General features: G+C 38.8%; 2 protein-coding genes across 6 annotated transcripts; both read right to left on the minus strand.

Annotated features, from left to right (window-relative positions):
• Positions 1-2968: 2968 nt before the first annotated feature.
• On the minus strand, positions 2969-21068 carry GTF2A2 (general transcription factor IIA subunit 2). Of its 4 annotated transcripts, none has more exons than XM_008016402.3 (6): positions 20933-21068; positions 20340-20561; positions 15704-15824; positions 14311-14415; positions 5906-6032; positions 2969-3253 (listed from the first exon to the last, which is right to left on the minus strand). In XM_008016402.3, exons 3-6 carry the CDS (start codon positions 15773-15775, stop codon positions 3228-3230), a joined length of 330 nt encoding a protein of 109 aa, XP_008014593.1. In that variant the 5' UTR covers positions 15776-15824; positions 20340-20561; positions 20933-21068; the 3' UTR covers positions 2969-3227. The 4 variants fall into 4 exon arrangements, with proteins under 4 accessions (XP_008014593.1, XP_008014594.1, XP_008014592.1 ...); XM_008016403.2 differs by lacking the exon at positions 20933-21068 and adding an exon at positions 20652-20908; XM_008016401.3 differs by lacking the exon at positions 20340-20561 and having other exon boundaries at positions 20652-21068.
• Positions 21069-26168: 5100 nt separating this feature from the next.
• BNIP2 (BCL2 interacting protein 2) lies at positions 26169-50097 on the minus strand. Of its 2 annotated transcripts, XM_038010038.2 has the most exons (11): positions 49893-50097; positions 44283-44389; positions 42110-42177; positions 41466-41642; positions 39779-39955; positions 35347-35449; positions 33910-34041; positions 31987-32073; positions 31564-31662; positions 30781-30816; positions 26169-27436 (listed from the first exon to the last, which is right to left on the minus strand). In XM_038010038.2, exons 2-11 carry the CDS (start codon positions 44330-44332, stop codon positions 27385-27387), a joined length of 981 nt encoding a protein of 326 aa, XP_037865966.2. In that variant the 5' UTR covers positions 44333-44389; positions 49893-50097; the 3' UTR covers positions 26169-27384. The 2 variants fall into 2 exon arrangements, with proteins under 2 accessions (XP_037865966.2, XP_008014589.2); XM_008016398.3 differs by lacking the exon at positions 30781-30816.
• Between the last annotated feature and the right edge of the window lie 21992 nt (positions 50098-72089).

The following is a 72089-nucleotide window of genomic DNA, read 5'->3' on the forward strand; positions in this document are numbered from 1 at the left end:
CTACACTATCAGAAAAAGCTCAGCTTTCTTTTCACTCATAATCTTGAAATAAGTGAATTAATGGATTTCTTCCTCTTCCACATTAATAGACAACTAAGATTCTTTTTTTAAGTTTTGCGGTACATGTGCAGGATGTACAGGTTTGTTACATAGGTAAACGTATGCTATGGTGGTTTGCCGTACCTATCAACCCACCACCTAGGAATTCAGCCCAGCATGCATTAGCTATTTTTCCTAATATGCGCCCTCCTGCTATGCCACCCCCTGACATGTCCCAGTGTGTGTTGTTCCCCTCCCTGTATTCATCGTTCAGCTCCCACAAGTGAGAGAACATGTGGTGTTTGGTTTTCTTTGCGTTAGTTTGCTGAGGATCATGGCTTCCAGGTCCATCCATGTCCCTTCAAAGGACATAATCTTGTTCCTTTTTATGGTTGCATGGTATTCCATGGTGTGTATATACCACATTTTCTTTATCCATTTTCTATAATTGATGGGCATTTGGGTTGATTCCATGTCTTTGCTATTGTGAATAGTGCTGCAGTGATGAACATACGTGCATGTATGTGTACTAAAATGACTTATATTCCTTTGGGTATATACCCAGTAATGGGACTGCTGGGTCAAATGGTATTTCTGGTTCTAGATCTTTGAGGAATCAACAGGCAACTAAGATTCTATCTCTGAAACCTGTGGCCAGCTGGGACAAACTGATACATGCACTTGCTGTGACCCTTTTAATTCCAGTGGTTTGAGTAACACTATGGTAAGACTGGAAGACACACCACAGTGCACGTGTCAGTCATGTGATGTGTACGCGATAATTAGAAGTGACAGGAGGAAATGCCAGGCTTTGACTTCTGCTCCTCTGCCCAGGCAAAAGTGGAGTGTATTTATGTATGATGCCTATGCTAAATATGAAAACTGGTTTCAATGGATGAAATGTAAAAATCCTAGGTGTATTCCATACCGGTTACCTAAATGAGTACTGTAACATTATAACTGACTCAACTTCGGTCAGCCTGAAACAAATACCTGTCCCATCACAGAGATGGTCTCCCACTAAATAATGCTGAGCAAAGCTCTAGATACAGAGCACTTCATAGTACAGAGCTATGTTTAAAGTCTGGGCTGGGCACGGTGGCTTATGCCTGTAATCCCAGCACTTTGGGAGGCTGAGGCAGGTGGATTACCTGAGCTCAGTTCTAGACCAGCCTGGGCAACACGGTGAAACCCCGTTTCTACTAAAATAGTCAGGCATGGTGGCATGTGCCTGTAATCCCAGCTACTCAAGAGGCTGAGACAGGAGAATCTCTTGAACCTAGGAGGTGGAGGTTGCAGTGAGCCAACATCGTGCCACTGCACTCCAGCCCAGGTGACAGAATGAAGACTCCATCTCAAAAAAAAAAAAAAAAGGGGGGAGGGGGAGTCTGGATTGAACTCCACATTCTACTCTAATAGCAGTTTTCTAGTCTGTGTGCCTGGCATATTTGGGTTTAGTAAGCATTTGTGAGAATACTATTCAAAGGTTAGCTGTAATACAAAATAAACATATCTGAATGATTATCCTGCCCTCCTCTGGGAGAAACATGTATTACTGTCTGTTCTCAAAAAGGTTTATATTCTGTCCTTTATTTAGTTTTTTCATGAATTTTTGAGACAGAGTCTCACTGTCACCCAGGCTGAAGGGCAGTGGCATGATCTTGGCTCACTGCAACATTAGTCTCCCTGGCTCAAGTGTTGATGCTCCCACCTCAGCTTCCCAAGTAGCTGGAACCACAGGCATGCACCATCATGCCTGGCTTTTTTTTCTTGTAATTTTTCGTAGAGAGGGATCTCATCATATTGGTCAGGCTGGTCTTGAACTGCTGAGCTCAAGCAATCCACCTGCCTCGGCTCCCCAATGTGCTGGGATTACAGGCGTGAGCCACCGTGCCCAGCCTTTTCACGTATTTAAATCACTCGTTTGTAAGAGGTCAGAAAGGAAGAAATATGGATTACACTCAAGATACAACTGGGTTTAAGTTTTGGAGGATGGGTAGGATTTTGATGCTGACAGGAAAGGCATGAAAATTGGAGGAAATAGCAGAACCAAACATTAAAAAATCATAGGTCTCGTTGGTTTCTTTCTCAAGCTTAACTGGAGCAGACTATGTAATGGGTAGTAGTGGAGGTCTGGAAGGGAACCTGGAAATACATGCATAGAATGAGTTGGAGGATGAAACAATTTTATTTTCGTTGTAAAGACAGTCTGTGTTGATCAGGCTGGTCTCATCCTCCAGCCTTGGCCGCCCAAAGTACTGGGATTACTTACAGGTGTAAGCCACCAGTACCTAGCCAAAAAGTTTTAACATGAGAGTCAAGGCCTACAGTGGCATGCTGACGTAACAACTGCAGGAGCATCCAGGTAACAGCAAAAATCTTTTACTCCAATTGGGTCAATCCAGTCAACCACGTAAGAAACTCCTCACCTAGGGTCAATATGCTACTTCTGTATTTCTGCAAGCACAATCCACTGACATAAAGTCTAATGTATCATGTACATGATAAAATGTATGAAATCTGGAGCAATATGGTGAGTTGAAATAATTTACCCGTCATGTGGTGGTGGGACTATTTTGTTGTTTTTTTTCCCCCTTCCTCATGTTACCTGGTCTAAGAAGGAAAGTTTTTTGGTTTTGTTTTTGCTATGATAGTCCAACTTTTCCTAATCAAGTTGTACTTGGGTTTTTTATACCAATGATTAACTTTGGTTTCGTATTTTAAAAAGCAAGGGATTTTCTTAATAAAATTCCATCCAGAATTTGGTTTGCCCCTGCTGATGCTTTCATCAGGTAAAGTTGCAACTGACAAAACTAACATGGCTTTATTAAGCATTCTGAAAGAGCATCATCTTCCTTGCAAAGGAAATGAGAAAACGCATTATCTAATATCTTCATATTGCTACCTTAATAGTTTCACCAGTTACTACTCAGAGTTTTAAAATGAGTTTATTAAAGAAGGTTCTTAGGAAGGCAACAACTTTTGTCATTAAAAAAAAGTCTTTTTTTTCATGCTGTATAATAAAGGTGATGTAAGAGGCTACAGAGTTATAAGTTTCTACTGGAATTCTCTGATAGCACAGTGTAGTCATTTCTGCAATTCTAGAATAAATAAAAAGTCTCTTCTATGCTTCTCTTCAAAAGCAATGAGTAACAGAAGATGGCATAAAAAAGCCATATTTTTTCTATTCATTCTGTAGTATTGGAGCCAGTATCTAGGAAACAAAAGAGAAAGTAAATTCAAGGAGCAATTTAATTTTAAAATTAACTATTTTAAGACTATCAAAAATGTAGAACACAGGACTAATAGTGGTGGTGGCTTGAGGGGTGGGGAAGAACAGAGGGCAGGGTTAAAGAGGGAAGCTGACAATGGAAATATCTTGAGAACTTCTTTTAAGCAGATATAAAGTTGCTTAGCTCCTCATAGTCATACTAGAGTAAAACCAAGTTGAACTACATTTGGTTCATGTAATTGTTATATAACACTTTTTTTTCCCCCAGGTCTTTTACACAGAGTCACACTGCGTTGCCCAGGCTGGAGTGCAGTGGTGTGATCTCAGCTCACTGCAGTCTCCACCTCTCAGGTTCATGCAATTGTCCTGCCTCAGCCTCCCGAGCAGCTGGGATTACAGGCGGACACCACCATGCCTGGCTAATTTTTGTATTTTTAGTAGAGATGGAGTTTCACCATGTTGGCCAGGCTGGTCTCGAACTCCTGGCCTCAAGTGATCTGCCCGACTTGGCCTCCCAAAGTGCTGGGATTACAGGCGTGAGCCACCGCGCCTGGCCTACTGTCCCAAACCTCTAACACTGCATTCTTTTCTGCAGATATAAAGTAAATGGAATACAATTTAAGCTTTCTTTGAGTCAACAATCTTCTCACTGAAGATCAGTTACTACACTGTGAAGCGGGAGAAAATCCTTAAAAACTACTGCAATAAACAAGGCCGATCTGCTACTCCTCATCCACTGAAGTCTGGAAAACAATCTTGTACAGTAAAGAGCAACACACACTAAGGACTACCAGACAGGAGCTCCTATCAGTAAAACACATACCTTTACATGGATTCTTTTGATATTATACATCAATATTTATTTTGTTCAGAGGCTTTATTTACTGACTTTTTCGTTCTCCGGTATGGTTCAAATGACTGAAACTGACACTACTAATAATCTACATCGGTTCTGTCCAATACAGTAACCACTGGCTAGCCATATGTGGCTAATTTCAAATATAGAAATGTTATGATTCAGGAAACAGCACCACCTTCACAGGACTTTTAAAAAGACCCAAATATAACACTGTTCCTTGCTGTAATGACAAAGATGTATCTGATGACTATAATAAAAAGTTACTATGCCCAAAGTTCTTAGAATGATTATTCCTAGGTAACCTTCTGAACACAAGTCACGAACAGTAACGCTGCTAGGTTCAGAGACTTTGTGATATCTGGAAGAGACTATTTCTTTAATTAAAGGGCTGAAGGTGTAATTTTTATGTAGCCACTAAAAATCAGGCTTAAGTGCAGGGGCTCAGGTGTGTAATCCCAGCACTTTGGGAGGCTGAGGTGGGAAGGTCGCCTGAGCCCAGGAGTTTGAGACCAGCCTGGGCAATACAGCGAGACTCTGTCTTGAAAAAAAATGGCTTAAGGGTAGTAAACTCAGTGAAAAATATATTTACAAATGTCTACATATACATACATTTTTGCAAAAAAACAGGCTATATAATATTCAATAGGGTAGTTATAACACCATCAGGTAGTGTTGTAGAGAATTTCTTCTATGTGCTTTTTTGTATTCTCTACATTTCTTCAGTGATTAGCCATTTCTTTGGAAGTGCAAAATACATAAAACAAATCCAACTCAAACAGGGAAATGGAGGGTATTACTTTCTACATTTCTTTTGCTTTTCAAAACTCCCTCTCAAAGAGCAGCAGTCTTTTCTATTCACTTTCTAGACTAGCTGCTCTTAAACACAAATGGTTCAGATTATAAAGTATATTTAAAATATACTTAGCAAAAAGGAAATAACTAATCATGAAACAGAAATTATAGAGGTTTAAACAAAAATGGTTCAGATTATAAAGTATATTTAAAATATACTTAGCAAAAAGGAAATAACTAATCATGAAACAGAAATTAGAGGTTTAAACAAAAATGGTTCAGATTATAAAGTATATTTAAAATATACTTAGCAAAAAGGAAATAACTAATCATGAAACAGAAATTAGAGGTTTAAACAAAAATGGTTCAGATTATAAAGTATATTTAAAATATACTTAGCAAAAAGGAAATAACTAATCATGAAACAGAAATTAGAGGTGTATAGCTTTTGAAACATTTAAGGACCTGAAGAAGTTCCTAGGTCTGGTGTGAAAAGTTCACTTGCACATGTCATATTTAACAGATTAGATGAATATTTACCATCATGACTCCAAAGTTCTTACGGTTAATTAAAATCCTGTTTAAAATAACTCTTTAAATCTACGGGTATCCAGCAACATAGAAACCATAGGATTGTCAAAATTCTTAAAGGTGTCTGAAAAGCCTGATAAACACTTAAAATTTTTAACGGAAATAGGGAAGAAATACTTATTAATTTGCTTATTTTTTTTTCCCCACACAAATCCAATCTGTGTAAGTAGTCTGTGTGTCATTTGAAATGTATCCACCTGAAGTCAGTAAGAGCACTGTTTGAGATACATAATCCAGAATTTAGCTGAGATAGAAGCCTGGGCTGTATCTGGGAGTTGATCACTGGGCCATTTTCCCCCTTAGGCTTTCCATATGGATGCAGATCTTCTAAAGGCTTATAAAAACAAGGTTTCAAGTAGCTTTGCTTTCACAGAAATAAGGCAAGCACTTACTTTTACCATCACAGGCTACAATTTTCACTTTATCCACTTTAATAAGTTCTGTCACCTCTCTGAATTCAACATCATTCAATACAAAAGTCCACACATTATCGCAGAATCTGTACGTATTTAGAGAGCCCTTTAAAACAAAACATTTAGAAATACCATGAAACGTTTTTTCCCCTCACATTTTTCTCCAAAGCAATTTAAGAGATCTTGGCTACCAAGAACATAATTGTTAATAAGTTTAATGCTTAAGATTTTCCTTAACTTTAATCCCAGCTACTTAAAACAAACAAACAAACAAAAAGCCAGACAAATTTGCTAAGGGAAGAGTTCAAAAATATTTTAGTTGGCACTCTTATTTTCAGTCTCCATTGCAAATTACTTACCTGAAATATAAAGAAAAAATAAAAACTTGCGTTTGGATTTCTACTGCCCTCATGTGGCTAAATTATGAAAGTTCATTCAAATTATTATGGAAATATTTGTTAAAAGTTACATATTATGTATGTTAATTCTCCAAATGTACAAAAGCAGGGACTTCCTAGAAACACTAAATTATAATCCTGTGACTTGCCTCAGATGCATTACTGTATTACTCACTACGTCTACAACATTGTCCTGAGAAACTTATAATTTATTCACACGTATTAAAAAAAAATTTTTGAGACGGAATCTCGCTCTGTTGCCATGCTGGAGTACAGTGGCACGATCTCGGCTTACTGCAACCTCCGCCGCCCGGGTTCAAGAGATTCTCCTGCTTCAGCCTCCTGAGTAGCTGGCACTACAGGCACCCGAAACCACACCTAGCTAATTTTTGTATTTTTAGTAGAGACGGGTTTTCACCATGTTGGCCAGGATGGTCTCAAACTCTGACCTCAGGTGATACACCCACCTCAGCCTCCCAAAGTGCTGGGATTACAGGCGTGAGCCACCACATCTGGCCTATGTAATTTTTTTTTTTTTTTTTTTTTGAAACCGAGTCTTACTCTGTTGCCCAGGTTGCAGTGCAGTGGTGCGATCTTGGACCGCTGCAACCTCCACCTCCCGAGTTCAAGCTATTCTCCTGCCTCAGCCTCCTGAGTAGCTGGGATTGCAGATGCAGGCCACCATGCCTAGCTAACTTTTGTATTTTTAGTAGAGACAGGGTTTCACCACGCTGGCCAGGCTGGTCTCAAACTCCTGATCTCAGATGATCTGCCCGCCTTGGCCTCCCAAAGTGCCGAGATTATAGGCGTGAGTCACTGCACCAGCCTATTTTAATATTTTTTAAAAATAGAGACAGGGTCTTGCTATGTTGGCCAGGCTAGTCAAACTTCTGGCCTCAAGCAATCCTCCCATCTTGGCCTCCCAAAGTGCTGGGAATTACAGGTGTGAGCCACCATGCCCAGAACACATTCTTCTAATTATGTTTTATGTTTTGTTTTTGTTTTTTTAAAATAGGAATATATACTTGAGCATCAAAAGGAAATTTTTACTTTTTTTTTTTTTGGAGATGGAGTTTCATTCTGTGGCCCAGGCTGGAGTGCAGGGGTGCAATCTCAGCTCACTGCAACCTCTGCTTCCTGGGTTCAAGTGATTCTCCTGTCTCAGCCTCCAGAGTAGCTGGGACTACAGGTGTAGGCCACCACGCCTGGCTACTTCTTGTATTTTTAGTAGAGATGGGGCTTCACCATGTTGTCCAGGCTAATCTCAAACTCTTGACCTTAGGTAATCTGCCCACCTTGGCCTCCCAAAGTGTTGGAATTACAGGCGTGAGCCACAATGCCCAGCCTATTTTTATTTTTTGGGATGGAGTCTCACTCTGTTGCCCAGGTTGGAGGGCAGTGGCGTGATTCTGGCTCACTGCAACCTCTGTCTCCCGGGTTCAAGCGATTCTCCTGCCTCAGCCTCCCAAGTAGCTGGGATTACAGGCATCTGCCACCACGTCAGACTAATTTTTGTATTTTTAGTAGAGACAGGGTTTTGCCATGTTGGCCAGGCTGGTCTTAAACTTCTGATCTCAGGTGATCTGCCCACCTCGGCCTCCCAAAGTGCTGGGATTAAATGTGTGAGCCACCACGCCCGGCTGGAAATTTTTAAAAAGAATGTGATGAAAGTCGTGCATGGACACTAGCAGAATACAATTAAAACCTGAGATATACACATGCACACATAGAGTCACACAGGAAATTTAGTATGCAACACTTAAAATGCCTAAAATCTTCAACTCAGAAACAAACCACCAAGCACAAAAATGCTCCCTGCAATATTACTATAATAGCAAAAATTGGATTCAATCTAAATAGTCTATCAAGTGAGAATGATTAAGGAAACTGATGGCTATGAATGAATGAATGTAATAAATGAATAATTACTGTGTGCTAGACTATGCTGGCCTCTGAGGATACAATGGTAAGCACAGGTCCCTGCCACTGGTGAGCTGAGTTTAGCAGGGAGATCATTAAAACAAGTAAATACATAGTGTAACAGTGCTATGAAAGAGTGAGTGAGTGGGTACTGTGAGTAGAGCAAAGGCACTCAAGGGTATGGAGGACACAAGGCAGACAGCTGCTCTCAAAAAGTGAAGTTTAAGTTGAGTACTAAAGAATAAGAGTCAATGGAGAAGAGGGATAATGGAAAGGAAGACAAACACTTGGAATGGGGTGGTCAATTCCAGAAAACAGAACACATCAGGAGGTCCTAAGATAAAGGAGAACCTTGGAAAACCTTTGCCCCATCCTAATGGTACTTGGAGGTCAGTGAAAGATTTTAAGCAGAAGAGTCTGATCAGATTTGCAGTTTTGGTAATGACATAAAGAATGGATTAGACAGGAATATGACTAAAGGAAGTAAGACCAGCTATGAAGCTGATGTCTGTTAGCTGCGTGAATCAGAGAGGTGAAAGTGGCTTTACTACAGTAATAATAAAGGGATCAATAGAAATGGAGAGACTTTAAAAAGTAGGACTGGTAGGAATGGACAACTATAAATATGGTGGGGTTGGGGAACAGAGAAATCCATGGTAACTCCCAAGTCTCTGGCTTGAATGTCAATGCATTCACAGAAAAAGCTGGTTTGGGAGTAAAGTTAAATTTGGAACTTGTTGAATTTCAGGTATATCTAAGTCATGATGTCCAATAAGTAGTTGGAGTATAGCAGAAAGCATGAGAACATGATATTCACTTTAACCAAAGCCAGAGGGTTGGATGAGACCAAGGATAGTGGGGGCACTCTATAACCCTAAGAAATACCAACAATTAAATGATAAGCAGAGACAGAACTACAAAGGAGTCTGAGAGTAAAAGGTCAGGGAATAGGAGAAAAGCTCACACAGTATGGTTTCAAGTGAAATAGGGGTTTTTAAAAAAGAATAATCAATAGCACTACAAATGATGCATTAGATTTAGCAAAAATAACTTGGGAACAGCAATTTCAGTGGAGTGATAAATACATGGAAAATCACCCATGATTAAGGGAAAAAGACACAAAATTGTAAACCTATAAAATATATCTGAAAATTAAATCTGCTCGTTTGCTACAGTCTGAGCCTCTGGAAAGCTAAACAGCTAGATGCCAAACTCAATGTTCATTTCCAGCATCCTGAATGTGTGTGTAATCCACGATCTTAAGAGTGTGTATATTACTGGCCAGGTGTGGTGGCTCACACCTGTAATCCCAGCACTTTGGGAGGCTGAGGTAGGAGAGTCACTGAGGTGAGGAGTTCAAGACCAGCCTGGTCAACATGGTGAAACCCCTACATAAATGTAAAAATAAGGCAGGTATGATGGTGGGTGCCTGTAATCCCAGCTACTTGGGAGGTTGAGGTTGGAGAATCACTTGAACCTGGGAGACAGGTGGTGAGATCTCACAGTGAGGTGAGATCACGCCATTGCACTCCACCTTGAGTGACAGAGTAAGACTCCATCTTAAAAAAGAAAAAATAAGTGTGTACATTACTTTCTTTTTTTGAGACCGAGTCTTGCTGTGTTGCCCAGGCTGGAGTGCAGTGGTGCGATCTCGGCTTACTGCAACCTCCACCGCCTGGGTTCAAGTGATTCTCCTGCCTTGGCCTCCGAATAGCTGGGACTACAGGCACGCACCACCACCACACCCAGCTAATTTTTGTATTTTTAGTAGACACGGGGTTTCACCATGTTGGTCAGGCTGGTCTTGAACTCCTGACCTCAGGTGGTCTGCCTGCCTTGGCCTTCCAAAGAGCTGGGATTACAGGCATGAACCACTGTGCCTTGCCTTACTTTCTCTTTTACAAAATGTGTAGTCTTTTATCCCTCGCCACCCTCCTACCCTTTCCCCAAAGTTCGTTTGCAAAGTCATATCATTCTTATGCCTTTGTGTCCTCATAGCTTAGCTTGCAGTAAATTACTTTCATTTGATAATATTATGTAAATAATTTAAAGTAAGTCATTGGGATTTACGAGCCAGTATGTGAGTATTCACTTTCAAATATAAATAAAGCATTTTAGATGTAGACTGGAGTGAAAAATCTTACATATCATATGCTGAAATTCCATTAGTTGGAGTATAAGTTTATATACTTCATTTATTTTACTGCAAAAATAAAAATGCTACAAATCTTGACTGAAAGATATTAAAGAAAAGTTATTAAATGCCTTCCAATTGTAGATGAAAATTAAGTTGACAATATCAAAGAGCACATTAGCTAGGTAACTTTTGAGCCAACAAATGTTTTTAAAAAGTTAAATGTAAGAGATTAATCCTTTTAGAATAATTTGAACTAGAATCTCTAATATGAAATAAGCTTTAAATCTTTTTAGAATAATTTGAACTAGAATCTACCACGAAATAAGCTTTTCTGTATACAATTTTAAGTTATTTAAATATCTTGCTTTTTTACTCTCTTCATTTGAAAGTCAGAATCCATTTAGTATCTCTAGTATAAAAACTACGTTTATATATGTATATAGTATATATATACATATAGTCTATAATTATATAATTACAAACATTATATTATACATGTCTTTCAGTTTATATGTGCATATATTATATAATTATAAATATTATATAATTTATATGTGTTTATACATATATACATACATATAGTTTTTTTTTTTTTTTTTGAGGCAGGGTCTAGCTGTGTCACCCAGGCTGAAAGGAAATGGCATGATCATGGCTCACTGCAGCCACAACCTCCTGGGCTCAAGCCACCCTATCACCTCAGCCTCCCGAGTAGCTAGGACTATGGGCACACACCATCACACCCGGCTACTTTATTTATTTATTTGTTTGTTCGTAGGGACAGGGTTTCACTGTATTTCGCACACTGGTCTTGAACTGCCGTCAAGTGATCCTCCCGCCTTGGCCTCCCAACCCGCTGGGATTACAGGCTTGAGCTGCCTGATAACTATAATTTTCAAAGTGAAATTTTGAATTCTTTAAATTCAAAAAGTTCCTTCTATAAGTAGATATTTGGCTTTGGTCAAATATTACTTTTAACACTTAATCATTTGGCCAAATTATATCTTCAATGCACTTTTAATAAATACATTTTTGGTTTTACATGTATCCACAACTGGGCAACAAGTTTTTGGGTTTTTTTTTTTTTTTTTTTTTGAGATGCAGTCTCATTCTGTCGCCCAGTCTAGAGTGCAGTGGTGTGATATTGGCTAACTGCAACCTCCGCCTCCTGGATTCAAGCGATTCTCCTGCCTCAGCCTTCCAAGTAGCTGGGACTACACGCGTGCACCACCACGTCCAGCTCATTTTAGTAGACAGGAGGCTTCACTGTGTTGGCCAGGCTGCTCTCAAATTCCTGACCTCAAGTGATCTGCTCGCCTCAGCCTCCCAAAGTGCTGGGGTTACAGGGCATGAGCCACCGTGCCCAGCCTAAAAGAACATCTTAAAAGTTATATAATAAATGTTTGTTATAGAAACATCAAAAAACAGTGAAAAGCAAACCTTCAGTTTTGTTAGAAGGGCTATTTTTCTTGATCACTAAATCTTATTTTTTGGGGGTATGGCATTCAATCTTTCAATGCTTGTTTAATTACTGTCAACATTATAAAGTTTAAATCTTTTAAACTTTAAATTTTAAACTTTTAAATTTTAAACACTATAAAAATCTTTTAATGCTTGTTTAATTACTGTCAACACTATAAAGTTTAAGTAACCATTACTTTTATCTATGGGAATATGTTCTCCCAAAAACATACAATGGCTCCTTAAAAGCCTACTTATGGCTGTGTGGGGTGGCTCACACCTGTAATTCCAGCACTTTGAGAGGCCAAGGCGGGCGGATCATGAGGTCAGGAGTTCGAGACCAGCCTGGCCAACATGGTGAAACCCCATCTCTACTAAAAATACAAAAACTAGCTGGGCGTTGTGGCACGCGCCTATAATCCCAGCTATTCAGGTGGCTGAGGCAGAAGAATCACTTGAACCCAGGAGGCAGACGTTGCAGTGAGCCTAGATTGCACCACTGCATTCCAGCCTGGGTAACAGAACAAGACTTCGTCTCAAAAAAAAAAAGAAAACAAAATAAAAGCCTAGTTATACATACTACTTCAATCTGAATTTTCTCCCTAAAAATTAATTCAGTTCAAGCTCCATGGTACATATATTTAGATTTTTTAACTAATAAATTAAAACATATAAATGATTAAAACCTTAGCTCTCATACTTGAGATTTTCTCCTATAATACTCTACTAAATAATTTCACTTATATGGAACCCATAAAAGGATTTAAAACAAAAACAATTTAACATGCTATACAGAACTATTCTATTTTTGTAAAGGATGCTTCTTACTGCTAGGTCAGCAAATTATAAACGAAAAATATATACTTAAATTTGATCTAGCAAAATGGCTCTGAAAATTAGATACTTCTAACTATTATCTCTTTTGTCTTAGCCATATGCTACACTAAGCTAAACAGAATGTCATTTGCAAACATTCTGGACTTAAAATTGATCAAGTTGGCTATAACCCAGGAGTAGGGTGATAAAAGCCTGAGCTAGAATAGCAGCAGCAGGAAAATAAAACGAAAGAATGGAAAAGTTCTGATCAAGGCTGAGAGCAATTATATATATAGCTTTTGGAAAACAGACAAAACTTACAAAACACTGTGCAAGATAAATGTAAATGTCAAATTACTTTAACTGTAGCTAAAGAAATCCAAACTAGAAACCTACAATAATGCACCTAGAAGATGACTAGTTAGGCGTTGTGAACTACATTGCCTCTGATAAGTAGTCCACCAAATTTCTTACTAGAGCAAAATTTATGTATTAACATAGATCACCTGGGCAGACTTCTGCATATGGGTATATTAAAAAAACACAAACTAATTTTGGCAGAATCATTACTGTTAAAACTTCATGGATCCACTGGTCAAATTATATAGTCTTGAAGGCATATTTTACTCTACATAATTTTTTGGCACATGAAACTGATACATGAGACTTATTTAAGTCAAATGGGGTTTTGTCTATCTTGTTCATCTCTGAGTATCTAGAACATGCCTGGTATGTTATCTTTTCATCTCTGTGTATCTAGAGCATGCCTGGTATGTTATCTTTTCATCTCTGTGTATCTAGAGCATGCCTGGTATGTTAATAGACACTCAAACTGTTTATTGAATGTTTAAGTACCAAATAAAGTAGGCAGATGTTAATTAATGATCAAATTTTGGTTGTTAACCATATTTTAACCTTCTTTTGACCATATTTATATAGGTTATGCCTTATAATACAATATAAGCATAGTTAGATAAGTAATAACCAAACATCATCATATACTATATGAGTCCATCAATACCATAATGTGGTAAAATTCTTTCTGTTGCATCATGACTCTTTCAATGGGCCCTTAATCTGAAGTTATCAGGAAATAGAGATAATTTTATCCAGCTTTGGATTACTACTATTCAAAGTATAAGTGACTCAAGTGAGACCAAGCTACCAGAATGGACTGTTATCTATCACTAGAGATCAGGTTTTTTATCAGCCAAGTTACCTAAGAGTAGGAGGGAGGCAACATGAAGTTTCTAGAAATAACTCTACTTCCCTGGAATGGGGAAAGGCCAGAGTTTGAAAACCATAACAGAACCTTGGGGATTACTCTGCCACTTACCTTGAATCCTGCAGATAATATTTCAGGTGTTTGGAATCTCAGTAACTCTTCAGGGAACGTAGCCAAACATACAAAGGCTGATTTATGAAACAATGAAATAAAAATCTAAAAACATCTCTGTATCTCACATTAAGTGGACCAACTTAGTGTAATATATAGTTGATTGAAAAGTATAATTTAGTTATTATAAAACAAGTTCCAAAAACTGATTAAAGCCACCTCTTCCTATGATTAACAAATATGTAGGGGTCCTAAAAAAAAACCCCACTGTTTTACCAACCATTGGTATAGGCTTCTAGATTCAGGAAAATATCCTTACCCTGAAATTGACTCTGTTCCTGACCCTCTGAGCCAATGCTGAATTTATAGCCTTATCAAACTGAAGTAGAACTTGAAGGGCAAGTTGGGGGGTGATCTGTTGAGACTGAGAAAAGGTAAAGGTCATAAATCCGCTTAGGGAAGAACATTAAAGACAAAGTAAATAAAAATATACAAATTATCATCTAAAATTTAACTGAGGTTAACCAAAGCCTCTAAACTAGAATTCCTTTATCTCCTTTGCCATAACTGATGAAGCAGCAAAGCTTGAAGATATCTTTTGTACTATCTCGACACAAACAATCTTGAAAAGAAAACACGCAGTGATGTTACAAAGCCAGAACAAAACTTTGTCTTTTTTTTTTTCTTTTCCTTTTTTGTGAGACGGAGTTTTGCTCTTGATGCCCAGGCTAGAGTGCAGTGGCGTGATCTCGGCTCACCACAACCTCTGCCTCCCGGGTTCGAGCGATTCTCCTGCCTCAGCCTCCCAAGTAGCTGGGATTACAGGTGTGCGCCACCACACCTGGCTAATTTTGTATTTTTAGTAGAGACAGGGTTTCTCCACATTGGTCAGTCTGGTCTCTAACTCTCGACCTCAGGTAATCCACCTGACTTGGGCTCCCAAAGTGCTGGGATTACAGGCGTGAGCCACTGTGCCCAGTCGGAAATACTTAATATGTTTTTATTTGGGAGAATTATATAGAAGGGTTAATTTTCTCAAAATTGAAATATAAATTCAGACTTGTAAATCTCAGAAGACTTTATTAAACTGGATAAAATTACCTTAAAGCTAAAAAGAATTAAGACTTTCTTCCCTAAATTTGAGAAGGGGGAAACCAACAATCTCAATTTTTATGTAGAACAAAAATTTCTGAAGATTTAACTTTATTTATTTAGAGGCAGGGTCTTCTTCTGTCACCAAGGCTGGAGTGCAGTGGTACCATCATAGCACACTTAAGCCTCAAACTCTTGGGATCAAGAGTTTACTCAGCCTCCTGAGTAACTGGGACTATAGGCATGCGCAACCACACCAAACTAATTTTTTAAATTTTTGTGGAGATGGGTGGTGGCTATGTTGCCTAAGCTGCTCTCAAACTTCTGGCCTCAAGCGATCCTTCCACCTTGTCCTCCTAAAGCGCTGGGATTAGAGGTGTGAAACACTGCACATACCCAGATTTAGTTATATTTAATGATACCATTCAATCATATTTTGTGTCCTGTTGTGAGGACAGTGTAATAAACAAGAATTTGAGGTTATTTGATCAGTGTTACTGACTTGCTGGGTCAAACAGCCCAAGATATTTTACCTCATTTCTCTTTGCTTAAGTGATATGACAAGAATTACTGTAAACCCATCTAGATAAAAGTGTTTGATTTTTAATTCAGTCTCCCACCTGTATGAGCTCATCTAGGCTCTCCTGAAGACTGTTTCCCAAAGTGGTATTTCTGTATAACTGATATGCCATGGCTTAGGAGGAAGAATTTGCTTTTCTTATTCAAGCTTGCATTGATGTCCTAAAAATTTAATATAAAATTGTTAAAAAAGATCATACTGTAACATCATAAATTATGTATATAATATCATCTACTTCCAATATTCTAATATAGAACTAGGAGAATGCTTAGTGGTTGCAAATTACTATATAATCATTTTAGAATTACAAGAAATAGCTACAAATGATTTTCCAGTTTTTTTCCCTGTGATTTTGACATAGGCATTCATACTCCTTTATGCAGTATAGATGTTATATTTATTAAAATGTCTTTTCCATTTCCTTCAAATATCTGCCTTCTGACTTAGTCTAGAATTTTCCATGTACTATCCTTTCTACCTGCTGTCAAGTCACTGGTAAAATCTGCAGCTCATATTTGCATGTCTGCCCCTTTATTTTCCTGTTCTCTCTAAATTCAGTATTCACAGAGTGCCTACCAAGAGGATGGCACTGTGACAGGTTCCAGGGAGAAGAAGATGATTAAAGACATGCTCCCAAATCCTAAAAATTTATACGCTAAAGAATGTAACATACATACAAAAAGATTAAATTCAGTATAAGAACTGTGATAAAGATACAACGCATACCATAGAGGCTGCCTGTAGACTGAGCTGGCTCAGAAAAGCTTCCAGGTTCTTTAAACTAGACTTTAGCCAAGCAGAGGAGGGAAGTCATTCCAGAGGCTGACAGAATAAGTAAAGCCATGGAAGGATGAAATGTTTGTAGGGAAAAACATAAACTGTTCTACATTATCAGGGCATAAGTATGAACAGGGAGTGGCAGGAGATGAAGCTGAAAGAGACAGCATAGATGGAACTGTTTGGCAGGATAGGAGCAAAGAGTGGGGAGCCACTGAAGCATTTTAGTCAGGAAAGGTCAGACAGCTGGGCTTGAGTGCGAGATTTAGAAACAGAAGAGGGATGGGGGCTCGAAAACGGTGGCAGCAGTACAGAGTAAATAAACATTTACTGAGCTTCCACTACACGTCAGGTGTAAGATCTTGACCTCATGGCATTTTCAGTCTGGAGATGGACAGGGGAAAATACATTTGAGAAGCAATCATCAAATAAAACTCAGCAAAAATAATGGGCAGCCATCAGTCCTTACATTTCATACCTTGTTAGCATTGGATACTACAGATCATTTCTGCCTTCTTGAAACATATCTTTGGCTTTGAGACACTACTCTCAGTTCTCTCATGTCACTGGATACCACTGTATTTCTTATTTTCTTTTGCTGGTTCCTCCTCAGCTCTCTGACTTCTAACTGTTGAACTGCCCTAAGTTTTCTTGGGTCCTCTATTCTCCACATACTTTACTCCCTTAGTTACCTCATCCAGACTTATGGCTTTAAATACCATGTACTATCTGGGGATGACTCCCAAATTTGTATCTCCAGCCCTCAATTCTTCCTTTGTACCCATATATAAAACTGCCTGCTTGACATTGGATAAAAGTATCAAGTAGGTAGCTCAAATTCAATTTGTCAAAAACCATGTTCCTGATGCTACTCTTGCAAACATGCTGTCCTCAGTCTTACCTCAATAAACAGTAAATCTAGTCTTCCTGCAACAGCTCAAAAACCTTAGAGTCAAGAGTAACTTCTTTCTTTCTTACTTGGCATCCATCAGCCAACCTTTCAGCTCTTCCTTCTAACTATAGCCAGAATCTGACAGCGTCTACCATCTTCAATGCTATTACCCTAAGTCACCATCATCTGTCACCAAAGTTAATGTGATAACTCATGGTCTCCTTATTTCCATTCTTGCCTATACCAACCCTACCCTCATAGCAGCCACACTAAGACTTTAAAACATAAGGCAAATCACATCACTGGTCTATTCAAAACCACCAATGGTAGCATCCCATCTCACTGAAAACTAGAGTCCCTGGTTTGGAAGGCCTATGTGATTTAGGCCCCCCAATACCTACTTCCCTATCTTCACCCACACACCCTCCCACTCTGCTGTGGTCATAATGGTCCCCTGCTGTTCTTTGACATGAGAAGCATGATCCTGCTTGAAGGCCTTTGTGGTGGTGGTTCTTTCTCCTGACACTATTCTTCCCAGATACCTGCATAGTTCACTCCCTCATTTGATTCAGATCTCTGGGTCAAACATTACCTCATCAGAAAGGCCTTCTATAATCAACCTGTAAGAAATAATTACTTCCCTTCTTCCTCACACTGCTTTATTTTCATTCATACCCATAACTGAAGCTGACATATATACACTTATTCTGTCTCCATCTGCTAAAATAGATGACCCAGTGAAGACAGGGACTTTTGTTCAGTTACATATTTCAAAACTAGAACAACATATGTAGTATGCATTATTTGTTGAGTGAATTATTTGGTAATATGTCAGAGTGCTAATATATTAGAAATATCTGAGTACGACACAAAGTATTCCACTTTACTGAGGAAACTGAAGCAGTAACTTCCAGACTCACAGACACATCCAGCTACCTACCAATAGCTATACAGGTTGAGCATTCCTTATCTGAAATGCTGGGGACCTGAAGTGTTTTCGATTTTAGAATATCTGCATCGTATATACTTATGGGTTGAGTACCCCAAATTCAAGCTCTGAAATGCTCCAAAGAGCATTTCCTTTCAGTGTCATATCGGTGCTCAAAATTTTGGATTTTGGAGCATTTTGGATTTGGGAAGCCCAACCTGTACCCATATACTCTGCCTTCCTGTCACTATAGTTGAACTTTATACCTATATTTATCTAAATCCAATCCTTCTACCTTTGTATTAGGCATTGTCTTCTAGTTCACTCAAGGATATTGTTCTGACAATTCAGTTGTTACTTCTCTCCCTCACCATCAAATGTTCCCTCTCTGTGGATCATTTCCATTAGCAAACAAACAGGTGGCTACTTGTCCTCTATTCACCTTAAAAAGTAAAACAAAACAAAAAGCCCTGAACCCACATCCCCTGCCAGCTACACCCTATTTCTCAGTTCCCCTTTGCAGTAAAATCCCTTAGTTTTGTCTGTAGTCACTGTCTCCCAATTCCTTTTTTCCCATCTTCTCTTAAGCTCATTTTTGCCTCTAGCACTCTAAGGAAACAGGTTGGGGAAGGTCATCAATGGCACTGCTAAAGCTAATTCTCTAGCCTCCATCAGAATATTGGACACACCTGAGTACTCCCTCCTCTTTCGTAAAGGATCTTAGCTTGGTTTACGGGACACTGCCCTTTTTGGATTGTCCTAACTCACAAGTTCATCCTTCTTAATATTGTTTGCTGGTTGATCCCATTTTCCCTAAACTCTTAATATCACAGGACACAGTCCTTGATCCTCTGCTGCTTTCTGTCTACACCCATTCCTTACTGATAACATTTATTCTCATGGTTTAAATACCACCGTTGATCATCCCCAAATTCATACAGCATAGAACTTCTTACTCCTGGATCTAGCTGCCTACTCAACATCTCTACTTGTTACCTTTTGCATCGTGGCTTAAATAACTCCATACTTCTACGAGCTTGGACAAACCTTTGAAGTCATCCTCCACTTCCTCTATCTCACTCACCATATCTAATTCCTAGCAAATCCTGTAAGGCCTACCTTCAAAATGCAATCAGAATCCAGCCATTTCTCACCATCTCTATGGTTTATCACCCTGGCCTGGGCCACTCTCATCGTCATCTGGATTACTGCAAAAATCTCCTAAATGATTTCCCTGCTTCTACACGCACCCCTACACTCTAATCACAACTCACAGCTGCCAGGGTGATCTTCTAAAACTTCAGTTAGAACACACCTCTCCTCTATTCAAAATCTCCCATGGCTTCTATCAGCCTTTACGATGATCCGGCTACCCATGATCTCTGAGTTTATCTTCTTGTCCCTCCACCCCCAAAACTCTTGCTCATCCCTCTCCAGATACACAGGCTTCCTTGCTATTCCTCAAACATGACAGGCCTAAAAGCCTTTGTATTGGTTTTCCTATCTGCCTGAACGCTCTTCCTGGTATTTACTTAGCTAATTTTCTTAATTTCTTCAAGTCTTTGCTCAAATAACACCTACTAAATGAGGCTTAAACTAACCACCATCGTCTTTAAAATACCAGTTCCCACCTCCACTCTGGAACTTTCCCGTACTCCTTTATCTTCCTCTTTTTTTTTGATGGCACCATCACCTTCTAACACCATTATGTATTTATTTTACATTTATTTTCTGCATCCACTAATAAAATGTAAGCTCCATGAGGGCAAAGCTTTTTCTTTTGTTCATTTAAGTAAACTAGGCGTCTAGAACAGTACCTGGCACACAATGGGAGCCAAAAAACAGAAACAAAAAAATCTGTTCAATAAACGAAGGCAGATAGCAGTAAGTATAATGTGTGTGTGGGAGGGGAAAGGGGATTAAAAAGGGCAAGAAATCCCAACAGAGAGATAAAAACTTTGCAAAATAGGAATACAGAATCGAGCATCGTGTCCCATTTGACAAATTTAAGAGTTTATCTAGAAAACAGCTATGCGTTATTTAAACGTTTGTTAAAACTACTGATTTCAGTGTCCTTACATTCTTTAAAAATTCCTTGCGAAGTGTTCTAATCTTTTAGACGTGGTATCAGCCACAGAAATTTACTGTTCCCTTCTTGTTTTGCAGTTCAGAAAATTTTAAGTCTCCAAATTGGGAAGTAACTCGTCCTAGCATTTTTTGATTAAACCACCCAGTTTAAAATTCGTTCCTTTTGTCGGAGTTCGCACGAAGAAAGTTGGAAGGCAGACTTCAAACAACAAGCTATAAAGCACAGGAAGGAGACATTTAAAAAATGCTCTCCGAAATTCGGCAAAACCCACAGGGCGCTACTGGATGCTTTAAGACATTCACCTGGCTGAAAACACGGTGGTGGGCTGAGGACCTCTCCCAGGTGGGTTCTGTGGGCGCCCGGTGGACGACGAGCCTCCCGCGCGGGACGCGACCTTCCCCGCCGCCTCGCCGCCCTTCTCCGGTGCCGGCCGCGGGGCCTTGCCGGCAACGGTCGGTAACGGGCCGATCCCAGGAGCGAACGGCCCTCAGAGACTACCCGACCAACGCACCCAGACTCCGAAGGGGCGGCAGGAAGCGCGGCCCTGCTTCCCTCCCTAACCCTGCCCTCCCTAACCCACTACCTGTGGGTAAGGCGCTTCCCGCCGCGGAGCGGAAAGAAGCCGCCACGAGCCTGGCAGGAGGTTCCTACTTCCCCGACCACCTCTCCAGCCGCCGCAGAAACCGCAGAACTGGGCGGCCGACCCGGAAGTGCTAGCGGAACCTGGAAGTGACACCCGCCAGGGGGCCGGGAGCCCCGCCCAGCCCTGCTCTCGCCCGCCACTCAAGCCTTGTCAGGGAAGGGCGTGGAGATGGAAGGAGGGGCGTTGGGCTGGAGCTTCAAGCCTTAAAGTGGTGGACAGGCGCACTGCTCCAGTAATTCACCAGGTTTACTAAATCTTTCCTAAGGGACTTATAATTTTTAGAGACTAATCTTCTCCACTGTTAGATGCACAATTTAAGAAATGTAGGGCATTCATATTTCATGCCGGAAGTGTGTTCAGGGTAACACTGTTGAAGACCTCGCAGACGAATTGTGAAAAGATTATAGCAGGGGCCGGGCGCGGTGGCGCACGCCTGTAATCCCAGCACTTTGGAGGCTGAGGCGGGTGGATTACCCGGAGATCAGGAGATTTCGCGACCAGCCTAACATGGTGAAACCCCCCCCTCTACTAAATACAAAAAAATTATCCGGGCGTGGTGGCGCATGCCTGTAATCCGAGCTACTTGGGAGGCTGAGACAGGAGAATCGCTTGTACCTGGGAAGTGGAGGTTGCAATCAGCTGAGATCGCGCCACTGCACTCCAGCCTGGGAAACGAGAGCGAAACTCCGTCTCAAAAAAAAAAAAAAAAAAAAAAAAAAAAAATTATAGCAGGGCATCTTCTTTACCCCTCGAAACAGGGCTGCAATCCATTTAGTCAGGCAAAGCTTTTAGTCTGTGACTGGTTCATAAATAACTTAATTTGGGAGAAGTTATATTTAACATTTGCATCTAATATGCAAGAGAAATACTTCAATATGAATTTCGAGTTTGCAAAATCACAAATTACTTTAGGTACACTGGCTTAAATGCAGCAGTAATGTGTAGAGCAGTTTATCCTACAAAATAGCTGAATAGTGATTAGAGTACATGCAAAAAAAAAAACCCCAGAAAACATTTACCAAGTGTTATCAGCTGGAACCTCTCAGCAGGTCTATGAACTAAACAAGTTCTTATTTAAGCCATGTTTTCATTTTAAGCCACTCATGGTTTCATCCTTGGCTTCCCCATTAATTTTAAAAAATTCTCAACTATGAAACACAAAGTTTCACTATTGTTTTTATATTAAAATAAAACAGGCTGGGCCAGGCGCGGTGGCTCACGCCTGTAATTTCTGCACTTTTGGGGGGCCGAGGCGGACAGATCATGAGGTCAGGAGATGGAGACCATCCTGGCTAACACGGTGAAACCCGTCTCTACTAAAAAAAATACAGAAAGTTAGCCGGGCGTGGTCGCGGGCGCCTGTAGTCCTAGCTAAGCGGGAGGCTGAGGCAGGAGAATGGGGTGAACTTGGGAGGCGGAGCTTGCAGTGAGCCAAGACGGCGCCACTGCACTCCAGCCTGGGTGACAGAGCAAGACTCCGTCTCAAAAAAAAAAAAATAAATAAATAAATAAAGCAGGCTGAACTCTCTAATCCCCAAAGAATAGAAGCACTCAGACTACAGAAAGGGAACCAAGTGTAGAGGTCTGAAATTATTTAAGAGGTTTATAGGATAATTCAAAGCAAAAATTTAGTAGCATAATGAAAGAAAAATGTGATAAAAAGACAAAGACGAATCCAATTAATTTATTTAAATTCATTAATGTTGCAAAAAATATGATGTGCAACAAATCAAGACACAAGTTATATTCCTAACAGGTCAAAGAAAATATTACATCTCCTTAGAAAATCATGACCAACTATAGTATTTCTTACAGGGACCACATTAATATCTTGCACACACAGACATCAGAACTGAATTTCTCACAATGTAAAATGACAGTACTAGGCTGGGCAACATCATCCTAAGAGTAGGAAAACATCACAGTACATTAATTTTGTCTAAATGACAGCAACGAACTTGTGGTAACAAAAGTATTTTTGAAATAGATATCAAAGTGCGTTAAGGTCTTAACAAACTCTGAATTGTGTTCTGTGCGAATAGTGCTCCAAGGGCTGTGCAAGTCAGTGGCCCTGAACACCATCAATATTTACTAGTTAGGTTTACACAAATAAACAAGCAACTGTTACAGGGACATTAAACTTTACAAAGTCCACATACAAAAAGTGCTGTGTAGAAGCTGATGAATGTTATTTTCCAAGTTCCTCCTTCGCCAAACTGCATAAAAATTTCCAAGTTCCTCCTTAGCCAAACTGCGTACAAATTTCAGAATGCAAATGTTTTAACTTCTTGTAGGATGTCTTAGAATCATATTTTATTCTAAGACATCCTACAAGCCTAATATCATTAATTTGAAAGCACAAAATCATTTTCATTTGGTGCTTAAGTGCTTTATGTGAACTTTTCAAAGCATTTTACTTAGTTCTCAAAACATAAGTAGGTCTACTATAAATTGTTGCAACATACTGTTATATTTAAATTTTATTGTCACTCCTTACTGTTAAACATGCCATACTACTTTAATTTCAATTATCATTTAGAACTTCAAAGGAAAGTTACATAACTGGGTCTCACCACTGATCTGATTCTAAATTCATTCAGAATCTCAAGAAGGGCAGAGGGGGATGCTTGCCAGGTAATTCTTTTGTATTAGCTTAGAACATTGAGTAGATAATACCCCACTTCCGTCACCAGTTGGCCTTCCCATTCAAGTCTAAGTTCTTGACTCTTTCTCCCAGCAACTCAAACTACACACTTCCTATGACCTATGACAAGACAGACTCCTTAACAGCAAAATAGGCCTAACTTGTAAGTACACACATTAATACCTTTTACTCTATCCCGCTCAGATTTGTGGTCCATTTCTCAAATGTCCATACAGGATTAGAGAAAAAAACAGGCATGAAAACAAAATAGAATGGTGTAGCAATCTCTATTTTCAGCTTATCTCCTACTCCCGTTTGCTTGAGCAAGTTTAACACTTCTCTGCATATAACATGGGAAAAGGAAGGATGAACCTACTGTCACATCTCTACCAACCTCATCAGGAAACTGGCCTGTTCTATCTGGTATGTCCTAATGCTAATTTATCACTTAAAGAAATATAAAAAGCCACTTCTGTATAAAACACATTTCCAAATTCCCTGAGCATTCACATAAACGGCCAAATAGAAAAGTTATACAGTCTTTTTAAAAGGCCTCTTTCAAAAAGCAGATCTCTTACCTTTTTAAATTCTGGAATTATGGTTGAAAAAATTCTAGCTACAGATATATGCTTGCCAATCAGCATATTTCAGTATTCAGTGCACTTACTAGTGATGTCCATTTTGGAAGAGTAAATCAATGTTCAGCAAGAGTGAAATATGAAAAGGACACACGTGGCCAGGCGTGGTGGCTCACACCTGTAATCCCAGCATTTGGGAGGCTGAGGCAGGCAGATAGCGAGGTCAGGAGTTCAAGACCAGCCTAGCATGGTGAAACCCCGTCTCTACTAAAAATACAAAAATAAGCCAGGCATGGTGGCATGTGCCTATAATCCCAGCTACTCAGGGGGCTGAGGCAGGAGAAATGCTTGAACCCAGGAGGCAGAGGTTGCAGTGAGCCAAGATCGTGCCACTGCACTCCAGATTGGGTGATGGAGTGAGACTCTGTCTCAAAAAAAAAAAAAAAAAAAAAGGACACACATACCGTGGCATATTAGGTGACAGCTATGTCTTTATCCCTTTATAAAGGTTTGCTTTCTCTTCCTAGTTTTATCACTTTCCAATGACTCTGCTAGACCCTACTTAGAATCATATTTCTACATATCTCCCTCCGAGTTAGACCGATAAGCTTAAATTGTGGGGTGAATAGAACATCTTCCCTTGGTGCTTAAGAGTATGATCAAGCAGAACACAGAATCAAATTATTTCACATGAAAAACTTCCGACTAAAAAAGGGGCACTTAGAGCCTAGTGACAGAAGCATCAAAATAAGCCAGTTAAATTAGATCCACGATCCCAACAGAAAGATAAAAAGTACAATCACTAATACTTTCACCTCAGTCAGTAATGGGAAATTAAAATGGAATAATATGGGAAAATGTTGCATAGCTATAGATTAGAAACAATAGACTTAGTAAGTGCTCTTCCTCTAACCTACTAGTTATGATTTTAAATCTTATAAAACATTTATTGTGGGTACATCTCTATACCAGATTCCATTCAGGTGTAGGTTAAAGCAGGTATCCCTTTAGTTTACTGATTCACAGCACCTCATTTTCATTATATCCCAGGTGTTATCACTGTTGTCTCTGAATTTTAATGGTTAACAGAACAGTCTTCTACTTTTTTTAAAAAAACTCAGAAAAACATCACTTTTGCAACACTTATCTACCGTTAGGAGCAATGACTGCAAAATCAAAAATCAAAATAACGCAAAAAAGGGTTGAAGTTATTCTTCGTATTTTTTAAACTGAAGAACCAAGTACTTAATGTGGTAGAAAACCACCTATTAAAAACCTCAGCCCATTCTGAGCAACGTAAAGATGTATAGATGAAAGACTACGTTAAATCGTCTACCAATAAAGAATCTAATGACAAATTCAATACAATTGTTTATACATAATCCTCATATGGTAAATTCAGAAGGAATGCCTAACTTGTTATTGTTAGTTTGCTTCTTCAACAAAAAGTGTTCCTAAGATGTGAGCAAGCAATAATGGTTTTGGCTCAATTCACTGTAATGACATTAGTTCAGGATCTGCTAAGAGCTGCTGGATCCAGGTTAAGTCAGGAGGCTGCTGAGGAATGTTTCATCCTGGGAATCCTCCAGCATCTCTCTCTTAGAACTGGTTTTAAGTTAGCATGCCAAGTTTAGGACTGAGGAGGACAAAAAGTATAGGAAAGTTCCCTTTTGTAACAGAAGGCTTGTAAGTACATGAGAATGGTAACAGCCACATGTGTGTTCAATCTAGGATAGAATAAATCCTAAAAAGTTAGCTCACATCCACTTCAATTTTGCTACCCTAGACCACTGTTTTGCAAAATACCTTACAGGAAGGGTTGAAGAGTAGCCATGACCTTCAAATTTGGCAGGTATTATGCTTATCAGCTGTATATGAGTCTTTCAAGTATATGACACAGTATTAGATCAATCTGTTGTTTTAGAAATAATTTTGTCGGTAATTAAACTTTCTGTTTGGAGGCACACACACAATTTATTTCAATGTAAAGGTACTTACCAAATGAAACAGTTTAAATGCTTGTAACAAATGTGTTATCCAAAACAGCACAATATAATGATGCTATCTCAGACTTACAAAATTAACCTAATTTACAGTATTGTCAAACATGATTTCATAGAAACTTGAATAAACACCAGATCTAACTAGGTCAAACAACTACTGAGTTCAAATAATTGATATGGAAGTATTTTGGTAAAGTGCCCATAGTGAGAGCAGTTTAAAAAGCAGCCCCTGTTTTCTATAGAAAAAGTTGTGACAGTGAATAACTCATCACATTCTCTGCAGTACTACTCAGGACTCACACACACTCAGGGGAGCAATACCCTGGACACATAGCTTATTTCACATTAGTGAACAAACTCAAGATTTTTATAAAGTTCTGACTTTGGGCCAGAAGATAAAATGTCCCATATATACATATACACAAACCCCAATTCCTAGCCTCTTAAATCCTCTAGTTCTAAAAATGGCTTTTTCACTTGTCTTTAAGTTTAAAAAGGAAAAAGTGTGCAATGCACTTGCATTTGTACTTGCTGAATTATGAAACAATATATGTTAAATAAGAAAAAAATCTTGGGATGGTACTAAAACACTTCGATTATATACATGATCTTTGGGTATTCAATTCATGAGAATCAGTTTAACCGTCTGTTGCCTTATGAGAAACTTAATTTTCTAAGTTACCCAGGAAATGTATTTAACAATTTACAAAAACAAAAATTCTAATATGCACTTTACAAAATCATGGTCTTATTTACCTGCATATTTCTTCCATAAGACAGGTACACATTAAAAAATATTGCTCAATAACATAAAAATATATATTATTTCTTTCCCTTGCCATTTATGCATATAAATATTTCACGGAAGATGCATCATTCAATAAACAAATGCAAAAACTGCTTTATATAGTGTAGTTCTCTGCTATTTAGCAATACAAAATATAAAATAATAATACAGTTAGCTATTAAAGAGCTAAATTCAAGAGATTTGCAAACCAATACAGCAGTGAACAGTCCCTTGTATAATACAAAAGTCCATTATGAAAAAGTCAAGTCGGTTTTGTAACAGGTTACATAAAAATATGGGCCAATAAATGCATTATGAATGCAAAAACAGCACTGCTCCATCAGCACATTCTTCAGTCTTGTTTTGACTAGGTGCCAAACTTACTGTTCACTTTTCGGTTCATCTTGTTTTCCATTAAGCTCTTGATCAACTCTGTTTAATGAAGAATATATATAATGAGAAACCAGCAGCTGAACAATTTTCTTTCTAAAAATAATGACTATTTTAGCATAGAATATTACTCTGTTAAAGACGAAGCTTTGCAAAGAAGCAGACGTAGTAAAAACAGTTACCAGACATCATTTCCCCAACCAGAAAAGAGAATTTTTAAAGGCAGGGGGACTCTGGCAAGAAATGTGACTGTTGTTTCTTTAAAGATTATAAAATACTTTACATACAAATGCATATAAACTTTCTTAGAAGTTCAAGTTACATGACATATTAAAATCTTGACCGGTAACTTGGCTGTGGTGAGGATCCAGGTGGTAAGAAACTGGCAGGAAAAACAACTCCCTCAAAAATGATTCTGTTAACTAAAATATGAAAGTGCCACGAACGCCACCAATTGATCAATCAATATTTTAAAATCCAGTGATAAAAAAATGCATCCTTATAGAACCCGTAATTATTCTCCAAAACTTATTGGTACACAGTCCGGTCTGTGAATGCCTTAAATTTGTTTTGACAGTATGAAGCCTTAAGAATTTAACATTCAAAAATATCTAAATATAAATTAATTATTGGCTGGGCACAGTGGCTCACACCTGTAATCCCAGCACTTTGGAAGGCCGAAGCGGGCGGACTACTTGACCAGGAGTTCGAGAGCAGCCTGGGCAACATGGCAAAACTCTGTCTCTACAAAAAATAAAAATTAGCCAGGTGTGGCAGCGTGCACCTGTAGTCCCGGCTACTCGGAAGGACTGCTTGAGCCCTGGAGACGGAGGCAGCAGTGAGCCGAGACCGCACCACTGCACTCCAGCCTGGGTGACAGAGAAGACCTTGTCTCAAAAAACAAAACAAAACAAAACAAAACAAAAACCCATCAAAAAAACTTATTTATTTAGTGGTGGGTTGGACATCAGTCATATCAAAATTTAGACATGTGGGGATTAGAAGGATTACATAATTACCACATAATAATTACAACCTTTCAAAGATAACAAACAGTCTATTACTATTACATTTGTAGTGGTCTGAATAACTGATGCAGGGACCTTTAAAACAATCTGGTATTAGATATAGAAAAATATTTTTCGTATGTTTTTATTCTTATCACCCATTACTATGTCCACCTGAATATTAGTAAAACAGACCTAAAAGCCCTGGTCTGTGGTAAAGCCAAAGTAACATTTTAAAATATTTTAAATATTGTTACAAAAAATTTGGAATGTACATATTTCTGATAAGGCATGCAAAATATATCAAATCCTCTTAACATCTGAAATTTCCTTACCAACTAATTTCATAATTATTTTTAAACTCCCCTGAAACATTTTAACAATCTGTATCTGCATGGCCACACTTGCATCCAGTTGTTTGAAAGAAACATTTAAAACTGCTATCCTTTTTCTATCACTGGGGACATTGGATCTCACTGTTGTCAACATTTCTTCAACCCCCTTCCCCACAAGCCCTTCAAGAAAATGGTTTTACCCCTTCTTCCCCTGCTCCCCAAAAACCTGCCATAGGGACTCATAGTTTCGTATTTTCCTTAGCACCAGTACTTATCATATCATGGAGTTGTCACCTTAAATAAGCACCCTTGTACCTAGCCTCTGTAAAGTTTGGTTTAGGCTGGGTGTGGTGGCTGACGCCTGTAATCCCAGCACTTTGGGAGGCCAAGGTGGGCAGATCACCTGAGATCAGGAGTTCGAGACCATCCTGGCCAACATAGTGAAACCTGGTCTCTACTAAAAATGCAAAAATTAGTCAGGCGTGGTGGTGGGAGGCTGTAATCCCAGCTACTTGGGAGGCTGAGGCAGGAGAATCGCTTGAACCCAGGAGGCAGAGATTGCAGTTAGCTGAGATTGGGCCATTGCACTCCCACCTGGGTGACAAGAGCAAAACTCCGTCTCAAAACAAAACATGCCTATCTAAATTTAATTTTAAAATTAAATTTTATCCTTTTCAGATTGACAAAAATTTATTATTTTTTAAGACTAAAAAAACTATAGAAACCACAAAGTTTTTGAAAGATACATGTAATAATTGTATTTACGGTTAAACACAAGTAAAAAAAACTCAAGATAAAATAGTGACCGGTTTCAAACAATACATTTAAAGTACAAATTCCATATTTTTTTCTGATGTCTAAATTACTTTACAGTATTAAAAACTTTTTTTAAAAAAGGCTTAATACAGCACATTTTATCAACAAAGGCAATTCACTGTGAAATCTATGAAGCGGCTGGCTTCAAAATATTCTACAATTACAAATCATATTTTTAATTTCAGTCATGTGTCTGTCGGATGCACAGTAATGCCTAGAAAGGAATGAGAAATCAGCATGATCTAAAATCACCGTCTACATTTATGTTAAAGTGCTGGTTAAACTGTGAAGTGTCATATAGAAGTGTAAAACTGATTCTATCACAAGGCCTACTGAATTCTCACTCATCAACAGAAACAAACTGTGTTCAAAGTTAAGAATGTTCCAGTTAGTTACAGTTGGCTCCTTAGACTGGTCAAGATAATTACATATAAATCTCTCACCATAACTCTTAAGATTGCATTAAACTATGTTTTGCTAATTTAATTGCCAATATTTTAAAGATCTAACAAACTAGATCCAAATTCTACATTTTTCTAAATTATTATATAAAATTGTAAGTATTTTATACCCTTGCCTTCTTTCACCATCTATGTCAAGGTATCAATAGATAATAGTTTGTTATGCTCAAAGCAGAAGTGTTCAAAATTAAATTTAAAATAGAAAGCAGAGTGTTTAACTGTTAAATGGGACAATGAGATTTTAGGTATTTTATCACATGTAGAATTTGACTGGTTAGCAAGCCATTTAATTTAAGCATAAAAGGAAATCAATGTTGGTTAGCCAAAGAATATATGCATTGCAAATATAATAATCAACCCCAGGGAAATAAATGGATAGCTTTAAAAAAGTCTGCAAAAATATTTCAAAAGCACAAGTTAGCCATTTAAAGAAAATGGTGAAACAACTGAAGTCTTTTATTTGGTGTTCCAAATACCATTTTTAGTAATTTCTGTGGTTTCACCATTAGTACTTAGACTAAGAGGGAGAGAGAAGGGTCCGTGGTCTTTAAGTCTTAATTGGCATCACATATGGCAATAAAACAGGGTGAATCCAAGTCATATTCAGCCTTAGGAACTCTGGGTTCACCCTGTATTTGGAAGTTGGGTACGTTTATATTTACAAATGCTATTATCTTTGTCTACAAGCTAACCAACCAATAAGGAAGAGTTAGTCTGCAATGCAAATGGACTAGTCTAGATGCAACCCAGTCAAGGTGTGCATATACCTTTTTTGTTTCTTTTTAAACTTTTCTTCTTCATACCTTTGTAGGGAAGAGTTATTTCAGTAAATATACATGTTATGAAAATGAATAAAAACTTGAAAAAAGGTACTTAAACCCATTTACATTTTCCAGCAAAACGAAAAATATTTAATACATGATGTAGAAAGTAAAAACTGACTTAATAAATCTGACTTTCACACATTAAATAGAGTAAAACCTCATGTGAGCAGAACAAAGAAACTTTTCCACATGCATTGTAATACTCAGGTATTTATGTTAACAGCCTTCTATCAAGTCCAAGAAGTTACATGGAAGAATGTGAATCTGATAATCAGAACAAAATTTCAGTCACTGGAAAACATTAAGGTTATAATGATTTAAATATTTTTATTTATTTAGCAATATAATTATTCAATAATAATATTCATGATGAGTTTACTCATATTTGTTGAGCACCATGTTCAAGTCTGGAGAACGTTCTTTAGTACTGATCAATTAGAAAAATCATCTCTTAGATTATAACCAGTCTAAAAAGTATAACATGAATCACAACCAGAAATAATTTATCCTAGTTCTTCAATTGACAGCCTGAAGAAAATGCTAACTTATGGGGATGGTGTGGGAAATGGCTTCTTCCTCTTTTTCTTTGTTATACACACACACACACACACACACACAGACACACAGAGTTATAAAATACATAAAGAATGAGTACTGAAAAGTATTATCCATTGCACATCAAAGTATTAAGATCCAATACAATTAAGGAAATAAAACAAAACATACTGTTTTATGCATTCTGGTATGCCAACATATTCCATGGGGACAAGCTCTGCTAGTTCTGCCAAATTAAAGACGTATCTAATTTTTTGGCTGAATTTTGAGCTATGGAAGAAAATAAAAATAATTACCTCCATATTTCTGACAAATACAATGGATACAATGTTCACAAGATACAAAAATTTCTTATATACAAACGTAAGAATTTTTTTAAAACTCATGTCATTTTGAATGTTCAAAATACAAAAAGATGATAAATGTCTGAGGTGATGTATGTGCTAATCACCCTGGTTTGATCATTATACAATGTATACACATATCAAAATATAGCTCTGTATTCCATAAATATGTATAGTTATTATGGGTTAACTAAAAATAAATGAAAAAAAAGTTAAAATAAAATTAAAGTCAATGGCTCTCAAAAATTACCTAATAAATGGTCTTGTAACAGCCAGAAGTGTTCTGATAAACCAAGAAGGATGTACAATGATTAGGGATTTTAGATTTTTCCGTAACCTGGAGTTAATAAAAAAAAACAAAAAAAAACAAAAAAACACACATACACAAAGAAAATTAAAAATCTCTATAAATTCTAATGCTAAAAGTCAAGACATCAATAAATATGTGCAACTTTATACATAATAATAGTTGAAAAATCTCACCCAGGAGTTTTCATTTAGGTATGATACCCCTGTAGACAAGAAAAAGGATTCTTGAATTCTGATGGTCCCTCCTACTGCTATGAAATGAACTTTACTTTATTTGGCCAAATTTATGTCCATAGTATAGCCTGTTATTAAATGTCTCCTAGCATACATATTCACTTGTCTTCAGGACTCTGTCAACCAGGGAAAGAGGCCATCCTGAATGTAAAAGTAAACTATTCTCATTTTCCAAGACTAGGGAGAAATTGGTGCTAAGTTCTTCAAAATCACGAAAAGCACTGTGCAGGCAGAGAAGTGTGAGTGGAGAAGATGACCACAGGAACAAAAACAAATCAGATCTAACTCCTATTCTCAAGGAATTTAAAGTTTTGATTAAATATTAAAGGTATTATCCTAGAGCTCTTCTTTTTAAATGACTAAATAAAAACTTATTGTATTATGCATATTTCACACATAAAGTGAGATACATATATAATCACAAGAGCTAGCCAATGTCAAATTTAGACTTGATTTAAATTAGCCATAGCAACATCAAACCAATGGGAAGATCACATTCCTTCCATTAAGTACTAATGACTAACTCCCAAGACAATACGCTTCAAAAGCTTGTTCCAAAGAAAGATTACAACTAAACAAGCATCATTAAGAAACATAAAGACTGAGCACTGTGTCTCATGCCTGTAATCCTAGCACTTTGGGAGGTCGAGGCAGGTGGATCGCGTTAGTCCAGGAGTTTGAGAACCAGCCTGGGCAACATGCTGAAACACTGTCTCCACAAAAAATACGAAAATTAGCCGGGTGTGGTGGCACAAGCCTGTAGTCCCAGCTACCTGGGAGGCTGAGGTGGGAGAATCACCTGAGCCTGGAAGGTCGCCGCTACAGTGAGCAGAGATTGCACCACTGCCCTCCAGCCTAGGTGACAGAGTGAGACCCTGTCTCAAAACAAAATAAAAACAAAAACATAAAACATCCTAAGCACTATAAATTAGGCAAACCTCAGAATGTAATAAAATAGGAAACACACTACATTCTCCATCATTTCCCAAGATGTAAATAGTAGGAAAGTGTTCAATGGGGAGAAAATTGCACCTTATAAATAAGGAGAAAGTGTTCAATTTCTCCTTACAAATAAGGAGAAATACAGAGCTACTTTGTAAGTTAGAAGAATTAAGGTTGTTCTTTATAGAAAAATCAAAATTGATTTCCCTCACAATATTCTAAAATGCTATCTTTAGAAAATAGAAACCTGCCATGAAATTAATAAATAAAATTTTAAAAATAAATGGTGTTTTAAAATAGCAACTGAAAGCCGGGCACGGTGGCTCATGCCTATAATCCCAGCACTTTGGGAGGCCGAGGCAGGAGGATCACCTGAGCTCAGGAGTTCGAGACCAGCCTGACCAACATGGAGAAACCCCATCTCTACTAAAAATACAAAATTAGCTGGGCGTGGTGGTGCATGCCTGTAATCCCAGTTACTTGGGAGGCTGAGGCAGGAGAATCGCTTGAACCTGGCAGGCAGAGGTTGCAGTGAACCAAGATCGTGCCATTGCACTCCAGCCTGGGCAATAAGAGTGAAACTCCGTCTCAAAAAAAAAAAAAAAAAAGGCAACAGAAAACAAACTTTGATCTACTAAAGCCTTTATAAAAATTTATCAGACTAGCTTTCAACTTGTATGTGTATTACCTTCTATCAATTTGCTGATAACATTTCCTGAGCCATCCCAGACTGGGCATTTTTCTTCGAGTTGTTGCACCATTTAAATAAACTATCATGTAGTTTTCTGCTACTAATAGCTCCAAAGTGCCAATAACATATCTGTAAAAAACAAATTAAGTTTAAGCCTTAAAAATCACTATGCATAACTGAACTAGGTTCTCTAAATTATACAATTATACAATTCCCTCCTCTCTCCTACAATGAAAATGCTCAAACTGCATTAGCTTGTATTATGATTATTTTAAAAAGTTATTTTTTAGAGATATATACTGAAATGTTTCTAGATGATTTGCTTCTGAGATTTGCTTTAAAATTATATACTGGAGGTTAGAAGTGGGAACAAAGTATAAATAGATAACTGTTGAAGTGACTGATACATGAAGATCTGATATACTTCTCTTTACCCCTGTGTATGTTTGAAACTTTCCACAATACGGTTTTTAAAAACACCACTAACCTGAGAAATAGAATGACCTTGTGGAAATAGAACTGATTCGGCTCAGTTATATTGGCCTTCTAGGGGTAAATGTAATTTAGCCACATGATTTTGAGAGAAAAATCACTTCTTTACACTTAATGTGCCTGCAAATATATAATAAAACAGTTGGGACAGGTAAGGCATGGTGGCTTACTTGAGCCCAGGAGTTTGAGACCAACCCTGGCAACACAGTGAGACCCTGTCTCTACCAAAAATTAAAAAGTCAGCAGGATGTGGTGACATGTGTCTGTAGTCCTAGCCACTAGGGAGACTGAGGTAGGAGGATGGCTTGAGCCCGTGAGGCCAAGGCTGCAGGGAGCCGTAGTTGTACCACTGCACTCCAGCCTGGGTGACAGAGTGAAACTCCATCTCAAAACAAAACAAAGTTGGAACAAATAATCTGAGATATATTTCCCCGTTTTAAAATGACAATTTTTCTCTTGAGTTGGAAACTATTGTTTCATCCTATCAAAGAATAAGAACTCATCTAGTCCTGTATCTAGTAACAAATACTTTTACTTAACCTTCATTCTGTTGTTCACAAACTTGCACTTGAAAAGATCCGGGATATTTATTTTTCTGAGACAGGGTCTTACTCTGTCACTCAGGCTAGAGTGCAGTGGCAAAATCACAGTTCACTGCAGCTTTGACCTCATGAGCTCAGGTGATACTCCCACCTCAGCCTCCTGAGTAGGTGGGGCTACAGGCCCATACTACCATTCCTGGATAATTTTTTGATTGTGTAGACAAACGGCTTTGTCATGTTGCCTAGGCTGGTCTCCAACTCCCGGACTCAAGAGATCTGCCCACCTCAGTCTCCCAAAGAACTGGGATATTTATAATTTTTACAAAGGTTAACTTTCTTAAGGTGTAGATCTAATTAGCTCAAAATTGTATCCAAATGTTTTTGTTAAATATATACTTACTTAAAGAGATTGTCCATCAGGTATCTATAGTTAGGTTGACTACTTTCAGGCATGAAACAGACAGCAAACACAACAATGGCATTTAAGCCATCCCCATAATATCCTAAAAAAGAAACCAAAGACAGTATCACCGCGTGATTTTACTCTTACGCATTTTTAGAAGCCATCTGTATGACTGGTAAATTAGAAATAAGAGTTTACTTTTCACAAACTTCCGTATTAAATGTATGTTTTGTAAATCTTATATGGTCTTAGATAGAATTTTAATTTCTTCTTCCCAAAAAGAGAACAGTAAAATTTAAAAAGGTTGGTGGTCACAAAAAAACAAAAAAACCCAAGACCACTTAAATTAGCATATTTAAAAAGCCAGCCCTATGCTATCAAGTACACAAATATAGTGATATGACCCAATACAATACAGACACAATACAGCATCTGCAATGTATTTTTATTTATTTATATTATGCTTATGGTTAAAGTGGATGCTTTTTTTTTTTTTTTTTTTTTTTTTTAAGATGGAGTCTCGTTCTGTTGCCCAGGCTGGAGTGCAGTGGTGCGATCTCGGCTCACTGCAACCTCTGCCTCCTGGGTTCACGCGATTCTCCTGCCTCAGCCTCCCAGGCAGCTTGGATTACAGGCACACGCCCCACTGCCCGGCTAATTTTTTGTGTATTTTTAGTATAGACGGTGTTTCACTACATTGGCCAGACTGGTCTCGAACTCCTGACCTCGTGATTTGCCCGCCTCAGCCTCCCAAAGTGCTGGGATCACAGGCGTGAGCCACCGTGCCCGGCAAAGTGGGTGCTTTTTAATTTAAAATTTTTTTTTTAAAGATAGCATCTTGCTCTGTTGCCCAGGATGGAGTGCAGTGGCACAATCACAGCTCATGCAACCTTGAACTTCTGGGCTCAAGGGATCTTCCCACCTCACAGCCTCCAGAGGAGCTGGGGATACAGCGCACACAAACATGCCTGGTTAACTTTTTAAACATTTTTTTTGTAGAGATAGGGTTTCACTGTGTTGCTCAAACTGGTCGTGAACTCTTGGCCTTAAGTGATCCTCCTCCTTTGGTCTCCCAAAGTGCTGGGCATAAGCCACATCACCAGAGCCATAAGTGAGTGATTTTTAAAAGGCAAGTTTTATATTTCAAAATGCTAGCATTTTGTAGAATTTAGGACATTAAAACTAAATTAGGTCAGGCGTGGCAGCTCATGCCTGTAAACCCAGCACTTTTGGAGGCCAAGGTGGGCAGATCACTTGAGGCCAGGAGTTTTGAGACCAGCCTGGTCAACACGGTGAAACCCCGTCTCTACTAAAAACATAAAAAATTAGCTGGGTGTGGTGTGCACCTGTAGTCCCAGTTACTCAGAAGGCTGAGGCAGGAGAATCACTCGAACCTGAGAGGCGGAGGCTGCAGTGAGCCAAGACTGTGCCACTGCATTCCAGCCCAGGCAACAGTGCAAGACTTGCGTCTCAAAAAAAAAAAAAAAGAAAACCAAAAACTAAATTACATTTCTGACATAATTTTCAGTAACGGAAAACAGCGCTAAAATATGTATGTTTCAACTGCGCTCTTTAGATATTAAGCCCATATTTAGTAGCAAATACTTCTGCTTTAACCTTCAATTCTATTGTTTACAAATTTGCATGCGAAAAGATTTGAACATTTCAAGAACATCAGAATCTTCACTACCTTTCTTAATCACTCAGTCACAAAATATATTAAGTGTGATAATGCAATAAGGTGGTCTTATTTTCCCCCATAAAAAAGTGCTATTTCTGAAAGAAGAGATTGAAGCCATAAATCAGCTCTTATAATTTGATTCCAGTAAACTTGCTGAATAATATACGTCTGTGGACTTCCTGATCCAGATTACGCCATTTTCTTCATCTGAGTATGATTAAATTAGGCAGAAGAATGCAACTACAAATATTCATGTGATGTGCTTTCAGATGAATGAAGACTGTAGAAATAAGCAGGGGAATGCATCTGGCATTCAAGTAAGTGGTAAATTAAGTGGAAATGACTCCGAAAAAAAATCAATCTGCTTGACCCATGTGCCGCCCTGTCCTGTGTTAGGAGGATTTAAGGTAGTATGACATGCTCTACAGTGAGTTCTGTTCTGACTTGCCACTAACATTCTAGCACTACTTACAATTTGCCTAGGTAAACTTCTATACATGGTACTGTTAGATTCAAAGGATTTATAACTTAAACTTTTATAGCTTTTCCTGTTTCTTAAGGGAAGGGACTTAAGCCTTGTATTTTTGTATATCCCGTAAGTATGGAAAGTGGGTAGGTCTATAAAAATGTGGAGTGAATGAGTTCTCTATTAAAAAATAATTTGGGCTGGGCGCTGTGGCTCATGCCTGTAATCCAGGCAATTTGGGAGGCTGAGGCGGGTGGATCACAAGGTCAGGAGTTCAAGACCGGCCTGGCCAATATGGTGAAACCCCGTCTCTACTAAAAATACAAAAATTAGCCGGGCATGGTGGTGCGTGCCTGTAGTCCCACCTACTTGGCAGGCTGAGGCTGGCATGTCGCTTGAGCCTAGGAGGCAGAGGTTGCAGTGAGCCAAGATTGCGCCACTGCACTCCAGCCTGGGTGACAGAGCGAGACTCCATCTCAAAAAACAAAACAAAACAAAAAAATTAAAAAAAGGAAAAAAAAAATTTGTTCAGGATTTTAAGGCACATTAAGAGTTAAGGTTAAAAAGTCTAAGTTTTAGGGCTGGGCACAGGGGCTCAAGCCTGTAATCCCAGCACTTTGGGAGGCTGAGGTGGGCAAATCATGAGGTCAGGTGATCGAGACCATACTGGCTAATACGGTGAAACACTTTCTCTAATAAATATGTAAAAAATTAGCTCGCGTGGTGGCATACGCCTGTAATCCCAGCTACTCGGGAGGCTGAAGCAGGAGAATCCCTTGAACCAGGGAGGCAGAAGTTGCAGTGAGCTAAGATCACGCCACTGCACTCCAGCCTGGGTGATAGAGCAAGAGTCCATCTCAAAAAAAAAAAAAAAAAACTCCAAGTTTTACTTATATCCATAAATTACTTCTAAAATGCTCAAAGCGGTTTTGTTTATAATAGCCCAAGCTGGAAACAACTCACATGCACATCAAAAAAAAAGAATGGATAAGCAAATTATGGTTTATCCATGCAATGGAAAACTACTCCCCAATAAGAAGGAATGTACTGTGGATACATAACAACATGGATGAATCTCAAAAACTTCATACTGAAAAGTAAACAAAAGAGGGCACAGGATGATTTCAGTTACTATATATGAAATTCCAGAACAGGTAAAACTAATCAGGCGGTAGATATGACAGTGGCTACCGCGGTGAGTATTCATTGGGCAGGGGTATTAAAGAATTATTCTGGGATAATGAAAATGTTCTATATGTTTAGGGGTGTGGGTTATATATATGGGAATATACAGTTATATGGGCATTTGTCAAAACTCATTGAATTGTACACTTAAGGACAGGACATTTCACTGTTTATAAATTATGGAGAAAGTACAGTCCCAGTTTTGGGTAGCCTAGAGACAGCTAAAAAAAAATTTTTTTAACTTTTGAGACAGGGTCAAAAAACAAAAAACAAAACAAAACAAAACAAAAAACTGGAGTGCAGTGGCATGATCACGGCTCACTGAAGCCTCAACTTCCCAAGCTCGAGCTCTCTCTCCTCCCACCCCAGCCTCCTAAGTAGCTGAGACTACAGGCGTACACCACCATTCCTGGCTTTTTTTTTTTTTTTTTTTTTTTGGTGGAGACGAGGTCTATGTTGCCCACGCTGGTCTTGAACCCCGGGGCTCAAGTAATCCTCCTGCTTCAGCCTCCCAAATTGCTGGGATTACAGGCCTGAGCCACCATGCCCAACCTGACAGTTTTCACTACAAATTCTTTTGTACTTTTTCAACTTACTGTAGGTATATAATCATTTTTAAATGGTACTTTTGGCTGGGCGCAGTGGCTCACGCCTGTAATCCCAGCACTTTGGGAGGCTGAGGCAGGCGGATCACAAAGTCAGGAGATCAAGACCAGCCTGGCTAACACGGTGAAAACTCGCCTCTACTAAAAATACAAAAAAATTAGCTGGGCTTGGTGGTGGGCACCTGTAGTCCCAGCTACGCGGGAGGCTGAGGCAGGAGAATGGTGTGAACCCAGGAGGCGGAGCTTGCACTGAGCCAAGATCACGCCATTGCACTCCAGCCTGGGCCACAGAGCGAGACTCCATCTCAAAAGCAAAAAGAAAAAAAAATGGTACTTTTCTTCTTTTACTTCAAACCTATCATGTTTCTAAAATGATATGATAAATGCTTATTATTCTTTCAAAATTACATAATATCTCTAGGCAGAGTTTCTAAAAGTATTTAGAATTCTGACACCGCATTAAACAATCTGAAAAATGTTCAGTAATCTTACCCCCATGGCTGATAACTTTTTTATAGGGTTCAATTGCCTTCATATCAACCCTGTGGTCCTGTTCTCCAATCCTGAACATACGCCAGCGTCGTCCATCTTCTTTTTCCTCTGCTGCTGAGTATTCAGCGATTGAGCCTTTCCTAATTACTTCAGTAGTCTTGGGTTTTGGAAGATCATCTGTCAAAATAAAAAGTTTTTTAATCATCAATTGTTATACAACAAAAATCAAATTATACGTTAACCACTTTACTATCTAGATTTTACAGAGAATTTTCATTATACCATCTGTGCAATTTTAAATATCTCTTCCATAATGCAGCAAAAGGCTTATTCTTAACATGAGGCCATTTTATGTCTTTGGAAATCATGGTTAACTTTTTTAATTGCCCAATTTAGCAAAAACTACCTAATCATAGTGCAATGTATATCCACAAGTCCAGAAAATATAATTCATAGAGTCATCAAAATCTTAGTACATGGGCCTTACAATGCCTTTCCAGATTCAACTTGTGACAATATTCTCCCTGGCAGTTATGACTATAGGTTACTTCAAGTAGCTATCTGGGAGCCAATTTTGTTGTTGTTGAGCACATAAATTAACTGTAATACCAGATAGGAAGTGGTTAACTACTCAGTGATCACTTCTCATTTGATCAGTTTTATAAAGCAGAAATGTATGTATAATATTTTGAAGTATACATGCAGAAGTCTATTAAAATTAGCATTAGCCAAAGCATAAGCACCAATGATTAAGTGTAATTTACGTTTTGAGATTGCAGTTTAGCTGATTTTTAATGTAGTAATAATTTTCAAAATTTCAGTATTATAGTCCTTACCAAAAGATGGGGGGAGGGGGAAACCTACTGTATGTTAGTTGTTTCCAAGACAAAGCTGTTAACGGAAAATATCCTTCCAGGAAATGACTACAGCAGCATTAAAGAAAGAAGAGACAAAACACATAGGCACAAAACTATTTCAGTAACTTTATAAAGTATTGCTTATTACTGGACTGTTTATTGAACCAGTAAAACAGGGAAGAAAAAAGAAACCAAAAATATAGCACATCACACTTTATTACAGTAAAATACTGAATGCTAAACATTACTTTGAAAAAAAAATCATTTTCAAGATGAAAAAACATATATAAAAATTATAACAACTATATATAAGATACTGTAAACAATTTTCTAATTAAAGAAAGCATGCAAAGTAAAACACAGCACAATTCCTTTGAATTACAAATAACAAGGAATACTAGGTTTGGGGGCTAAAAGTACACATTAATTTAAGTTGGTCATTTCACAAAGTAGGGTAATGTCAGGCAAGCCTACTTAAAAAGCCAAAGGCAAACGCCTCCTTTCAGAACTCCCTTCCCACAAACTGTTCACTATATGTCTCTTCCAAAGTTTCTTACTTGATGGACTGAAAGAGGGCATGCCATAATTATCAAGAAATATTTTTGAAACAACTATGAAAAAACATGACAGCGCTGGGCAAATAAGAAGGGAAAAAAGTCACTGGTGTAATCTACCATATACAGAGTTTTGGAGTCCTTGAGAATATTCAAGTGTTAGCAGAATTTTGTATCTTAGTAACAAATATATGAACTTTAGAAAGGATGACATACTTCAAACAAAATCCCTTAATACATTAAAAAAGATCAGATTAAAAGCAGTGAAACATTTACCTTCCCACTCAAACTCATTACTATTCTCTGATGGTGTGTCTAAGCCATCTAAGTCAATCTCCCCACTTTCATCCAAATCATCTGACAATACAGAGCCATCACTAGGATCCAGTGTCAGGCTAATGTCTGGAGCCATTAGTTTCTTTCTCACTTTATTTCCATTAACTTCTAGTGAGCCTGGAATTGGAAAATAAAGAAAAAGATACGTAACAAGGAATGCTTAGATGCTAAAGTTGAATAAGAAAAATTTTAACTACTTCATTCTTGGGAAAAATAATATTAATTAAACATAACTTCAAAGCACCTATTCACAAAATTCTTACTCTGATCATTGTTGTTTCTACATCGTTGGCAAAAGATCAATAAAGCATCAATGTCTTTTAAATAGAGGCAGACCTTATAGATACCTCTTACCACTAAAAATGATCTCCTCCACCCCTTTACTGTAAAACTTTCCAAAAACCAAGCATATGTTTTTGGAATTTTTTAAAGCATTCTAAAAATGCTTTCCTCAATGTTCAACTTATACTTTGACTTCTATGATGGAATAAAAACTCAAGTTTTTTTTTTTTGGACAAAGAAACATGTTTTAAAAAATAACACAAAGCCCATAATTTAATTGAAAATAAGTGTCAAGCTCTTACCAGGCTGGTCCTCTGGTCCAGTTATAGCTAATATATCTGCTTCAATACTATCATCTTCTGGTAAAGGTCTAGAAGACACAGGTATACTTTTTAACCCAGAAATTAGGAAAGAATTTTTTTTGAATTTCAATCTATTAAACATACAGCTTATAGAAATAAGTATTTGGAAAATGGAATAAAGCAGTGTTGTTGTCGTTTTTGAGACAGTGTCTTGCTCTGTCACCTAGGCTGGAGTACAATGGCACAATCATGGCTCACTGCAGCCTTAACTCCTGGGCTCAAGAGATCCTCCCGAGTATCTGGGACTACAGGTGCATGTCACCATGCTTGGCTAATTTTTAGTAGAGACAGGGTCTTGCTATGTTGCCCAGGCTGGCTTCGAACTTTTGGGCTCAAACAATTCTCCTGCCTTGACCTCCCTAAGTATTAGGATTACAGGCATGAGCCACTGTGCCCAGCCTAGCAGTGTGTAAGATAAAGTCTCAGTCTTCTGACTAGCTAGGACTACAGTGGCACATCAACATGCCCAGCTAATTTTTAAAGTTTTTTTTGTAGAGACCAGATATTGCTATACTGCCCAGGATGGTCTCAAGCAATCCTTCTGCCTTGGCCTCCCAAAACACTAGTATTATAGGAGTTAGCTGCTATGCCTGGCTACACTTTCAAAGTAAAAATTCTGACTATCAGAGCTGACTTATACACTTATTACATATAAGTAACACATAAAAGTAGACATAAATTCCTTATGCACAGCTCTTATTATAAAACATGTAACAATTTTAAACAAATATGACTGAAATGCACAAGTATAATGTGATGTATGATGCAATGTATGAAGCTCAATTTTTACTCACAGTAAGACTACAGTGACGATGGTTCAATTCTTCTGAGATCGGCATTCTTATATTTATTATCAGCACCATATGCAACAGTGACTCAGGTCTCCTATCAGCTGTCCAACTGCTAAGCTATCCAACTGCTAAGGCACCTGATTATGCACTAGGATGTCTTCTGCCCACTATGGCATGGAAGCACTATTTAAATATAAGGTCTGCCTTTGTTCTTTTTCATCAGCCTACCTGGTGCCAATATAATTGTAAATACAAATGCAAACATGTGAAGGTGGCTGGCCAGATGAGCTAGAAAACCCTTAATAATTTACTTAGTAAGGGTTTTTTGGGGGGAGGGGGCCGGGGGGGATCCACAAAATTATTATTTTTTTTGAGACAGAGCCTTGCTCTGTTACCCAAGCTGGAGTGCAGTGGTGCAACCTCAGCTCACTGCAACCTCTGCCTCCTGGGTTCAGGCAATTCTTGTGCCTCTGCCTCCTAAGCAGCTGGGACTACAGGCACACACCACCAAGCCTGGCTAATTTTTTGCATTTGTACTAGAGGGGGGGTTTCACCATGTTGGCCACGTTGGTCTCAAACTCCTGGCCTCAAGCGATCTGCCCACCTCGGCCTCCCAGAGTGCTGGGGTTACATGTGTGAGCCACCGCACCTGGCCACAAAATTAAAGAAAATTTTAAAAGACAACTAAAGACCTCCTTCTCTGAGGTATCCCTCAGACTTTGCTTAAAGGAAGAAAAAAAAAAAAACCACATTAAAACACTTTATTATAAAAGAAGCAAAAATGTGGAAACTTAAACGACCAAAACAAAAATGAAAGATTACACAAGATTATATATATATTTGGTTGGAAAGGAAGATACAAGAGAGTCAATTTAACTGTTGAAAAGAAACTTTTACTTGTATTACTGAGTTTCTTCAAGAAGCCGAATATTCCATTTAAAAAGTGACATCTCGTCCAGGTGCGGTGGCTTACACCTGTAATCCCAGCACTTTGGGAGGCCATGGCAGGCAGATCACGAGGTCAGAGGCTTGAGACCAGCCTGGCCAATATGGTGAAACCCTGTCTCTACCAAAAATACAAAAATTAGCTGGGTGTGGTGGCGCGCACCTGTAGTCCCAGCTACTCGGGAGGCTGAGGCAGAAGAAATTGCTTGAATCCAGGAGGCGGAGGTTGCAGTGAGCTGAGATCGTGTCACTGCACTCCAGCCTGGGTGACACAGCAAGACTCCTTCTCAAAACATAGAAGTAAAAAAAATAACATCTCGATAAAGAAATTCTGCAGTTTTACTCTAAAATTGTTTTCATTTAAAAGCATTGCTCACATCGGAAAATCTTCATCTTGCCACTCTTCTTTAAGTTCCACACCTTCCATCCTCAGCTTGGATTCAATGTCAACTACAAATTCTTGATAATCCAGAGAGCCAATGTCCTATGAAGAGAGAAAAGTGTTTAACTTAATTTCTACTTTACTTTTTACCCACCGAAAAGGCGCAATAATCTTACATATTAGTTCATACTTGATGTTTAGTACAGTGGTCTGGTCATGAAATTCATTTACGGGGTTGCATTTTTTTTTTTTTTTCCTAAAGAAAATATTCAGACCACATATATTCTGGTAAAGTTAAGTACTGTTTATAGTAAGGATACTGTTCAGTGAAAATACTTGTTTTCAGTTGCATGTATAGTATCTCAGGTTATGATTTAAAATATATTTCATACTGTGGATTATATTAAAAATTTGAAGTGGGGTAAGAAATAAAAATGTTCTTTATTACAGATTCATAATTAAATTTTCTGTCCCTTGGATAGAGGTTGATTCTAAACAATAGTATATAAATAATATTTAAACTCATGATTCAGCAGAGTCAACTGGTGTGCTTTTACATATTCTTCTCAACAATTTGATGCCACAATTCCCAAGCCACTTAAAGAAGTCTATTCCGTAACTTGTCCTGTAAATGAACTATGCTATCTTTTGATTTGTTTCTTATCTATACTATGACCTTCTCATATAGCTTGGCATATGTTTTCAAACACTGAACTTGGTGAATGTCTTCCTATGCAACTACATATTTTAACATACACCATGAACTTTAGTCTTAGTTTTTCCAAGGAATCATGTAAGTGCCAATAACCTCATTTTAAAAGTGAGAATCCAGAGATACTCCCTCTGGTGCTGGAGTAAGAAACAGAAGTTTAGGTAAGAGAAGGATCAACCGATTAACAATGCAACAAAACAGTGAAAACTATAGAAGGAAAGAGGTATACATGAGTATTTAGTTCATTTACATTCAAGTCAATAGACGTCTAAAGTTATTTAATAAATAGCAGTAACATCTTTTTTTTTTTGCAGTAACATATTTAAGAGATACAGAGCATCACTAACAGTACTAAAATTAAAGTTAAAAGCGGTTGACACCAGGCTGGGAGCAGTGGCTCATGCCTGTAATCCTAGCACTTTGGGAGGCCAAGGTGGGCGGATCACTTGAGGTCAGGAGTTTAAAACCAGCCTGGCCAACATGGTGAAACCCCGTCTCTCCTAAAAATACAAAAACATTAGCCGGATGTGGTGGCAGGCGCCTGTAATCCCAGCTACTTGGGAGGCTGAGGCAGGAGAATCGCTTGAACCTGGGAGGTGGAGGTTGCAGCGAGCTGAGGTCACACCATTGCAACTCCGGCCTGGGTGACAGAGCAAAACCAGCAGAAGATGAAAGAGGGTGAAATGGAGAAAATGACCAAGACTTTTCATAGTAAGTCCTTCTACACCATTTGATTTTTAAAACTATACGATGACTTTAAAAGATATTTATTAAATAAAATCAATTATGCCAGTCATTCACATCAACCAGTCTTCTAAAAGGAAAATGCAGTCATGTTCTATAGCTGTCTTGTCTGCGACGTCAACATTCAAAAGATGCAAAAAGGCATATAGAAAAAAGCCTTATGTTCTTTAACAACAAAATTACAATGGAAATGTCCTAAAGTGTTAGATTTCACAAGGTAAACTAAATTTGTATCTCTGCCAAGACTGGAAGCCTCTCTGCCCAGTTTGAATTTTTACTTATACTCAAGAGAAGGTTTTAAACATTCCCAAAAGGTTTCAATGTTTGATGATACACTTGTTAGCACAAAGTGGTAGATGCTGACTTTTCAACACCAACTTATTTGCTTGAAAAAGTAAAAAGTAAAAATACAAAAATTCAGCCAGGCATGGTGGCGCAATGACTGTAATCCTAGCTACCAGGGAGTCTGAGGCAGGAGAATTGCTTGAACCCTGGAGGCAGAGGTTGCAGTGAGCTGAGATTGCACCACTGCACTCCAGTCTGGGTGACAAAGGGAGACTCTTGTCTCAAAAAACCAAACAAACAACAGCAACAACAACAAAAATCAAATAGCTCCTTGAAAGAGAGCCCAAGTTTTTCAGCTATCTCAGCCTATTTATTCCACTTTTACCTTAGTATCATATTGAATCATGTGTTAATACCTCAGCAAATAGACATGGATATTTAGTTTCAAGATAATCAATTATCTAAACAGAACATGGGGAGAGAGATATAGATTTACTCTACCATTTCATCGTGAATTTTAGGGGAAAAGTACACTAGGTAGATCAAAACAATTTAAACAATTGAGGGACTACTGTTTCTTGGAAGCACTTTATCATCGAGCAGCTGTTAAGAACAGGAAACAAACAAGAAAGGAGTTAATATAACCACAACCACTTTGAAGCAAATCAGGATACTGCTGACTCACAAGTTAACTGTGTTGCTTCCCATTTCTTGTTCATATTTTTTTAAGTAAATTAGAATAGGAAATAACACTTTAAAATGGTATTTGTTAAAATAACCTGTTGGCACAGGAATAACTTGATTTCTCAGTAGATTGACTCTTGGTAGTGGTGGTATAGCCTTACTTATGCCACTCACCAGTTGCAGTCATAAAGATAAATTCAAAGCAGTTGTTTATCTTAGGTTAAAAATCAAAGAGACAATTGATTCCTTCTGACACCGCTTCAAGGGGGAGGAGTACTGATAAATCCAATCAAGACAAAGAAGCTTTTCCCAGGCAGTTTAGCAACATAAGCAAAAATTAAATGTTAAGATCACATTTAGGCCAGGCTCAGTGGCTCACTCCTGTAATCCTAACACCTTGGGAGGACAAGGTGGGAAGATGGTTTAAGCCCAGAAGTTCAAGCCTAGCTGGGCCACATAGTGAGATCCGTCTCTACAATTTTTTTTTTTTAAGATCACATTAGAACTGTTTAATTATAACACAATTATATGTGATTTTACTATACGTACTTTAACACTGCTGCTGCAATAGGTGCCAGTAACAACCGTTTATGCTGAAATCAATTACAGTAGGCATATGGAAATGCCCAGGCAAGCCTTTCACTTCCCCATTTAAACAAAAAGGTTTCATCCTAAACACTCATGTTCACTTTTTAACGAATAGCCTGTACGTTTAGATCACCAAACATCCTTGAAAAAATCCTAGATCTGTGCTTCTCATTGCTCCCTTGAGGGTATATAGTTTTTAAACAATGAAATGAGATACTCTACCAGAAATGTTAACACAAGTCGGGCGTGGTGGCCCACACCTGTAATCCCAACACTTTGGGAGGCTGAGGCGGACGGATCACCTGAGGTCAGGAGTTCAAGACCAGCCTGGCCAACATGGTGAAACCCCATCTCTACTAAAAATACAAAAATTAGCCGGGAGTGGTGGCACTGGCCTGTAATCCCAGTGATCAGGGAGGCTGAGGCAGGAGAATCGCTTGAACCTGGGAGGCAGAGGTTGCAGTGAGCCGGGATCGTGCCATTGCATTCCAGCCTGGGCGACACAGCAAGAGCGCATCTCAAAAAAACTAAATAAAATAAAATAAACGTTAACACAAAATTTAGAGGAAAAACTAGAATGGTGCTGACTTCTCTCAAAATTGTGAAAATATAGCAAAAGATGATTGTGCCACCTACAAAAGTTACATTTATTATCACTATGCAGAACATACTGAAAACGCTGAGACCTCTAAAAAGATAAAGTCTACTAACTGATGTCTCAGTTTGTTGTAGTTACAAATATCAGTTGCAATAAAAAACTATAATTGTGGAATACTACTGTCACATTATACTAGTATTCTGCTTTATAAGATGTAAACATAACACGACATCTTTTTTTTTTTTTTTTGAGACGAAGTTGCACTCTGTCGCCCAGGCTGGAGTGCAGTGCTGCAATCTCGGCTCACTGCAGCCTCCATCTCCTGGGTTCAAGCGATTCTTGTACTTCTGTCTCCCGAGTAGCTGGGATTGCAGGCACGCACGACCATGCCTGGATAATTTTTGTATTTTTAGTGGAGACGGTGTTTCATCACATTGGCCAGGCTTGTCTCATCTCATTGCTTTATCATTTTTTGCTCTTGACCTCAGGTGATTCGCCCACCTTGGCCACCCAAAGTAACAAGACATCTTTCATCTACTATCAGCCCGGTAACTTACTAGATCTGGTTACATATACTTTCTCTGACGCCTTTTTCCCTATTGCTCCTTCTACCAGCATTACTCCAGACAGAATGAACAGAACTTTTCCAGAGTGCTTTTCACAGTTACTAACCACTTTCACATCCATCATCTCATATTCCAACCAGCAACTTTGGGATGCATGACACTTGTGTTATCATCATTGTATCTTATATATGAGGCAATGATACTACATCCTGGTCTCCATATCTAGTCCAGAACTGTTTCTAATATAGCACACCGTCAGCAGTGCACTGGCAACTTTATACAGAATAAGCCTGTCATGCCTGATTTGGTTGCACTTAGCTTCAAAGGTCTTGTAGTGCCTGAAGGCCATAATAGCACTGACTTACGATAATCTAGTTCAAGTTCCGTTTGCAGAAGTGGATCTGTCATACTTCCTGTCTAAGCCCAACAGTGTTGGGCTGCACTAGAGATTACGAAGACTAGGAATAGACTTTAGAGAAAATATAAAACAACAAGAACTAAGAATATGTGCTAAATGATCAAGAAACTAGTCTGCAGGGGTAACTTAACTGTAATTTTGAGGAAACAGCAATTTACAAATTACAGAATTTGTTTCTACAATTGCAGAGATTCCTATAAAATGTTAGAAAAACTACATTTAATTGAAAATCAGAAATCAGGTATTAGGTGAAATAGAGATCCTAATCAAGAGGTGAGAATGAAAAAAGCAACACTAAAATGCAATCACATAGTTTATTCAACTAAATAAATAGGAGGCACTGTGACTATCTTGACCAACACCGCAAAAGCTGTGCCCTCAAAGAGCTCACAGGACACACAGACAAGTAACTCCAGAGACATGAGATGCATCCAGAAATCCAAACCATTTTGCCAGGTATTTAAACAGAAAAGGTAGTGTCTAGATTCACGCGGGGACTCGGCTTTTGTCCTACACACTCTATATTTGGTTGAGTGTACCCGGGAAGATCTATTAAAGCCCTGATTACTTATGCTGCTTCCGTGTCTATTCCCCGAGGTTACGAGGCATACCAGAGGTCCAACTTTCTTTGTTCTGCACCAGGACGGACGCTGGTCATAAACACTGAACCATCGTAGCCCCGCCACTTCACCCACACCAGGGTAAAAAAGGAGTGGAGGAGGGGCAAGGTTCCATCCCGAGCACAACTACCAGAAACGGAAAAGGGGTGGGGTGGGGGGCCAAACTGCCAAATACAAACAGGACCCGAGCCAAGGGCGGGGACCTAAACTGGGCAGAGATCCAGGAAGCGCCTTCCGAGCAGGTTCTATGGCTCCCCCCTACCAAGGATAACTCTCTGGGTTTCCTCTCCGCGGACGTCGGGGGCACGCGCCCGACAGACTTGCGCCCCTAGGCCAGTTCCCAGTCCAGCTACGGAGCCATCGTGCTAAGTCCTCCCAGGCCGCACTCACCCCGGAGGAAGCCTTGGCCCCCTCGTCCTCTTCGCCCCTCCAGGCCGGCGACGTGGGGCTGACGGCCAGGTCGCAAAAAGCAGCGCCGAGCGGAGTCCGCTCCCCTCGCTCGGCGGTGGAGACCCCAGCCCAATACCCCGGCCGCAGCGGCACGGCGGCGGCGGCAGCAGCTGACCCGGACGCAGTGAGAAGCCCCGGCGGAAGTGATAACATCCCGGCCTCCTCCGGGCGCGGCACCCGGAGGCGTGGTGGCGGCGGAGGCGTGGCGTCTTCTTGAAACCCACAAGGTATATCCCCACACGCCCAAACGTCACGAGCTGGCGCTCGCGCCTGCCCGCGAGGGGTGGGCCTTCCTTGCCTCTGGGCGGAACCGTCGCGGCGACTGCTTATTGGTGGCGTTACTGCGCCTCAAGGTGTTTCTTCACTCTTTGCTGTCCGCAGGGACGCTGCCCGGTAGTCTCAGTTATTTTTGTTTTCTTTCTGACTGTCTTTATTGATGATTACAGTAGGTGAAATTGTGGATATCAATAATAATATTGTAATGCAATAGGTGCAATTATCAATAGCAATATTATTACAACAGGTGCAATTATCAGTATCATTACGATAGGTGCAATTATCAACCATCAATAATAATGTGAACTATAAAGTGGATGAAATAAGGGGAGGAGGCCGGGCGCGGTGGCTTATGCCTGTAATCCCAGCAGTTTGGGAGGGCAAGGCGGGTGGATTACCGGAGGTCAAGAGTTCGAGACCAGCCTGGCCGACTTGGTGAACCCTCGTCTCTACTAAAAGTACAAACATTAGCTGGGCGTGGTGGCGCGCGTCTGTAATTCCAACTACTCAAGAGACGGAGGCGGAGTTTGCAGTGAACCGAGATCGTGCCATTGCACTCCAGCTGGGGCAACAGAGCAAACTCCGTCTCAAAAAAAGGAAAAAGCGGGGGGGGGGGGGGGGGGGGGGGGAAGAAAAGAGAAAAGAAATAAAGGGAGGAAAAATATCCGAGGCCTCATTTTGGGGAGCTAGGCCTCAAAAGCGACCTTGGAGTTTGGTAATATTTGCGTGTGAACAGCCTCACTGGGGGAACGGTTCGTTCATTTTTTAAAAATTTTCGATTAGTTGTTGACCACAAGTTGATAAAACAGAAAAATGAAAAGGCATGCAAAGTCCAAGTCAAAACTTTTTATCGTTAGAGTTAACAGCCATAAATTTACCTGCAAAATTGCCATAGAGTTTTCTACTGTCTCTCTGCAGACCATTTACAAACAGTTCTCAAAAGAGCCCAGGTCTATAGACCATGGTTAGAGTACTCAAGGTAAACTACTCAAATTAGACTATACTCAGCTGTACAGTTTCAACCAAATGAGATTTGTTTGGAGAACATCATAGTCTCTCTCAGCTGGGCGTGTCTCTAATCCCACCACTTTGAGAGGCCAAGTCAGGTAGATGGCTAGACCTCAGGACAACATGGCAAGACCCCATCTCTTTAAAAAAAAAAAAAAAAAAAAAGAGAGAGAGAGAGAGAAAGAAAGGACAGGGAGAGAGAAAGAAAGGAAACAGAGAGAGAAAGAAATGAAAAGAAAAACTAGGTGGACTTGGTGGCATGCACCTGTGGTCCCAGCTACTTGGGAGGCTGAGGTGGGAGAATTGCTTGAGCCTGGCAGGCAGCAGATGTAGTGAGCCAAGATCATGCCACTGCACTCCAGCCTGGGTGACAGAGCGAGACCCTGTCTTAAAAAAAAAAAAAAAAAAAAAAAATCCCTTTCCAAAGTTTCATCTGGTAAATCCATAGAAAGCCTCAGCAGTCAAGTGTTTGGGTGATTCCATTAGGGAACGATCAGGCCTGAAGGAAACAGAAAAGCTCAAAAATTTAAATCATTGACTAAAAATGCGGCACTCTGCCTGGATTTCACATTGCTTTGGCAACATTTGCCCACCATTGGTAGATTAGACTCTGTCTCTTTGATACAAGGGGAAGAAAACAGTACCTACCTTGTAGGGTTTTTGTGAGATGAAGTCATATGTGTGTATTAGGACCGTGGTTGTCATATTGTAATCACATTTAAGTATTAGGTATTATTTTATCCTATTCTAGCAATTTCACTAAATAGCTGGTAGAGAAAGCAAAACTGATCAACAGAGCTTTAGCTAAACAATTTATTGGGCCAAGAAATTTCGTCTTGAGTTACAGAATTTTTTATAGTTTCATATTTTGCTGCTTCTTCAGTTCTGCAATGTTTAGAATTCCCCACAAGGTGGCAGAAAATCATTGGAAATCATATGCAGTTATGTGATTTAGATCTTTAGTTCCTTCTTCATTTTAAGAACTTTATCATTTAATAAGCTTGATCAGTGTTTGCTTTGGTTTTGAGTAAGCCATTCTATTATTTATCTTTTTATCCCTATCTCATTAATTATCCATACTTATTGTTGAAACATTACAAACTACAGGTAAACCAAAAAGATAACTATTATTAACATATTTCTGTATAGCCTTTCAGATTATATGTATACACATACATATATATTTTATGTAAAAATTGCACATATACATCTTTATAAAAATCAGAATATATACTTAATGGTTTATAATCTCCATTTTCTTATTTTCATTTAAAATATATTATGAGCTGGATGCAGTGGCTCACACCTGTAATGCCAGCACTTTGGGAGGCTGAGGTGGGTGGATCACCTGAGGTCAGGAGTTCGGGACCAGCCTGGCCAACATGGAGAAACCACGTCTGTACTAAAAATACAAATATTAGCTAGGTGTGGTGGTGGGCACCTGTAATCCCAGCTGCTTGGGGGTGCTGAGGCAGGAGAATCATGTGAACTCAGGAGGCGGAGGTTGCAGTGAGCCGAAATCACACCACTGTACTCTAGCCTGGGCAACAGAGTGAGACTGTGTCTCAAAAATAAATAAAAATGCAGATTCTGAGCCTTCACCTTCTACAATCTATGGAAAGATATGGGAATCTATATTATAAAAACAAATAAAATATATTATGGACTCTTTTTCAAGTCAATAAATACATTCCAATGCTATTATTTTCATTATGGATAATTTATTTATTAAACAATCCTTTATTGACCTTTTAGGTTGTTCCTTTTTTTTTTTTTTTTTTTTTTGAGATAGGGTCTCACTCTGTTGCCCAGGCTGGAGTGCAGTGGCATGGTCTCAGCTCACTGCAGCCTCTACCTTTTGATTTAAGTGATTCTCGTGCCTCAGCCTCCTGAGTAGCTGGGATTATAGGCATGCGCCACCATGTCTGCTAAGTTGTGTACTTTTGGAAAGACGGGTTTTTGCCATGTTGCCTGGGGTTGTCTTGAACTCCTGGCCTGAAGTGAACTGCCCACCTTGGCCTCCCCAAATGCTGGGAATACAGGTGTGAGCCACCACGCCCAGCCTCGTTCCATTTTTTTTTTTTTTTTGAGATGGAGTCTCGCTCTGTCGCCCTGGCTGGAGTACAGTGGTGTGATGTCAGCTCACTGCAATCTCTGCCTCCCAGGTTGAGGTGATTCTCCTGCCTCAGCGTCCCAAGTAGCTGGGATTATAGGCGTGCACCACCACGCCTGGCTAATTTTTGTGTTTTTAGTAGAGACGGGGTTTCACCATGTTGGTCAGGCTGGTTTCGAACTCCTGACCTCAGGCAATCCTGTGGTGCTGGGCAACACTTCATAGAGTGTTCAAAAAGAAACATAGGACTAATTTATTTTCAAGCAATTTATTAGTAACATTTTGAAATAATATTGCTCAGTATATTTTCCTTTGACTTCCACATAGTGTCTTAGGTAACTGTCTCTAAAGCAATAAATCTAATTGTTAATCTAAAATATGATGTTAAAAATACACTGTAGGCCAGGTGTGGCTCACGCCTGTAATCCCAGCACTTTGGGAGGCCAAGGTGGGCGGATCACCTGAGGTCAGGAGTTGGAGACCAGCCTGGCCAACATGGTGAAACCCCACCTCTACTAAAAATATGAAATAGCTGGGTGTGGTGGCACATATCTGTAATCCCAGCTACTCTGGAGGCTGAGGCAGGGAAATTGCTTGAACCTGGGAGGCAGAGGTTTCAGTGAGCCGAGATAGTGCAACTGAACTCTAGCCTGGATGACAGAGCAAGACTCTGTCTCAAAAAACAAATAAACAAAAAAACCCCACTGTATTCCCTGTGTTTCCAGACGTTTTGGACAAGATTTAGGGTATTTTTACAATTACTTATTGTTTCCTTGAATAGGCAGATATTTAAGCTCTTAAAAATTGGGGAAAACTTCAGTGGAAGAAAAAGCGTGGCTTCCAGCCCTTATGTCCTACATAGCAGGTAACACTTGGAAAGTGATACATTAGCTCAGAGCCATGATCAACCTTTTCTTGTGTAGTTTCTGCCTTTGGTGTTATGTTTAAACAGGCATTCCTCACACTAAAATTATACAGTCACTGTTGTTTTCTTTTTCTTTCTTTCTTTCTTTTTTTTTTGAGACGGAATCTCACTCTGTCGCCCAGGCTGGAATGCGGTGGCGTGATCTCGGCTCACTGCAACCTCCACCTCCCAGGTTCAAGCTAATTTTTGTATTTTTAGTAGAGACAGGGTTTCACCATTTTGTCCAGGTTCGTCTTGAACTCCTGACCTCATGATCCACCTGCTTCACCCTCCCAAAGTGCTGGGATTACAGGCGTGAGCCATCACGCCTGGCCCGTCACTGTTGTTTTCTTCTGGTGGTCTTATGGTTTCTTTTTCTTTTCTTTCTTTCTTTTTTTTTTAACAAATGAATATTAAATCCAACTGGAATTTTGTGTTTGTGCTTATGACATGACTAGGGAGTCTGACTTTACTAAACTGACTAAACAGTTTGCCTAAAAGCATTTATTGAATAATCCAGTAATTCTTGAACTCACCTAGGACTCAGTCAAATGAATGTTTACTTTCAAAGTTGTCATTTTAGGTTACCCACTTCTTTCAAGTATCCATTCATTTGATACATCTTTATTTACTTATTAAATATTTATTTAGAAATGGGGTCTTGCTATTTTACCTAGGCTGGTCTCCAACTCCTGGCCTCAAGCAATCCTCCTGCCTCAGCCTCTCAAAATGCTTTGCCTATCCAGAACCTACAAAGAACTCAAACAAATTTACAAGAAAAAAACAACCCCATCAAAAAGTGGGCAAAGGATATGAACAGACATTTCTCAAAAGAAGACATTCATACAGCCAACAGACACATGAAAAAATGCTCATCATCACTGGCCATCAGAGAAATGCAAATCAAAACCACAATGAGATACCATCTCACACCAGTTAGAATGGCGATCATTAAAAAGTCAGGAAACAACAGGTGCTGGAGAGGATGTGGAGAAATAGGAACACTTTTACACTGTTGGTGGGATAGTAAACTAGTTCAACCATTATGGAAAACAGTATGGCGATTCCTCAAGGACCTAGAACTAGATGTACCATATGACCCAGCCATCCCATTACTGGGTATATACCCAAAGGATTATAAATTATGCTGCTATAAAGACACATGCACACGTATGTTTATCGCAGCACTATTCACAATAGCAAAGACTTGGAATCAACCCAAATGTCCATCAGTGACAGATTGGATTAAGAAAATGTGGCACATATACACCATGGAATACTATGCAGCCATAAAAAAGGATGAGCTTGTGTCCTTTGTAGGGACATGGATGCAGCTGGAAACCATCATTCTTAGCAAACTATCACAAGAACAGAAAACCAAACACCGCATGTTCTCACTCATAGGCGGGAACTGAACAATGAGATCACTTGGACTCGGGAAGGGGAACATCACACACCGGGGCCTATCATGGGGAGGGGGGAGGGGGGAGGGATAGCATTGGGAGTTATACCTGATGTAAATGACGAGTTGATGGGTGCAGCACACCAACATGGCACAAGTATACATATGTAACAAACCTGCATGTTATGCACATGTACCCTACAACTTAAAGTATAATAATAATAAATAAATTAAAAAAAAAATGCTTTGCCATGCCCGCTTGATATATATATATCTCAAAACATATATATATGTATGTTTTGAGACAGCGTTTCACTCTGCCGTCTGGGCTGGAGTGCAGTGGCACGATCTTGGCTCACTGCAACCTCCACCTTCCGGGTTTGTGCCTCAGCCATCAGAGTAGCAGGACTATAGGCATGTGCCACCACACCTGGCTAATTTTTTTATTTTCATTTTTTAGTAGAGACAGGGTTTCGTCATGTTGGCCAGGCTGGTCTCCAACTCCTGACTTTGAGTGATCTGCCTGCTTCAGCCTCTCAAAATGCTGGGATCACAGGTGGGAGCCACCACACCTGGCCAATAAATCTTTATTGAACAATATTGCAAATCAATGCTTTTGGGCCCTGAAGATGCAGGTAAAAAAGACATAGTATCTGCCTTCAAAGAGCTTATCAACTGGTCAGGGAGAGGAGCAATGAAGACAATAAACAATTTGGTGGATTGAGGTGACCTTGGTACTTTTCAGGTGCAGCTAAATTGAAGGGAGCTACACAGATTAAAGAGTGGACCATAAAGGCAGTAGAGGTTTTCTGAATGAAGAGATCTTGAACTTAGTAATAAGAGAATGATCTTTCCGGAAGAGGGAATTGGCATATGCAAATTCACAGAGGCTTCTAGGAACTGCAATGTTCAGCATGACCAGAACACAAGATCTGGGAGAAGGGGTGGCTGTGAACAGCCCTTAACAAAAAGGAAGTAGTCAAAGGCCAGATTAAAAAGGGATTTTTTAATAGTAAGGATTTATTTGCAGCCAATATAATGAGCAATGTGGAAAAGCAATCACCTATTAATTTATAATTGCATTCCAAAAGAAGAGATTGAAAGGTATCCTGCACAGTGGCAGCAGTGTTAGGATAAATCCTCCTAAGACAATGAACTTTGAGAAAGGCAGCACTCATTTGAATATATGCTTCAGTACGTGTTAAAAGCATTTGTGATACTTTGTCACACTTCATACATCAAAATAAAAGTGCTCAGCCAACATAGACTTGAAGAGGTGCTGAGCCTCTGCCAAGAGTGGTGGGGAGTGAAGAAAGGTCACAGGCATGGACATGAGGGCTAGAGAGGGAGGCAGAAGGCACCATCTGACCTATGCTAACAGGGGTGATGTATCAGACTCTGATGAGAACAGGCCCTCTGACAACTTTTTGAAAGAATGATAATAGGCCAGGCATGTTGGCTCACTGTAATCCTAGCACTTTGGGAGGCCGAGGTGGGCGGATCATGAGGTCAAGAGATCGAGACCATCCTGGCTAACAAGGTGAAACCCCATCTCTACTAAAAATACAGCAACAAAATCAGCTGGGCATGGTGGCGGGTGCCTGTGGTCCCAGCTACTCGGGAGGCTGAGGCAGGAGAATGGCGTGAACCCGGGAGGCGGAGCTTGCAGTGAGCCAAGATCTTGCCACTGCACTCCAGCCTGGGAGACAAAGCAAGACTCCATCTTAAAAAAAAAAAAAAAAAAAAAAAAAGATAGTGTTCAGGGTGAGTGGTGGAGTGGCTTTTCTCTGGGAAGCTCTCTCTATTGGCACATGGTTTCCACAGGGAAGGATCATCTGTAGCCTGGGAATTACTAATTACTCCTCCAGTGCCCGACTCCCCAGATTTCTGTTTTTTGTTTGTAATTATTCTGTATTGGGATACATGTTGTATCCGGTTTCTCTACTCCATCTGGCCCACTCTGCCATGAAGTGTGAGAGTTTCGTGCTAAGTCCTGTTCAGCACACAGATTCTTGGGTAGCTTTTTTTCTGCTTCTTTGTGCTTTGCTATTCCCATTGCTAGTCCTTCCTCCTTTCATCAAACCAGCCTCATAGCGTCTCCCAACAGACGGGGAATTTGGGGTATGTTATTACTCTGTACTAACAGGGCATGTTGTACTTCTTCAAATAATTTTTGTAAATAATTAAAAGCATCTCCTCACACAGTCTTCCTCTGAATGTTTCTCATAATTCCTACCTTACAGATGGCAAAATGAAGGTATCTGTTAGCATGGGAAAATTCCTCACACAGCTGCTGCCATCCCATGTGACACTTTTCTGCAAATTAGTCGAGGAATCTCTTCTGGCTATAGGAGAAGCCTTCAGAATGGACTGAGCCCTTCTGGCCCAGCTCACCTACCTTGCCCCAAGGAGCTCATAAAACTCTTCGGAGTCTTGAGCTGATAATGCTCAATAGATGTCTTTGTGCAAATTTTCAAAAGCTAGCCCTCCCGCCTGGGCAGGTAGAGCCTTGCTCCAGAGCCTGTGGCTTGATAAATGGAGTGCCCCCTCAGCTGAGTGTTGTGTGCAGGGCACAACCTGCTCACCTGGACAGACTGGCCCTGGCTTCCCACCAAGGTCTTGGAATCACATGTAGTTATTTTCCCTATAATAAGACTTCCTTGGGCCGGGGACTCATGTCTGTAATCCCAGCACTTTGGGAGGCCAAGGCTGGCAGATCACTTGGGGTTAGGAGTCCGAGACGAATCTGTTCCAGATGGCGAAACCCCATCTCCACTAAAAATGCCCACAAAAAATTAGCTTTGTGTGGTAACTTACACCTATAATCTCAGCTACTTGTGAGGGTAAGGCAGGAGAATCACTTGAATCCAGGAGGCGGAGGTTGCAGTGAGCTGAGATCCTGCCATTGCACTCCAGCATGGATGACAGAGCAAGACCCTGTCTCAAAAAGAAAAGAAGACTCCTTTATTGTTCTGTCAATAAAGCATGTTTGGAGGACTGGATTTCTACATGAAGATTCTGTTTCTAGATACATTCACATATGCTACTTAATGATGTTCACTAAAACTGCTTCCCAGCACCCAAGCCAACCTTGGACTCAAAGATGAGAGAGGATGAGGAAGGTATTTAAGACGATGCTTAGGAAATGCTTGTGTAAGTTCAAATTTTAAAAGGTGTAAGATACATTGCACAAAACTCACATGCTGCTTCACTTTCCACTGTAGGATTTTATTGACAGGTTGTTCTCACAAGCATATAAATTCAGTGATGTTTGGCAGCTTGCTCATAATTTTCAAAAAGAAAATGAAGTAACATTTTTACATGGACTGGAGATGTCTTTGCTGGTTAAGCTTGAGGGTAAAAACTGGATACAATTATATATTCATTTAATTATTTATAACTTGAGTTGAAATGAATGTGTATATATTTTTTACTTGTTCACTTTATAAAATTCAAAACTAAACCCAGCAGCAGTTTTGTCTTTGGCATGGTGACAAGTTTCCTTTCTACAATGAACCCGTCAAAGAAATTGTTCCAGAGAGAATCTGTGCTTCCCAATTTCAGAAAATCAAATTGAACTGTACACAATTACACATCACCATTGTGTGATGCTTCCACATCCCAGAGTGTGAAAGAGAGCAGCAGCAATATATATTTCTAATAAACATTTCCACATCCGGCTGGGCGCAGTGGCTCACGCCTGTAATCCCAGCACTTTGGGAGGCCGAGGTGGGTGGATCACCTGAGGTTGAGAGTTCGAGACCAGCCTGACCAACATGGAAAAACCCCGTCTCTACTAAAAATACAAAAAAATTAGCTGGGCATGCTGGTGCATGCCTGTAATAATCCCAGTTACTCGGGATGCTGAGGCAGGAGAATCGCTTGAACCTGGGAGGCAGAGGTTGCGGTGAGCTAAGATTGTACCATTGCACTTCAGCCTGGGCAACAGCAGCGAAACTCCATCTCAAAAAGAAAAGAAAAGAAATACTTCCATATACCGTTAGATTATAGCCATTCACAGGAAAAACTAGGCTTAGTTGTCAGAGGATTTTATTGCCCAGAACTTTAGCGATTCAACTCATTCAAAGAAATAGCTAGGTTATAGTTTGCAGTGAAGTGAGACTGAGAGTTCAGATTTGGACATAGTCATATTTGCTGAGGAGGAGGGGGTGTGCATTTCATCCAACAAAAGTTGAGAAAGGCTGACGCTAGCTTAGATGACTCATCAAAACCAATAGTGTGAAGAAATCCTTTTTTTTTTTTTTTTTTTTGGAAACAGAGTCTTGCTCTGTTACCCAGGCTGGAGTGCAATGGCAGAATCTCAGCTCACTGCAACCTCTGCCTCCCAGGTTCAAGCAATTCTCCTGCGTCAGCCTCCCGAGTAGCTGGAACTATAGGTGCACTGTGTCAGGCTAATTTTTGTATTTTTTAGTAGAGACAGGGTTTCACCATATTGGCCAGGCTGGCCTGGAACTCCTGATCTCAGGTGATCCGCCCGCCTTGGCATCCCAAAGTGCTGGGATTACAGGTGTGAGCCACCGCGCCCGACCAGTGTGAAGAAATCTTAGAGTCCATATTCAAGTCCTCTGTGAGGATATTTCTGCGGTCATAAAAACTTACAAATACGAGTTTAAAATTATCTGAGGATATAAATTTTATATTATAAAATCATAAACTGGCAAAATCATAGCAACCACTTGCTTACTCTCATGGTTGCCATATGGAAAGTAGCTCATGGACAGCGATGCATGTACACTGAATCCTCTACACTGAATAGTATACAAGATCTTCTACACTCAGTAGGGGTCATTACAAAAATTATTCTTCACTTAAATAATTAATGCTCTTGCAGAAGTATTAATACACAGTATCCGCATGCTTGGTTTATAATTAAAATAAAGATTAATCTTGATGAGGGAAGTAGATTTCCCTCTTTCTTCTGTTCTTCAGGATATGAAATGTTAGTAACACTGTGATCAACTATATTTAGAAAAACATGAATAAGCAATAGCCTCCAATTAGAAAAAAGCAATTTGTTTGTTTGATTGACTGATAATTTTACCAGTGATAATGTTTTTTAAATTCTTTTTGGGGTGGAGAAGTAGAAGTGAGAATTGATCAGCTAAAGCTAAGTCAATTTCAGTCTCCTCATGCAGATTAACACAAAATTAGATATAACACTGTCATTCATCAAAGCATTAATCATTCATTCTGCATCTTTAGAGTCAAAGCGCAATCTTATTTGTTTAGAGAAAACGAATGCATTTCAAAATATGCAAGTAATTGTTGGGTCATCAATTGGAAATTTTATTATATTTAACAAAAAGCACTGATATGGCTCTATGTAAGGCACATGCAATTTTATTTAACACAAATATAAAAAAAGGTGGCATCATCTAATTCAGTGTTGCAACAGGTAAATGTTCTACAAGTGTATTTCCAGAAATAGTTTACATTCTAAAAGTAACTTACTCAGCTGAGAGAATCTAGGTGGTTATTTGTATTTTAAAACATGGGAATTCTGTAAATTGATAAAAATGTACTAACTTAGTTTTAAAAATGAATTGCAGTACAACTGAGAAGAACATATTAAAATTGTAACATTATTTCTCATTTATATGGTTCCTTTATGATAAAGAAGGAAAAACACCTTCTCCTAATACAATTGCTAAAACATTAAATTACACTTACTAGGAAAAAGAAGAAAACTTTCCAATTTCAGGTATATACATAATAGGGAGAAATGAAATGTGAAGTTTAGTATGAATTATCATCTTTAAAGATCCTTAGTATCTAACATCTTAGATTATTTTTTTAGAGGGATACTAATTCCTTAGAAGATTACTCATTTAATATGAATGATTTTAATGTAAGACATACACACACACATATGAATGAGATGCCATTCCATCTGTATGCCTTGTGTGTAGTTTGAGGTAGGGAACGGGATTTGAATCAGTAAGATGACTAATGCCTGAAATTACATTATTAGTCTTTCCTTAATTAGCTTATGACACTGATCCATGTTAAAATGCAATTCTTTTTCATAGAAGGGCTTAACACATAAACCTTATTCTAAAACGGAAGGCGTGCGAACTTGGTTGGGGTTAGGAGGAGCATTTTAATTCTTATTTTTCTACAATCTCTGTGACCTTAGGCAAGTTACCTAACTTCCCCTGACGTTGTTTCCTTATCGTTAATTTCTGACTACCTAAGATTCATTTTATCTAAGTTAGCATTTTGCCTAAAGCTGAGATGATTATTTCCTTGATTTTTAGAAATTCACTAAAATGTTATGTGGATGTTTAAGCGCAAGCATCTGAAAATTATATTTTACATGTCTATATTCTCTTTTCAAAAAATGGCATATTTAAAGAATATTTAAATATTTAAAAAAGTAAAAAAATATTTAAAAAATATTAAGAAAATTTAAATATTTTAAAAAAAGAAGATCATCCAAATACATACATAATTCCATGCCAGGTAATAGGAAAGATATTTTGAAAATCTGGATATTCACAAAGTATGTTGGTATTTACAGTTTTCAGGTTTGCACGGTATAGTTGATAGAGCCCTGAACTCAGAATCAGCACATTTTCTTTAAAATTTCAATCCGACCATTGAATTTGTAGATCCTCCTCCCCCTACTCCCTCCCACTTCATTCCTATCTGCATTATCTGAGACTAGAAACCAGGCAACAGCATATGAGGAAAGAGATGACAGTTTCAGGCATTGCCTTGAACGGATTATTTTTTGTTTAAGGCCCATTCTGAAAATGCAGAATTCCTTCAAAGTTTTGTCTATAAGACTGCCTCTTTTTTTTTTTTTTTTTTTTTTTTTGAGACGGAGTCTTGCTCTGTCGCCCTAGCTGGAATGCAGTGGCCGTGATCTCCACTCACTTCAATCTCTGCCTCCCTGCTTCAAGCAATTCTCCCACCCCAGCCTCCCGAGTAGCTGGGATTACAGCGCGTGCCACCATGCCTGGTTAACTTTTGTATTCTTAGTAGAGACAGAGTTTCACCATGTTGGCCAGGATGGTCTTGGACTCCTGACCTCAAGCAATCTGCCCACCTCGGCCTCCCAAAGTACTGGGATTACAGGTGCGAGCCACCGCACCTGGCCAAAACTGCCTCTTGTTGTAATAGTTTTTGCTTCAGTTCCTTATCCAACCTGGAGGTATAGAGAACACATGCTGAAATGTAATCACTTGAAACTTGCTCTTTTTTTCATTTTAATAATTCTTTTTTGTGTTTTGACTATTAAAAAAACCATTCCCTAGCAAATGAATTTCTTGGCTCAGCTATATTTATTTGTAAAGTATTAATAAAAATGTGTGTATTTTTAGGTTCTTCTAGCTAGGGTACAATATATATTCCTGAAGGTGTCCTAGGGGCCTCTTAAATAAGGAATCTTTTTTAAATTAACAAATCTATTAAAAATTAAGCTTCTTATTTCTGTGTATTTATTTTTTAAGTCACAGGTTCTGGTCTTCACTACCCATCTTCTCCTACACCCTTGTAAAATGGTTTGGTATTTCATTTTTGATCTAGGAAAGAATAATTCATTTTTATCTTCATTTAATTTTAATAGTCAAGTAGTAGTCTATAAAGAGTGAATAAATTTAATCCTTCTGCAATTAGTGTCAAGTTAATTCATTCTGGATGTGAATAACTGAAGAAATACAGACCCTCCCACACACTGACAGACACCTTTATCAGGTTTAATGTTTTATGTAAATGATTCTACTTGAAAGGAAGTTGTCTTGTTTCTCCCTCCTCCTTTTCTGTCCTTGTTAATTGTTTTTAAACCTAAACTTTCTCTCAGCATTTTCTCAAGACTATAGTACCATTCACTGAATCAACTGTGTTGATCCTATAAAGACAACACATGCTGCCGCTGCTTTGACTCCTTTGCACAGAAAAATTCTTCAGTTTTCCCCCTCTCATAAAAGTTCACAACCATGTAACTTCTGTGGGTTGCTACAGCAAGGATATGATGAGACCTGATGAGGATTAAAAGGATCTGGGTATGTCTCGTGTGCAGCAAGCAGATAGGATTATTGTAAGTAGCCTTTTGTCTTGCCCAACACGATCCATCTGGATCATCCCAGATTTGATCAACCCAGAGATGACTTATCTGAGCCAGAATATTTTCCCTCTTATGGAGAAGCCAAGATACAAAAATCTATCAAGCAGGTCAACATCTAAAACATTTAAAATAGCCTTTCTTCTTTCTTTCCATTAAAATCAACACTTGAGGTTATATAGCTGGTGTTCATATAGATTTTAAAACGAATCACCTTAATACATAAGGAATATAACAATCTAATATACTTCTTTTAATTTCAGTACAGCTATAAAGGCATACTGGCTATTACTAACATGACTCATCAAGATTTTTTTAAAAGATAATTTAGTTATCGCCTGTCAAGTCACTATTTAATGTTACTTTCCACATTTGCTGTGATAAGCATTAAAATCTGTATATTGGTTGATAAATCATTGTTTAGGAGTGTCTAAAGGGTTCAGTAAACGGTGTGAAATTGCCATAGTGTAGTAAATGGTTATTTGATAATGAATGAAATTGTTTGAAAATACTGTTAAAATGTCAAGTTTAAACATATAGATCATTACTCAAAAGGAAGGCAAACATGGAAACCACAGTGACATCATAAATATACTGCAATAAACACATTTATTTATACCCAGCAAGTTGTAGGTACTTTGTATAAATGTGTACAAATTGATATATGAAGTTAATTTCAATCTGTAAAAGTAATTGCATTGGTTTAACTTATTTAACTCTCCTTACAATAACATTTATTGCAGAAAAAGAAGGTAAAGAAATAAATGATGATAAATAGATAAAATACATAGGAAATGGGAATTGTTTTACAATTTAATTACACTGTCACATAAAATTATCCCACAAATACACCAATCTGACAGCAGAAATACATTAAAACCCTATTATCCAATGTCGGGAACCTTTTTTTTGTTGGCCTTTATTTCATTTACACATTTAAGATAATTTTCTTTTTTTCTACCAGCATGAAATGTCTTAACAATGTCAAAAGCAAAAAGAGTAAGTCAGGAACAAAAATTATTTTCTTAAAAAAAATGTTCTGCTTTGTGCAATGTTGTGAAGTCTGACATGCAATCTAAGAAAAGGGGAGCAACTCCCAGTCCCCCATGATGGGTGTATCGAAGAAATGGAAACTCAGGAACTCACAATAGAAAGTGAAGTTCATTGGTTTGTTAGACTTGTGCGGAGCTCATAAGATGTGCAAATAACTTTGCAGCTGTACATCTTACATGATAGAACATGTCATTTTGGGATAAACATATACTGCAAAGATTCATTGGTTTTACAAAGCCAACTAACATTTATTTCCTGATATTTATGAGGCATATGCTGGGTGCTGTGGGTGTTACTCAGGCTCTGTCCTGAAGAGGCTGATTATCTAACAGGAGATGAGATATGTTCGTAAGAAATAAGGCATTTATGTCAGGTGTGGCTATTTATTTTATCTGTACATTGGGTTATTTTGCTCCAAGTTTTAAAATCATAGGATGAGACCAGAGTACAGTGTCACAAACCTTCCAGTAAAATGTTTACAACCTGGAATCAGTTTATGTCTTTGTCATTTAATTATCCTAAAAATACTGTAACACACTGAATAATATGTATACTAGTAACATATTTAGGTTATTAGAGCAAGGATAATTTTATTCATTCTATAATGGAAAATATAAAATTTAGTTTGAGAAAAATAAACATGATAATGATAATAAACTAGTCAAAGGGAAAAATTAATTGAAGAGATGGGTGAGAATTGAAAATAATCATAGGAATGAAAAAAGGTTTAACACAATAATATGAAGTGATTAAAAACATATACAGTTACTTTATGTGTCAAAGATTTAACCATGGACAATAAACTAACTTTTTAGATGATTTTTAGTCTTTATGAAATAAAGCCGTATTACTTTCTCATTTTTCTCAATGTGTATTCAAAGTGAAGGCAAATGTCTGGATCTTTTACAGTGTGAAGGTTAGATAAGATGTTGTAAACACTCACAATGCCTGGAACGTAACAAATTGGATTTATTTTTCTGATTTGTCATAAAATGCCAAGTGGGGAAACATGATGAATGAAAACCCAGAAGAAACTTTTCATGGATTAATTGACCAGACAAGGGCTCATCTGAAATTAATTATGTTGCTCTATAAACTAAAACAATCTTTGATAATTTTCTTACCTCTGGTATTTGAAGCATCTTTTATAGTATTGGTTTTACAGAGTCATTTTATAGTATTGTCTATGTATATATATATTCATTTTATGTATTTATTTATGTATAGGTTCTGTTACTTGTATCTTTTTATTTGTTGAGACAGAGTCTCGCTCTGTTGCCTAGGCTGGAGTGCAGTGGTATGATCTCAGCTCACTGCAGTCTCCGCTTCACAAGTTCAAGCAATTCTCTTTCCTCAGCCTCCTGAGTAGCTGGGATTAGAGGCGCACGCCACCACGCTTGGCTAGTTTTTCTTGTATTTTTAGTAGAGATGGGGTTTCACCATGTTGGCCAGGCTGGTCTCGAACTCCAGACCTCACCCGCCTTGGCTTCCCAAAGTGCTGGGATTACAGGCATGAGCCACTGCCCCTGGCTACTTGTGTATTTTTCAATGGGCAACTTTTTCTTAAGTAAAACAAGAGTGAGAATGATGGAAATACAATTACAATAGTATTCACATTGTTTAAAAATTCACAAATAATAAGAATAAAGGCAATTTTAGTATATACTTCCATTTTTATTGCTATTAAAAGATAATTTTTAAGAAGTCCAATTTAATGATAAGATAAATATAAACATAATTCTTATCAGAGAGAGAGCTATATCTGATTTTTCTTAATAGCATGATATATGGTAACAAAAGTGTGTCTTAAATCTTAAGGGTTTTTTGGTTCATTTTGACTTCAACTGGTGAATTCATTTATAAAAGAAAAAAGTAGACATTGAAATAGGTAAAATACAATAATAAAGGTAATTCAGACATGACAATGGAAAATGGAGATGCTTAAAAAGAAAATTTAGAGTATCAGATATTGATGAGAGTAGAATCATAAAATGTTATTCCTAGAATGGTTTTCATATACCTATAAATTAAATAAACTGACTCACTTCTGAACGTTAAGGTCTTCAAAATGATATGTATATACTAAAAATATGATCCTTTTTATTGGCTATTGCTACAGAAAGGGTCATAAGTAATTCCAACCATTATTAGAATTTAGAAGATATCATTTATTATACTTCAGAATGGCCTGTTATATACAATCGTTTTTAAATAAAATATTGAATATGGGAGGTAGTTAACTTTTAACATATTGAAAATATTGTTAATTTAAAACTCAAATTTCTTTATTCTCAAAGGAGCAGTGCTTAACCATTAAAAAAAATTTGTGCCGCTACCTCGAATTTAAAAGTAAAACTTAAGAAAGGCAAGCAATGTAGTAAATCAGAGCGTACAAAGTGCCATCATTCTAAGATAGAACTCTTTTCCCTTTCATTTCTAATGTCCTCTCAGTATGAATGCTTTCAGGAACACTTCTACTATTCTTACTGTTCCTTTTGTTCCCCCATGACACCTACTTATTTGACATTCTTTTCTAAACTGTGCCATTTGGATGTCTGGGGAAGTTTGTGTGTTTCTGTATGAAATTGCAAGAAAAGAATGGGGGTAAATCCTCCCCTTTTCCCTTAAAGTTAGAGATAGGTCTTACAACAATTTACTCCCTCTGTTTATGCAGAGATAACATTCAAGTCAGGTCAAACATAAATAGGAAATCACCAGTTGTATCTACATTTTATATCAGAAGAAAGATGACCGTGGGAATGCTGCCACAGACCTTCTTAAGGTTTGACCTGTCACAGATACCCATGTTAACCTGTAGGCAAGAACCTTTCTAGGATGTGAAAAATAGAGGTAAAATTGCCCAGAGTTCTGTGTTTGGAGTTCTAAACTTTTTAAGATTTAAGTAGTGGTTGCTACATGGCATCAAAGAGAGTGGAGGAGGAAAGGATGCTATCAGTTGGTGCCAAAAGCAAACTGGAAGCCCTGGTGCATATTTGCATAAATATGCTGTCTGGGCTTGTTAAGCCCTCCTTACCGCAGACCTCTTCATCACCCTGAACATCGCCTTTTGAAATATTTCTGGCCAGGTGTGGTGGTTGACACCTGTAATCCCAGCACTTTGGGAGGCCCAGGCAGGCAGATCACCTGAGGTCAGGAGACTGAGACCAAACTGGCCAACATGGTAAAACCCTGTCTCTACAAAAAATACAAAAATTAGCCAGGCATGATGGCGGGTGCCTATAGTCCCAGCTACTCTGGAGGCTGAGGCAGGAGAATTACTTGAACCCGGGAGGTGGAGGTTGCAGTGAGCCGAGATCATGCCACTGCACTCCAGCCTGAGTAACAGAGTGAAACTCTGGCTCAAAAAAATAGAAAAAAAAAAAGAAATATTCCCTCCTCTTCTTTTCCTGTTTAAAACAACCATTGTTGTTATTTTGTTAGATTTCTCTGGGTAAAAATAAATTATTTTACTTAATTCAATACATATATATTTCTTGCAGAGGTTGGGGGTTGGGAGGTAGGAGAAGGGAGGATATTACATGCTATGTTGTGACTCCAGCCTTGAAAAGCCCTGAAGATCTAGACAGAGGCCTGTTTCACTAGATAGATACTAAAACTACCATAGAGTGCTTAATTTTTGATCTTTTTTTTTTTTTTTTGAGACGGAGTTTCGCTCTTGTTGCCCAGGCTGGAGTGCAATGGCATGACCTCGGCTCACTGCAACCTCCGCCTCCTGGGTTCAAGCGATTATCCTGCCCCAATCTCCCAAGTAGATGGGATTACAGCACCCGTCACCACACCTTGTTGTCCAGGTTTCACCTTGTTGGTTTCACCTTGTTGGCCAGGCTAGTCTTAAACTCCTGACCTCAGGTGATCCACCTGCCTCGGCCTCCCTAAGTGCTGGGATTACAGGTGTGAGCCACCGTGCCCAGCTAGTTTTTTTTTTTTTTTTTTTTTTTTTTTAATGTCTTAAGTTAGACATCAAGGTATTATTTCTATCTATTAAATTCACCCTGTTTGGATATACAGTTCCTTGACTGACAAATGTGTACAGTCTTGTAATCACCATTACAATCAAGACAGACAATATTTCCAATATTTCCATTATCCTGAGAATCCTTTTACCCACCACCTACCCTCAGCCCCTGGCAACCACTGATCTACTCTTTGTTCTTACAGTTTTGCCGTTTTGACAATATCATATAAATGGAACCATACAGCATGTAGTCTTTTTAGTTTGGCCTTTTTCACTTAGCATAATGCTTTTTGACATTTATCCATGTTGTTGCATGTATCAATAGTTGATTCTGTTTTATTGCTAGTATTCCATTGTATGGATGTATCATAATTTATCCATTAATTGATGTATACTTGGGTTAAGTTTTGATGATTATGAATAAAGCTGCTATAAACATTTAAGTACAAGGTTTTGTGTGTATCTGTGATTTTGTTTTTCTTGGGTAAATACCTAGGAGTGAAATTTCTGGATTGTATGGTAGATGTATGTTTAACTCCATAACAAACTGTCAGTCTTTTCCAAAGTGGCTATCCCATTTTTTATTCCCTCCTGAATGAGTGACATTTCCAGTTACTCTGCATCCTTGTCAGCACTTAATATTGTCAGCTTGTTTTCACTTGAACCAGTCTAATAGATATGCAATAAAGTAGGTTGTACTTTAATTATTTCACATCTATGACACTTGATTCCATGGGGAATTTAGTGAAATGTAAGTAATTCTGTCCACCAGGAGCTTGTTTTCTAGTTGAGAAGTGAACAAATACATGGAAAAGTCAATTGGAATATTTCAATAGTAACCCAAGATGGTAGCAAGAAAGATAGCAGAAGAAAGTACATGATTGATTCTCATGGAATTATGTTAATCATCGTTATAGCAATGATTAAGTTAGTCATAGTTAATCATTGTCCCTGCATTTTTTTTTTTTTGTGAATATCAAGTCTAATGGACTCTTTCTTATAATTTGTTACTAGTTTTTTATTCTTCTATTCTGCTGTCAGTACCTCAGTTCAGGCCTTTATCTTCTCATCCTAAATTACTATAGCCATTTTTCACTGATTTTGTGTCTTTTAGATTCTTTCTACTGCAAGTAGTCCTGATTATAGCCATTTAACAAATCTACTTAAAACAGTTTTCTGTCGCCACATAACAAATTAACACAAGCTTTGTGGCTTAAAACAACACTCATTTATTTGTTCACAGTTCTGTAGGTCAGAAGTTGGCACAGTGCGGTTGCATTCTCTGCTAAGGGTCTCACAAAGCTAAAATCAAGATGGTGACTGGGCTGGGGTCCCATCTGGAGCTTGGGACTCTTTTCCAAGTTTATGTGGTTGTGGCAGAATTTAATTCATTGTGGTTATAGGACCAAGGTTCCTGTTTCTTACTGGCCATCAACTAAGACACACTCTTAGTTTCTTGAGGTCACCTTCATTCCTTGACACATGGTCTCTTTCATCTTCAAAGGCGGCAATGGGAAATCTGTCTCACATAAAATTTTGCTCATGCTTCAGATCTCTCTCTTAATCCATTGAGGAGAGCCAAATCCCATTGAAGGGCTCACTGGACTAGGTCATGTCCACCCAGGATAATCTCTCTTTCTTAGAGTCAACTATTCCATAGACCATAACCTAATCATGGTTGCAATATCCCATCATATTCACAGATTTCATCCACACTCAAGGATGAAGGAAATAATGTATACAGTAGTCCATTTTCAAGACAAAGTGCCTTAGATTGGCTTAGGTCAGCAAACTACAGAAGAAACAGGATATACTAGGCCCCTGCTTGGATAGCCAACACCTGCTTGTCTGCCCCACCCCTCACTTAGTTGCCCTCACCTGAACCAGATAAGGATTTTTTTGGTTTTTTTTTTTTTTAGATGGAGTTTTGCTCTTGCTGCCCAGGCTGGAGTGCAATGGTGCAATCTCTGCTTACTGCAACCTCTGCCTCCCCGGTTCAAGGGATTCTCCTGCCTCAGCCTCCCAAGTAGCTGGGATTATAGGTGTGTGCCACTACACCAGGCTAATTTTTTGCATTTAGTAGAGATGGGGTTTCACCTTGTCTCTACGGGCTGATCTTGAACTCCTGACCTCAAGTAATCCTCCTGCCTTAGCCTCCTAAAGTGCTGGGATTACAGGAAAGAGCCACTGCGTCCGGCCAAATTTCTCTTTCCATTATGGTTTTGTTTGGCTCTCTTTCTTAGAATTTGTTTTCTTTCTTTCTTTTCTTTTTTATTTTCTTTTTCTTTTTTCTTTTTTTGAGACAGAGTCTCACTCTGTTGCCCAGGCTGGAGTGTAGTGGCACAATCTTGGCTCACTGCCCCCTGCATTTCTCAGGTTCAAGTGATTCTCATGCTTCAGCCTCTCGAGTAGCTGGGACTACAGGCACGTGCCACCATGCCCAGCTAATTTTTGTATTTTTGTAGCAACAGTGTCTCACTATGTTGGCCAGGCTGGTCTCAAACTTCTGACCTCAAGTGATCTGCCTGCCTTGGCCTCCCAAAGTGCCGGGATTACAGGCATGAGCCACTGTGCCTGGCCAGAATTCATTTTCTTCTTGTGGTTTAGAATTTAGGTTTTCAGACTCATTTAGAGTGGAAGGTTTTTATTTTCCTCTGCACTTTCCTCTTACTGTCTAGTGATTTTAAAATTGCCTGTACATCATCTCCTCCAGAGGCCTCAGGCTAGAACCCAGTCTGGTGTCAGTTGTTCCTAGATCCAGTCCTAGAGGATATTCATGATATTCAAGGTGATACTGGATCAAGTCCAAGTCAACAGGTGATATATACATCCTGTTATCTCCCTTGATATTCATTATCTTGTAAATCATACCCCTGGACCAAAGCATCCTTGAGCTTGAACATCCTTGAGGAGTTCCATCCATAGTCATGGTTTCAAACAGTTGGAAGGACTCTAGTCTACTGCCTCTTCTTGGGCACTTTAGTCCCTGGTATCTCAGAGAAGCTGAACTCCTGATCTCTATATGCTTCCAGATCTGGGGTGTATTCGACAGCTTCAGCCCCATCCATTGCAAGATTTTGAGCAGAAGATTGGCATGATATGATGCACGTTTAAAAATATTTATTCTGGTTACTGCATAGGAAACAATCTTTGGGGGATCAGTAGTGGAGTTGGGTGGGGTACAGGCAAGGTGGAGGCAAAGAAGAGACTAGTGAGGAGGCTGTTGTAATGATTAAAGTCAGAGATGATGGTGGCCCAGACCAACACAAGGGAAAACAAAGAACCAAGGATGCTTTCTAGAGTCACACTGTGAACAGCT

Source organism: Chlorocebus sabaeus, chromosome 26 (genome assembly GCF_047675955.1).
Source record: "Chlorocebus sabaeus isolate Y175 chromosome 26, mChlSab1.0.hap1, whole genome shotgun sequence".
Classification (NCBI taxonomy): domain Eukaryota; kingdom Metazoa; phylum Chordata; class Mammalia; order Primates; family Cercopithecidae; genus Chlorocebus; species Chlorocebus sabaeus.

Excerpts from the sequence above, each read along its gene's own strand:
- GTF2A2 (XM_008016402.3), bottom strand. The coding sequence starts at position 15,775 with ATGGCATATCAGTTATACAGAAATACCACTTTGGGAAACAGTCTTCAG. Across the intron at positions 14,416-15,703 it reads GCCTAGATGAGCTCATACAG|TCTCAACAGATCACCCCCCA; the intron begins GTGGGAGACTGA and ends ACCTTTTCTCAG. Across the intron at positions 3,254-5,905 it reads TGTAGCCTGTGATGGTAAAA|ATACTGGCTCCAATACTACA; the intron begins GTAAGTGCTTGC and ends TTTGTTTCCTAG.
- BNIP2 (XM_038010038.2), bottom strand. The coding sequence starts at position 44,332 with ATGGAAGGTGTGGAACTTAAAGAAGAGTGGCAAGATGAAGATTTTCCG. Across the intron at positions 39,956-41,465 it reads TAATGAGTTTGAGTGGGAAG|ATGATCTTCCAAAACCCAAG; the intron begins GTAAATGTTTCA and ends TTATTTTGACAG. Across the intron at positions 31,663-31,986 it reads GTTACAAGACCATTTATTAG|CTCAAAATTCAGCCAAAAAA; the intron begins GTAATTTTTGAG and ends TTTCTTCCATAG.